The sequence below is a fragment of the Engystomops pustulosus genome, chromosome 6, assembly GCF_040894005.1.
Source record: "Engystomops pustulosus chromosome 6, aEngPut4.maternal, whole genome shotgun sequence".
NCBI lineage: Eukaryota > Metazoa > Chordata > Amphibia > Anura > Leptodactylidae > Engystomops > Engystomops pustulosus.
This window is the reverse complement of record NC_092416.1, coordinates 6,621,304-6,693,392: the sequence shown is the minus strand read 5'-3', so window position 1 is coordinate 6,693,392 and position 72,089 is coordinate 6,621,304. Positions and strand designations below refer to the sequence as shown.

The window sequence follows — 72,089 nt, the reverse complement described above, 5'->3', positions numbered from 1 at the left end:
ACCATCACCATAGACAGGGGACATCCTCTACACCTAGAGGAGAGGAGGTTCTGCCATCACCATAGACTGGGGGCATCCTCTACACCTAGAGGAGAGGAAGTTCTACCATCACCATAGACAGGGGGCATCCTCTACATCTAGAGGAGAGGAGGTTCTACCATCACCATAGACAGGTGACATCCTCTACACCTAGAGGAGAGGAGGTTCTATCATCAACATAGACAGGGGGCATTCTATACATCGAGAAGAGAGGAGGTTCTACCATCACCATAGACGGGTGACATCCTCTACACCTAGAGGAAAGGAGGTTCTACCATCACCATAGACAGGGGCCATCCTCTACACCTAGAGGAGAGGATGTTTTACCATCACCATAGACAGGGGACATCCTCTACACCTAGAGGAGAGGAGGTTCTATCATCACCATAGACAGGGGGCATCCTCTATGCCTAGAGGAGAGGCGATTCTACCATCACCATAGACAGGGGACATCCTCTACACCTAGAGGAGAGGAGGTTCTACCATGACTAAAGACAGGGGACATCCTCTACACCTAGAGGAGAGGAGGTTCTACCATCACCATAGACAGGGGACATCCTCTACACCTAGAGGAGAGGAGGTTCTACCATCACCATAGACAGGGGACATCCTCTACACCTAGAGGAGAGGAGGTTCTACCATCATCATAGACAGGGGGCATCCTCTACACCTAGAGGAGAGGAGGTTCCACCATCACCATAGACAGGGGCCATCCTCTACACCTAGAGGAGAGGGGATTCTATCATCACCATACACAGGGGGTAATATATGCACCTAGAGGTGAGGAGGATATAACATTTCCATTGACGGGGGACATCCTCTACACCTAGAGGAGAGGTAGTTTTACCATCACCATAGACAGAGGACATCCTCTACACCTAGAAAAGAGGAGGCTCTTCCATCACCATGGACAGGGGGCATCCTCTACACATAGAACAGAGGTAGTTCTGTTATCACCGAAGACAGAGGCCATTCTCTATACCTAGAGGAGAGGAGGCTCTACCATCACCATAGACAGGGGGCATCCTCTACACCTAGAGTAGAGGTGATTCTACTATCACCATAGACAGGGGACATCCTCTACACCTAGAGGAGAGGAGGTTCTACCATCACCATAGACAGGGGGCATCCTCTACACCTAGAGGAGAGGAGGTTCTACCATCATCATAGACAGGGGCCATCCTCTACACCTAGAGGAGAGGGGATTCTATCATCACCATACACAGGGGGTAATATATGCACCTAGAGGAGAGGAGGATATAACATTTCCATTGACGGGAAACATCCTCTACACCTAGAGGAGAGGCAATTCTACAATCACCATAGACAGGGGCATCCTCTACACCTAGAAAAGAGGAGGCTCTTCCATCACCATGGACAGGGGGCATCCTCTACACCTAGAGGAGAGGAGGTTCTATCATCAACATAGACAGGGGGCATTCTATATATCGAGAAGAGAGGAGGTTCTACCATCACCATAGACGGGTGACATCCTCTACACCTAGAGGAAAGGAGGTTCTACCATCACCATAGACAGGGGCCATCCTCTTCACCTAGAGGAGAGGAGGTTTTACCATCACCATAGACAGGGGACATCCTCTACACCTAGAGGAGAGGAGGTTCTATCATCACCATAGACAGGGGGCATCCTCTACGCCTAGAGGAGAGGCGATTCTACCATCACCATAGACAGGGGACATCCTCTACACCTAGAGGAGAGGAGGTTCTACCATCACCATAGACAGGGGACATCCTCTACACCTAGAGGAGAGGAGGTTCTACCATCACCATAGACAGGGGATATCCTCTACACCTAGAGGAGAGGAGGTTCTACCATCATCATAGACAGGGGCCATCCTCTACACCTAGAGGAGAGGGGATTCTATCATCACCATACACAGGGGGAAATATATGCACCTAGAGGTGAGGAGGATATAACATTTCCATTGACGGGGGACATCCTCTACACCTAGAGGAGAGGTGGTTTTACCATCACCATAGACAGAGGACATCCTCTTCACCTAGAAAAGAGGAGGCTCTTCCATCACCATGGACAGGGGGCATCCTCTACACATAGAACAGAGGTAGTTCTGTTATCACCGTAGACAGAGGCCATTCTCTATACCTAGAGGAGAGGAGGCTCTACCATCACCATAGACAAGGGGCATCCTCTACACCTAGAGTAGAGGTGATTCTACTATCACCATAGACAGGGGACATCCTCTACACCTAGAGGAGAGGAGGTTCTACCATCACCATAGACAGGGGGCATCCTCTACACCTAGAGGAGAGGAGGTTCTACCATCATCATAGACAGGGGCCATCCTCTACACCTAGAGGAGAGGGGATTCTATCATCACCATACACATGGGGTAATATATGCACCTAGAGGTGAGGAGGATATAACATTTCCATTGACGGGAAACATCCTCTACACCTAGAGGAGAGGAGGTTCTACCATCACCATAGACAGGGGACATCCTCTACGCCTAGAGGAGAGGAGGTTCTACCATCACCATAGACAGGGGGCATCCTCTACACCTAGAGGAGAGGTGGTTTTACCATCACCATAGACAGAGGACATCCTCTTCACCTAGAAAAGAGGAGGCTCTTCCATCACCATGGACAGGGGGCAGCCTCTACACATAGAACAGAGGTAGTTCTGTTATCACCGTAGACAGAGGCCATTCTCTATACCTAGAGGAGAGGAGGCTCTACCATCACCATAGACAAGGGGCATCCTCTACACCTAGAGTAGAGGTGATTCTACTATCACCATAGACAGGGGACATCCTCTACACCTAGAGGAGAGGAGGTTCTACCATCACCATAGACAGGGGGCATCCTCTACACCTAGAGGAGAGGAGGTTCTACCATCATCATAGACAGGGGCCATCCTCTACACCTAGAGGAGAGGGGATTCTATCATCACCATACACATGGGGTAATATATGCACCTAGAGGTGAGGAGGATATAACATTTCCATTGACGGGAAACATCCTCTACACCTAGAGGAGAGGCAATTCTACAATCACCATAGACAGGGGCATCCTCTACACCTAGAAAAGAGGAGGCTCTTCCATCACCATGGACAGGGGGCATCCTCTACACATAGAACAGAGGTAGTTCTGTTATCACCGTAGACAGAGGCCATTCTCTATACCTAGAGGAGAGGAGGCTCTACCATCACCATAGACAGGGGGGCATCCTCTACACCTAGAGTAGAGGTGATTCTACCATCACCATAGACAGGGGACATCCTCTACACCTAGAGGAGAGGAGATTCTACCATCACCATAGACAGGGGGCATTCTCTACACCTAGAGGAGAGGAGGTTCTACCATCACCAGAGACAGGGGGCATCCTCTACACCTAGAGGAGAGGAGGTTCCACCATCACCATAGACAGGGGACATCCTCTACACCTAGAGGAGAGGAGGTTCTACCATCACCATAAACAGGGGACATCCTCTACACCTAGAGGAGAGGAGGTTCTACCATGACTAAAGACAGGGGACATCCTCTACACCTAGAGGAGAGGAGGTTCTACCATCACCATAGAGAGGGGACATCCTCTACACCTAGAGGAGAGGAGGTTCTACCATCACCATAGACAAGGGACATCCTTTACACCTAGAGAAGGTTCTGTCATCACCATAGAAAGTGGGAATCCTCTACACCTAGAGGAGACAAGGTTCTACCATCACCATAGACAGGGAGCATCCTCTACACCTAGAGGAGAGGAGGTTTTACCATCACCATAGACAGGGGACATCCTCTACACCTAGAGGACAGGAGGTTCTGCCATCACCATAGACTGGGGGCATCGTCTACACCTAGAGGAGAGGAAGTTCTACCATCACCATAGACAGGGGACATCCTCTACACCTAGAGGAGAGGAGGTTATATCATCCCCATAGACAGGGGGCATCCTCTACGCCTAGAGGAGAGGCGATTCTACCATCACCATAGACAGGGGACATCCTCTACACCTAGAGGAGAGGAGGTTCTACCATGACTAAAGACACGGGACATCCTCTACACCTAGAGGAGAGGAGGTTCTACCATCACCATAGAGAGGGGACATCCTCTACACCTAGAGGAGAGGAGGTTCTACCATCACCATAGACAGGGGACATCCTCTACACCTAGAGGAGAGGAGGTTCTACCATCATCATAGACAGGGGCCATCCTCTACACCTAGAGGAGAGGGGATTCTATCATCACCATACACAGGGGGTAATATATGCACCTAGAGGTTAAGGGAGGATCTAACATTTCCATTGACGGGGGACATCCTCTACACCTAGAGGAGAGGTGGTTTTACCATCACCATAGACAGAGGACATCCTCTACACCTAGAGGAGAGGCAATTCTACAATCACCATAGACAGGGGCATCCTCTACACCTAGAAAAGAGGAGGCTCTTCCATCACCATGGACAGGGGGCATCCTCTACACATAGAACAGAGGTAGTTCTGTTATCACCATAGACAGAGGCCATTCTCTATACCTAGAGGAGAGGAGGCTCTACCATCACCCTAGACAGGGGGCATCCTCTACACCTAGATTAGAGGTGATTCTACCATCACCATAGACAGAGGACATCCTCTACGCCTATAGGAGAGGAGTTTGGAATCCTCTACACCTAGAGGATAGGGGATTCTACCATCATCATCCACAGGGGGTAATATCTACACCTAGAGGTGAGGAGGATCTACCATCTCCATAGACGGGGACATCCTCTACACCTAGAGGAGAGGGGGTTCTACCATCAGCATAGACAGGGGACATCCTCTACACCTAGAGGAGAGGAGGATCTACCATCATCATAGACAGAGGGCATCCTCTACACCTAGAGGAGAGGAGATTCTTTCATAAACAGGGGGTATCCTCTAGATCTTGAGGAGAGACAATCCTTTGAGTTTGTTCTCTCAATGTTTGAGCTCAGTCTGGCCCAAGCTTTCTCAAATCTAGCTGAAGCCAAAGACACACAAAGGCATCAAGCCAATAAAAGGGGTTCCCTGGGTCCTGAAAATGTGTATTGTATGCATCATTGCCCCCCACTATGTGGGCCCATACATGATAACTGAAACTATTAATTCTGTGTCCTTTAGAATGCAGTTGGCCCACACCCTACATATTCATTATGTAGTTCACAAATCAATGTTGAAAACACTTTCCTTCTGTCTGGTCTAGCTCTACACCACTAACTCCTGGGAGAATAAGAATTTTAATACTAAGTGCATGTGATTAGGTGTGGTCTGAGGAGCATACATAGGTCACTGGCAAAGATCTTCATGCCCAGCATATCCTAAGGTTGTGTCCTCTTCAAAAACCTTCCAAACATGGTGGCCCCTAATAAAGGGAGGGGGGGAGGGGTAACGTTACATCTGTGTCAAGGTCTTCCACAGTTTGTTCTATCAGGCTAAGAAGATGCTGAAATTCATATGGTTTATTTCATCAGGCAGTCTAAACGGTACTCTATTGGCTGGGCTGCTGATTGAAAATACCTCACCCGGCTCTCAGCAAGGGTTAACATGCTCACACTCTCATAGCTCTGTCCCTCTCACCTGGAACACCTCCTATCCTGATAAATACTGTGTGTCCGATATCTGCTTTGCTGGTTAAAGATATTCTTTGGTATCCATATCATCTGTTCTGCTATTTCTCTACTTCTGTATTTCTTTTTTTTCCGCTGTTTGGCTCTCCTACCTGACTACTCTTTGTATTTGTGATTTTGTGCCTGGTAAGCCATCTCTCTAGGGATCTGTACAGTATTGTCCACATTTCTTTTGTGTTATTTGTTGTCTTTCATGTTACATGTTCACACTTTGGAATGAACCATCTTTGCAGTTGTTTGGTATCACCTAGGACACATAGAGGCAAGCAGACATTTTTAGGGTTTATTTGTTAGGATTGGGTAAAACAAAAGACAGGGGATAGTGTGCCCTGAGCTTGCCCCAACCTCTGTCCCTTCCTATAGCCCCCCACGCTAAACCGTGGGGCGACTACTTGAAGACTCGGAATACACTGGATAAGTGAGGGAAGGGAAACACAAACAGACTGACAACATAAAACACAAAAGAATAGTAAATTAGCCGGAGTAACAACGAGAGGGAACGTCAATAGCAAAATCAGAAGGCAAAGAGTCAATGTCAAAAAACGAGCCGGGGTCACAACGATACAGATACAAATACAGATACAGAGTAAGTCAAACCTAATGCTGAGAGCGAGTGGAGAAGGGATTTCAAACACTGGCACAGGTGACTAGTGAAGCTGCAATTTATGCAGCCAGAACTCCACCTCCAGAACCTGATAGGAGCTGGACAGCTTCTGGGAATTAACCCCTCATGGACGAGAGGTGGAGTTTGCGCGGATGCGCGCCGGGGGTCGGAGAACGCTGCTGGCACCAGCAGAAGAACCAGAAGTCCCAGCATTCTCCCTAGCGACCCTGACATTATTGTCCTGTCTTTTGTCCCCTAGTCGAGTGTCCCCATTACAGGATCCGTCTCACCTCCTCCATATTATTATTGAGATTTACAAGTGCATGGACTGGAACAGCGGTAGACTAGAAATAAGGGGAGGGGAGATCCCTTCCATGGTAAAACAGGAGTCCCACACCTGGAAATTTTTTGGGTGATAAAAATGTCTCTTTTTATTTTTAGATGGGTTTCAGAGATGGACTATTTTCTTTATTAGGTCTATAAAAACAATAGTCATGAGAAATGAAAAATACAATAATGGCCCAAAAATAAAAGGAATAAAAAGGAAAAAAAGATAAATAAAATGGAAAAGAGTAATTGTGATAATATATACATATATTTGAATAAATAAAAAAACTCCTTACATAGGATCCTAACAGTATCACACATAAACATATCTGTGTATATATATATAGAGAGAGAGATACACACACACAAGATACATAAATCACATCTATATCACAATGTAAAAGTTGTACTAGTATCTTACATTCCTGGAAGCAGAGAGGGGTGAATAATAACAGTAACGGCTGCAGGTATAAGAGTTATAATGATACCGAGGAGTAAATTATGAGTTGTGTTCTAAGAAATATTCATATCTTAATGTGTCAATCAGTGGGGGGTTTCTGTTATTATTCATCAGAAGGTTGATATTAAGGTTTTAACACAAAAGATAGACCAGCAGGGAAGGTATATTTTTTTGTCTTGTGTTTTAAATAAGGTACAGTGTATCCTTGCATTTGTATACCTCCCTCCCCCATTTTCATATCAGGTCTTGAATGCCCTAATTAATTTTCTGATCGATAGGGAAGACAGCCCAATGATGATTATAGGGGATTTTAACGCAGTTTGAGATCCCTCCCAGGATAGACGCAATTTGCGCGGATCTGGTGCCCAGAATCAACGGGGATCCTCCAGTTTAAGAACTTTTTGTGAGAACCTTGGTTTGAGGGATGCCTGGAGGATCAAATATCTGGATAGACCTGCCTTCTCCTGCTTCAGCCACACCCATTCTACATTGTCCAGGATCGATATGTATTTGGCCAATGACGCTTTCCTGTGCTTCATTCTGAAGATTAAATATGAAACTATTGCGGTGTCTGATCATGGACCCATTTCCCTCCAGATTAGGACAGAGAGGGGCCCATACCTAGATAAGAAGAGCTTTTTTAGGCTCAATCCTCATTGGCTCTCGGTCTTGGACAATGGGGAAGGGGTCACAAAGCTGATTGAGGAATTTTGGGGGAACAATGTCCTCGAGAGCGACCCCGGCTTGGCCTGGGATGCGCTCAAGGCCTATCTCCGAGGCCTGTTTTTTTCTGAAATTGAATGGGCAAAAAAGAAGTTTAGACAGCGAGAAAGTACTTTAAAGAAAAATTTGGTAACCGCACAGGAGGCGTGGGCAGCGTCAGTTACAACGGAAGATAGGGACAGATTTATTGAAGCACAGGCTGCTTATAACTCCTATGCGGCCGAGAGGGCACAACATAAAATTTTTTTTGCCGGGCAAAAATATTATTCGGAGAGAGGGAGACCGGGTAAATTACTCGCTAACCTTCTCAAAAGGAAAAATAGTAATAAGGGGATCCATCTGATTATAAACTCTAAATAGAAAAAACAGGTAAATAGCAGCTCACCTTAGCTCAACGTCGTGCTCATGGAGTTCGTCCGGACCTTGACGTAGTATTGCAGAAAAAACAACAAATTCACTCCGGCACTGGCGTGGCTTGATTAAAATTTTCATTCCATCTTTATTTCATCCATTAAAAATGTAGGACATGACAACCCAATGGCAACACCAGTTGTTACAAATTATGGGATTTAAGCCTACGCGTTTCAGGTGCTACACGCACCCTTAATCATGGCACAATCATGCCATGATTAAGGGTGCGTGTAGCACCTGAAACGCGTAGGCTTAAATCCCATAATTTGTAACAACTGGTGTTGCCATTGGGTTGTCATGTCCTACATTTTTAATGGATGAAATAAAGATGGAATGAAAATTTTAATCAAACCACGCCAGTGCCGGAGTGAATTTGTTGTTTTTTCTGATTATAAACTCTGCAGGAGAGAAGATACAAGGAGCGGGGGCAATCTTGGAGAACTTCCGGCTGTTTTACCAGTCATTATATAGCTCAGAACTAGAGTTTTCAGACACCCAATTGGAGAATTATCTGGAGTCTATCTCGTTTCCCTCTTTGACAGCGGAGCAGAGTGCGTCTCTGAATTGCCCCATCAGGGCTAAGGAGATTATGGATGCGATAAACAACTCCTCGAGCGACTCTGCTCCAGGTCTAGATGGTCTCCCTCTGGCATTTTATAAAAAATATATTAAGACGCTGCCCCCTATATTGGAAACGGTTTACTAGGCAGCTCTCACCTCAGGGACCGTTTATGGATCAATGACGGAAGCATCTATAGTTTTATTCTTAAAAAAGGATAAATAAGAATCAGAGATGGGTTCTTATAGACCCATCTCGTTGTTGAATTCAGATGTCAAGATCCTGGCCAAGGTCCTTGCGATGAGACTTAAGAAGGTTATTTCGTATATTATTTACCCTGATCAAAATGGATTTATTCCGGCTAGGGGAACGGGGTGCAATCTTCATAGACTGTTCTCTGATATGCAGTTAGGGTCAGGGGGGGATCGCTCCATCCTGTCCTTGGACGCGACTAAAGCGTTTGACAGGGTGGAGTGGCCCTTCCTCTGGAAGGCATTAGAAAGATTCGGGATCGGCAGGGAGTTTATTGATTGGATAAAAATAATGTACCATTCCCCCAGAGCACGAATGCGTATAAATTGAATATATTCTGAGCCATTTCGGCTATATAGAGGTACTAGACAGGGCTGCCCCCTCTCCCCCTTTTATTTGCCCTTTTTGTAGAGCCTTTGGCCATTAAAATCCGTGAAGCAGAATGGATTAAGGGATGGGGGTGCGGGGGGGAAGCAGAAAAAATATCACTTTACGCCGATGACATCCTGCTGACCATTCAGAATACAGGTAGTACCATACACGATGTTATCCAGTTGGTGAATCAATTCGGCTCTTTCTCAGGCTTGAGTATTAATTGGGAAAAATCGATCCTTCTCCCTCTGGACAGTGCTGCTCAGGAGGGAGGAGATTTGGTTAAGGTTCTCAGGAGAGAGGAATCGTTTAAATATCTGGGAATTCATGTCTCAGCGGATTTGGGACGCTTTGCTGAATTAAATATTATTCCCCTTATAACTAAAATCAGATATAGCATTAATGGCTGGCTCAGAATGCCCTTTTCCAGAGCAGACAGGGTAGGGATTGTAAAAATGGTTCTACTCCCGCAGCTTCTGTATCCCCTCTCGGTCTCCCCAATCTGGCTACCCAACAAACTGTTTAGACTGATGGAGGGATTAATTAGAGATTTAATTTGGGGGAAAAAATGCCCTAGGATTGGGCTGTCCTCTCTTTGCTGCCCAACCGAAAAAGGGGAGCTGGGGGTTCCATACCTCTTTGGGTATTTCGTGGCAGCCCAGCTCGCGTTTTTGACTACAAGGAGGGAGTGTAGCGCCTTTGGGAAGCTATTACAAATAAGTGAGGTCAATAGGGATTCAATTTTTAGTCTTTTGGATAGTGGGGAACTCGCGCACGATAGATGGTACTCATATAGGGAAGTTGTTGGATAAGAGTTGGGTCGCGTATAAGAAAAATAGAGGTATTCAAGAGGCATCTTTTGTTTCACTCCAATTTGGGGGAATTATCACTTTACGGAGTTCAGATCCATTTTGGACTGTAGATATTGGATGATAAGGGGGGTAAACTTTTTTACACAATTAATTAAGTCAGACTATCCACGGAATTTTTCAGATTTTTTCACGCAAAATAGAAGTTCTGATATATGTTTTCTAAGACTTTTTCAATTGCACCACGCATATAATCCGGTAGAGGATAAAAGTAGGTTTAACTTATGTACAGATGCAGGGGTAGAATTTTTAATGGGATCCTCCACTCAGAATAAGGTAGTAACACATGTTTATAGATATTTGATTCAAGGGTTCTCAAAAGGAGTTACTCATCCCTCCAAAAGAAAATGGCAGGAACAAGTTGGCGCTCTCTCGGAGGCAGATTGGGAAAAATGTTATAGGGGCATTGGGCTGTCTTCTCTTTCGTGGAATTATAGAATGGTGCAATTTAATTTTGTGCACCAATTGTATTATTCCCCTCATAGTTTACTTAGAATGAAACTTAAAGACAACTCTAGGTGTCTGCGGTGCAGCCTGGAGAATGCGGATTTCGTACATGTATCATTCGTATGTAATAAAGTTCATTCTTACTGGACCAGAGTCTTCCGGTATCTGGAAGTAACGCTCAAAGTAAAGATGCCCCGTTCCATTCAAGTCGCACTGCTCAGTCTTCATCAGTTTAGTAATAGGGAAAGGCGTAAAATGTTGGCGGTCAACAAGGTTCTCCTGTTGGCAAGACTGGTTATTGCACGAAAGTGGGGGAGTCCGACTACCCCGTCCCCTGAAGAATTTTTAGGAGAAGTGGAGAAGTGTAAAAAATATGAAAGATTGATGGCGATCAAGGGAGGATATTTGGAAAAGTGGAAAAAGATTTGGTGTATAGAGACGGAGAATAATTGACGAGGAAGAATATTAAGGGCAGAAAGTTAGTAAGATTCGGAGCATCAGCAAAAGGAGCGGTATTGGGTGCATTAAATGATAGATTGTATATTTCTTTCTTTTCCTCACAGCAGAAGGGTTGGTGTGGCGGGGTGGGAGGGTGGGCTGTTGGGGTTAGAAGGGTTGGTTCGGCGGGGGAGGAGGGTGGTTGTCGGGGGCTATTATGGTGTTCAACTGGGTTACAAATCTTTTTGTCTCTTGCATGTTTTTGATAAACTTTGATATAATGTTTTATAATGCTCTGTAACCCTTGTTGTTAATGTTAATGTATTATTATTATTAAAAAAAAAAAAAAAAATGTGTCAATCAGTGAATGAGAGAGATGATTGGTTCCGCGGAGGATGGATGGGTCTTACCTGAGGGTGAAGGGTTCTCTCTTTGTGGACGATAGCATCCGGTCTCTTCTCTCCTCCTCTCTTGGATCAATGATGATGATGTCTATTCTGCTCGGGCTTCAGAAGTTTTAGGCAGATGATGGATTTTGGGAATATGTGGAGATCTTCAATTTGGTTGTTAACATATATCAGGGAGAGAAAAAATATCAAAAAATAAAAAAATATTTAAAAATATCTTTCTTTGACATATTAGGGCTTATTTACTAAGGGCCCCGCGGACGCATTTCCTGACTTTTTGGGAATTGCTTCGGGGATTGTGTCACAATCGAGCCAGCTTTCACGTGACACAAATCGGGGCACGGGTTGTTGGACGATCCGATGGATTCGGACAACGCGCGAGATTTAACATTTAAAATTGTTTCACAAGCCAAGCACTTACATGCACCGGGAAGAAGAAGGTGAACTCCAGCGGACCTCAGCGGGAAAGCGACACATGCAGGATATCGGACCCACGCTCATAGTGAATCAGGAAAGAGTTTATCCTCGTCGGACATTCCGGATCGGGGATCGCGCAGGGACCGGGTAAGTAAATGTTCCCCAATATGTATGAAATATAGAAATCCGCTATTTAGATTCATATTTTTTCTGTGCCATCCCATATAAAAAAATAAATCATCGATATATATCTTATAGATCTATAGGATATACATACACGATCTGCTGGATCCTTCCAGATGGAATACATCTACAACAACAACCTATACTCTAAGGATCACATTTATCACTTTTGTGCGCCTAAGTGTAGTAGTTGCGCCTAAATTCAGGCGCCAGAATTATCACAAGCTACAACCATCTGTGATAAGGTAATTTTCTGCCTCTTATTAATCACTTTACTATAACACAGTTTCGGCGCAATGTTAGATTCGGGCAGTTACATGTGATCATGCTACAAGCTCCTCTCTGCTTCTCCCACAGCCCAGAATGAAGATAACACTCACAGCAGCACCCAGGTGCGTGACACCCTGCACCCAGTGACCTCCTCAGCAGCACCCAGGTGTGTGAGACCCAGCACCCAGTGACCTCCTCAGCAGCACCCAGGTGCGTGACACCCAGCACCCAGTGACCTCCTCAGCAGCACCCAGGTGTGTGAGACCCAGCACCCAGTGACCTCCTCAGCAGCACCCAGGTGCGTGACACCCAGCACCCAGTGACCTCCTCAGCAGCACCCAGGTGTGTGACACCCTGCACCCAGTGACCTCCTCAGCAGCACCCAGGTGTGTGACACCCTGCACCCAGTGACCTCCTCAGCAGGGTCTTCTCCTGGAGGGGATCCCCCAGTGTTGGTCTCCTGTTACACCCCTGTAATTCTGCACAGTATCCCCCTCAAACACACTGGTGATACTGTGCAGAATTACATGGGGGACACTTGTCTGTAGTAAATGCAACATTCTGCAAACTTCTCTTGCTCTTGCTGTGAGCTCAGCGTTTTGCAGAATGTTTTGTAAATAGAAGGTGATGAACTGTAAATAGAGTCTGCAGCTCCTGTCTGTATGATCTGTACTAGTGTCTGCAGTGTATGTAGTGTCTGTATTATCTGTTCTAGTGTCTGCAGTGTATGTAATGTCTGTATTATCTGTTCTAGTGTCTGCAGTGTATGTAATGTCTGTATTATCTGTACTAGTGTCTGTAGTGTATGTAATGTCTGTATTATCTGTACTAGTGTCTGCAGTGTATGTAATGTCTGTATTATCTATACTAGTGTCTGCAGTGTATGTAATGTCTGTATTATCTGTACTAGTGTCTGCAGTGTATATAGTGTCTGTATTATCTTTACTAGTGTCTGCAGTATATGTAATGTCTGTATTATCTGTACTAGTGTCTGCAGTGTATGGAATGTGTGTATTATCTGTACTAGTGTCAGCAGTGTATGTAGTGTCTGTATTATCTGTACTAGTGTCTGCAGTATATGTAATGTCTGTATTATCTGTACTAGTGTCAGCAGTGTATGTAGTGTCTGTATTATCTGTACTAGTGTCTGCAGTGTATGTAATGTCTGTATTATCTGTACTAGTGTTGGCAGTGTATGGAATGTCTGTATTATCTGTACTAGTGTCAGCAGTGTATGGAATGTGTGTATTATCTGTACTAGTGTCTGCAGTGTATGTAGTGTCTGTATTATCTGTACTAGTGTCTGCAGTGTATGTAATGTCTGTATTATCTGTACTAGTGTCTGCAGTGTATGTAATGTCTGTATTATCTGTACTAGTGTCTGCAGTGTATGTAATGTCTGTATTATCTGTACTAGTGTCTGCAGTGTATGTGATGTATGTATTATCTGTACTAGTGTCTGCAGTGTATGTAATGTCTATATTATTTGTACTAGTGTCTGCAGTGTATGTAGTGTCTGTATTATCTGTACTAGTGTCTGCAGTGTATGTAATGTCTGTATTATCTGTACTAGTGTCTGTAGTGTATGTAATGTCTGTATTATCTGTACTAGTGTCTGCAGTGTATGTAGTGTCTGTATTATCTGTACTAGTGTCTGCAGTGTATGTAAAGTCTGTATTATCTGTACAAGTGTCTGTAGTGTATGTAATGTCTGTATTATCTGTACTAGTGTCTGCAGTGTATGTAATGTCTGTATTATCTGTACTAGTGTCTGCAGTATCTGTAATGTCTGTATTATCTGTACTAGTGTCTGCAGTGTATGTAATGTCTGTATTATCTGTTCTAGTGTCTGCAGTGTATGTAATGTCTGTATTATCTGTACTAGTGTCTGTAGTGTATGTAATGTCTGTATTATCTGTACTAGTGTCTGCAGTGTATGTAATGTCTGTATTATCTGTACTAGTGTCTGCAGTGTATGTAATGTCTGTATTATCTGTACTAGTGTCAAGGCCGGCTCCAGGTTTCAGTAGGCCCCTGGGCAAAAGAGCCTCAGTGGGCCCCTTTGCAGTGATTGTCTTGGCCGGAAGATCTATTACACTGACACTTCTGCAGGACGGCACATGGTAGCGTGGGGTGTTTAGCTCAGCTGCTTGTAAATTATACTGGTTTCTGTAGTGCTCCGAGCCGCAATGTGCCGTAGAGCAGTGCAGCTGATTGAGTGCCCCGCTCGGTCACAACACTGCCTGCACACACTGAGAAGTGTGTTGAAGCTCAAGCAATACACGGATCTCACCCTGCTGATTTGAGTTAACTGGTGAATGGAATCTTCCCCTGCAGTGTGTAGCTCTCGTCCCGTCCAGGCAGTTTCACAGAGGTATAACTTTGCTTGTTGTGAACCCTTAACGGTGGCAACGCCCCCCGTCACTGAGAGACAGCAACCCCCTCGCTCTGCAATGGCATCTGCCGAGCAGCCCAGTTAAGAAGAGAGTGTGAGAAGAGTGCCGTGGGCCCCTCTGGAAGCTCTGGGCCCCGGCACTTGCCCAGGTATGCCGGGTGCTGACGCCGGCCCTGACTAGTGTCTGCAGTGTATGTAATGTCTGTACTAGTGTCTGCAGTGTATGTAATGTCTGTATTATCTATACTAGTGTATGCAGTGTATGTAATGTCTGTATTATCTGTACTAGTGTCTGCAGTGTATGTAATGTCTGTATTATCTGTACTAGTGTCTGCAGTGTATGTAATGTCTGTATTATCTGTACTAGTGTCTGCAGTGTATGTAGTGTCTGTATTATCTGTACTAGTGTCTGTAGTGTATGTAATGTCTGTATTATCTGTACTAGTGTCTGCAGTGTATGTAATGTCTGTATTATCTGTACTAGTGTCTGCAGTGTATGTAATGTCTGTATTATCTGTACTAGTGTCTGCAGTGTATGTAATGTCTGTATTATCTGTACTAGTGTCTGCAGTGTATGTAATGTCTGTATTATCTGTACTAGTGTCTGCAGTGTATGTAATGTCTGTATTATCTGTACTAGTGTCTGCAGTGTATATAGGGTGTGTATTATCTGTACTAGTGTCTGCAGTGTATGTAATGTCTGTATTGTCTGTACTAGTGTCTGCAGTGTATATAATGTCTGTATTATCTGTACTAGTGTCTGCAGTGTATGTAGTGTCTGTATGATCTGTACTAGTGTCTGCAGAGTATCTCATGTCTGTATTATCTGTACTAGTGTCTGCAGTGTATGTAGTATCTGTATTATCTGTACTAGTGTCTGCAGTGTATGTTATGTCTGTATTATCTGTACTAGTGTCTGCAGAGTATCTCATGTCTGTATTATATGTTCTAGTGTCTGCAGAGTATCTCCTGTCTGTATTATATGTTCTAGTGTCTGCAGAGTATCTCCTGTCTGTATTATATGTTCTAGTGTCTGCAGTGTATCTAATGTATCTATTATATGTACTAGTGTCTGGCTGAGCTCTGCTGCTGGAAATGAGCTGTTCTGCAAAGGGGCTCAGTGCTTACTTCTCAGATAACGCCACCTTCGGGCTGGAATGTTTTTGCGCCCGTTTTTGCACCTAAATGAAAACGCTGCAAGTGATGAATATCATTAGGCGCAGCAAAACATCTGGATTGGTAAGATAGATGAGGGAAAGCTGGTTATTTTAGCTGCGCGGCTAATTTGACGTTTAATTGCAAAAATGGTGCAAAAAACGGTGCGCCTGAATGAAAAGGCGCAAAAACAACAGAAAAAACGAGTGATACATGTGGCCCTAAGTCTATTATCGATGATCAAAGATACATTGATGTGATTCCTCTTTGATATGTATTGTGTATGTTGTATCTTTTATGTGAGGGTGCTGAGCAGATCCAGCAGGGTCATTATCACCCAATAGTATCCGCTCTACGAGTCTGGATGCACAAAGTACACAAACGCACATCTCACTCCATGCATTGTGGCCGGCAGAGAATAACCAGGTCTGAACACCCAGAGCACCTCAGTGAGAGGAAGGCAGTGCAGAGACAGTCCTGTTGCCCCACATCGCCACCCGTCAGTGCCGTTTCCCCATGTGTTTACAGAGGCGGACAGACTCTACTCTGAAAACTTTTTCCCACCTGGCAAATCCACTCCCCAAGATGCATTGAGACTAATACTATATCAGGCAGCAGGGAATGGGTGGATGTGCCAGGTTGGCAGAAGTTACTGGAGACAAGCATGTCTGCCTCTGTAATGAAAAAGGAGCATGACACGAGGGTGGCTGCACAGGAAACCGGGAGTGTCGGTGAAGGTAAGTATAAGTTGTTGTTTTTTTTATCCACAGTCCCCCAGGCCTGATATACATATAGCACCCAGACAACCACTCTAACAGCATTTTATTCATTTATTTTTTATTATTCCTTGTTTTCTTTTAGAAATGTCCATACTTTATGTTATTATTTTAATTACCTTCCCTAGCCAATAATGCACAGGATTAGTGCCCTGTTTTGCCATCCTCTAGCCCGTACTACTCCCCTTTAACAGCCATTTTTGGAGGTTAAAGATCAGATGCCAACAGATTTCAATGAGTTTGAGATCAGTGTCAAGTTTGGATCAAATTTGGGTATTTAAACAAAACCATTTCTCACGATTTGGCCAAACTAGAATCTGCTCAATAGTTGCTGGGGTTGAAGCTTTTAGAGCTCATGTCTCTGATACGCTAAGCAGCAATACTTCCTGCATCATGCAACTAATGTGAATAGTTGTATATATACATAGCCCAGGGGTATATAGACGGAACATGAAATATGTGGCTGTGACCGGTTTTCTGCAGGGTCTTGTGCTGAATTCCTCTTCATTTTCTCCATGGTGTAAGCCTCATGTATCCTTTATCAAAGTCCTTGATCTGCCCATATCTTTACTTCTCTTAACCTCCCTCCAGGGGTTTCACCGGCCATGATGCAAGTTGAGCCTCTTGCCTCAGGCAGCATCAACTACAGCAAGATGGGGGGCAGCATCAGGGCTACAGTTATTTGCTTTAACCCCTTAGGGACATGGCCCTTTTTCATTTTTGCATTTTCATTTTTTACTCCCCACCTTCAAAAATCTGTAACTTTTTTATATTTCCATGTAAAGAGCTCTGTTTGGGCTTATTTTCTGCGTAACAAATTGAAATTCATAGTGATGGTATTTATTATTCCATGCCATATACTGGGAAGCAGGAAAAAAATTCAGAATGCAGTGAAAATGATGAAAAAACGCATTTGCGCAGTTTTCTTGTAGGCTTGGATTTTACAGCTTTCACTGAGCGCCCCAAATCACATGTCTATTTTATTCTTTGGTTCGGTACGATCACGAGGATACCAAATTTGTATAGGTTTTATAATGTTTTCATACATTTAAAAAATTAAAACCTTCTGTACAAAAAAAAAAATTCTTCATTTTGCCATGTACTGGCACTAATAACTTTTTCATACTTCAGTGCACGGAGCTGTGGGTGGTGTCATTTTTTGCTACTTTTGATGACGATTTTAATGCTTTCATTTTCAGGACTGTATGGGCTTTTGATCACTTTTTATCGAATTTTTTACATTTTTCAAAATGTCAAAAAAGTGGCATTTTCGACTTTGGGCGCCAATTTCTGTTACGGGGTTAAACGCTGGGAAAAATCGTTAATATATTTTGATAGATCGGACATTTTGGGACGTAATGATACCTAATGTGTTTAGGATTTTTATTGTTTATTTATATTTATATCAGTTCTAGGGAAAGGGGGGTGATTTAAACTTTCACTTTTTTTACTATTTTTTCATATTTTTTTCTCAATTTTTTAAAAAAATTTTACCATTATTTTAGATCCTCCAGGGTAATTTAACCCTGCAGGGCCCGATTGCTAATACTATATACTGCAATACTACTGTATTGCAGTCTATTGCTATTTTGCAATGATTTTTAATAGCCTGCACTCTGGTGGCTATTAGAAATCATTGCACCTGGCAAGCCTACGAGTCTCATAGCAACCGATCGCCGCCCTCCGATGACGTTCCAGGGGGCGGCGATCGGGAATCCAAGATGGCGGCACCGACCGCGGCAGTGACATGCGGGTGTTGGCTGTATTATACAGCCATTACCCGCTGTGTATGGAGAGAGCTCAGCTCATGACAATCCCATCTTTCTGTTGGGTGTGGTCCTAACTGAATAGTGGGCAGCAGGAAAGCACTCGCGCCATGGTTTCCCTGTTTCTTCCATGGCCTCCCGGATCTCTAACTTAGGAGTGCTGTTTAGTCTTTCAATCCCACCACTAACTTGGGGAGGGCAAGGGGTGTTCAGGGCCTGTTCAACACCCAGGAGGGACAAGGTTTCAGTCTTTACCTGTCCAGTGAAGTGGGTTCTGCGACCGGACTCTTTGGTCTCTGGAAGTCCAAACCTGCAGAAAAATCTCACTCACCAACTTCTTGGCAGTAGCCTTGGTCATGGGAGAAGCTTCTTGCCACCCTGGAAAGAGATCAATGCACACAAGCACATATTCCTACGTACCACTTTTTGGTAGCTGGATAAAATCCATCTGCAGTCTCTGGAAGGGATACAGTGGCTTGGGTGTCACCTTCCGTGGGGTCTTTACCACCTTACCCGGGTTGTGGCGGGCACAGACTATAAAGGCTTTCACTAGTCTAGTGACAGGGGAAGTAATGCCCGGGGCAAACCACTGGTGGTTTATGAGCACTAGCATGGCCATTTTGGATGTGTGTGTGTCCGTGGGCTACTTGACTTACTGTTGGGTGCAGGGCTCCAGCCAGGCACACCCTCTCTCCCAGCATCCAGGTCCCATCGGCATCTGGGCTCCAGCATTCCTCCACACTTCCTTCACTTCTGATGACACTCGGGCCACCAGGGACTGGAACACCTGTGGATCAAACTTTTAGCTCAGAACTCCCCGCTGAGACTTCAGGACAGTCTATGTGCTCCATCTGTGCAGCTGCCTTCGCCATCCCGTCAGCCACATACTTGCCCTTGGCTTGTGGAGTTACCAAATTGTGTGTGCTTTTACTTTTATTATCCCCACCTCTTGTGGAAGTAAGAGAGCATCCATGAGCTCTATAACCAGCGTGCCATGCTTAAAGGGGGTCCCTGCAGAGGTGAGGAAATCTCTAGCCTTCCATATGGGTTCATAGTCGTGTTTAGACCCCAGAACTATACCTTGAGTATAGATGTTTGTCCTTTTACCTTCCACCAGCTGTAGCACTTCCCTGAGTGCCGTCACTTCACCTCCTGCGCTGACCTGTGTGGAGGGAGTGGTTCTGCTTGTACTACCTCATGTGCGCCACTGACCACTGTATATCCAGTGTAGAACCGTCTGTCTTCTCCTGCAGACCTGGAGCCATCTATGAGAAAAAACTCAACATCTGGGTTAATCACCTTTCTCCCCCCCCCCGAATCCTGGAAGACTGGCGATAGAACGAAGGATTCAGAGCTGTGCACCTTATCAGTGTATCCTGGGGCATCTGGAGTGCACACTGGAGTCTGAGCTGTCTGGCCTTTGCTCAGATGCTTGGGCTGTACTTGGGTGAGGACACTGTGCAAGGTATGTGGGGCTTGCACTGTAACTGAGTGATCTAGGATCAACTCACTGGCCTTGCTGAGCAGATTGCTGGCTGCAGCTACTGACACATGCGGGACTCCCCTCACAACTGAGTCTAACCGGGCCTAATAGTGGGCCACTGGGGAGGCCACCACGTTCCTGGGCTAAGATACCTGTGGCATGGCCTAGATACTCAGTGCAAAATAAAATAAAAGGCCTGGTTCAATAGGATGTGCCTAGGGCCGGGGCAGACAGGATTTGCCAGCTTAGGGCTATGGAATGCATCAATTGCCTCCTGACTAAGGGCAAATGGGGAAGAGGCAATGCAGTCAGAAAGGGGCAGCATCAGGCCGGGGGCAGCAGACCTTATCCCAGGCTGCAGGAGCTGGCCAGTCCTAGAAACATGTAAAGAGGCTTAGGGCCTCAGGGCAGGGGCACATTCTGGACTGCCAGATTTCTTTCCTCTGCCAGGTATCTGCCTGTGGCTGAGAAGCAGTGGCCTAGGAAGACCACCTTCTCCTGGCAGTACTGGAGTTTGTCTCTGGAAACCTTGCAACCCTTCTGCAACAGAAAACACATAAGGTCAATAAATGCATCCTGGCAAACAAAAACAGTAGGTCATCCGCATACTGAAAAGGAGAACATTCAGTAAGGGGCTAGTCTGCCAGTCTACTCCCAATAGGGCCATGTAGTTCTTGGCTGGGTGAGTTTTACCCCCCTTGTTGGAATCTACATTAGATGTACTGGAATACTGAACTGGTAAAGGCAAATAGGTCCTGGCAATCTTCATGTAGGGGCACAGAGAGGAAAACATTTGCCAAATCAATAACAGTGAATAATATGTCACTCCCGGGGACTGCTGCCAGTTTGGGCTAGGGACCACTGGGCTTCAGTACACTCATTGGCAGCTTAGAGGTCTTGGACCATCCTACATGCATCCGGCTGTTCTTTCTGGGTCTTTTCTTGACCGAAAATGGGTTAAAATCATCATCAGGCTAGCTGTGGAGAGTCACACATCAGTTTTACAATGAAAGGCACTAACTTTGTTTGGGGGGGCCGTTCAGAAGGGGGACTGTTCTCGCTGACATCCCTGTCCCTTACCACCACTTGTCCTGCCCTGTTGGGGCCGTCTCCGCCACTCACTACAGTAATGTCTCCTCCCCACAACGCCCACTTGGGTTGGTTGGTTGAGACTTCCGGAGATGTTGTCAATCTCACTTCGGCGTGGTCTGTGAAACATCCTCTATTCCCTCTGTACGTCAATGTGTTAGAGTCCCTCCACCACATCTCCAGCCCAGTGTTCTATGCTACCTATAAAGTTCTGGCCAGACTCCAACGTCTCAATAAAATCCAGGTACACTTAAGATGGTTTTTAATCAAAAAGGAACAAAAGTCAGTCATAGGCTCTGTCCTGGTCCGTCCGTTAAAGTCCCCCTCTCTTTCTGTTCTCGCTCAGCAAAGAGCATACACACAGCAGCCAAGGCACTTCTCACACAGAACTATATAACAATTCAGACCCCGATGCAGGACACCAGGTGGCTATGCATATTTACCCTCCAATCCCAGCTGTCTACAGTCACAGGTATCACCATTCCCCGAGTCACAGGCAAGTAGCAGAATATATGTAATCTGAAACTTACCGTGATTGTGGGATGATCAGACCCAGTCGGGAAATGGTGACCCCAAGACTGCAAACTGTGCTGGAACGAGGGGGCGTCCTGGTCATCCTGATAGTGAAATCTCAGCAGTGCCTCCAATGTTAGGGTAGGATTCAAGACATCCTCTTTTAGTGTGCGTTGGCTGCGTGTTTCTAATCAATAAGCATGTGTGCACATCATAAGAAATTAATTCAGACACATTTGCTGATTTAAATCTCACTCATGCGATCATGGCCATGGCAAATCTGCACTGCTAGAACTTTATTTGGTTTCACAAAACTATATAGAAATTATGGAAGAAGCAGAAGGGGCGGAGAATTCCCAGCTCGTGTAGTCTCTTGATTGGAGAACTTCCTTGCTGTTGCTTATTGACGTCAGGATTGAAATCTTGTTGACATTCTTTAGCCTTAATTGTTTTCATTATGATCACGATGCCGGCGCCATCTTATAATGAAGTCTCTGTTACAATGATTTTAGGAATATAGAACAAGTAGAAATGACAGGATTTGAACTATCAGCACGTTTACCTTAACACCTGAAAAGTACTGTAATGCAAAAAAATGAACTCAAGATGGTGCCAAAATCTTAGACCGCAATCAAAACATCAAGGCTAAAGAATTTCAGAAATTCACTATGACAATGTGAGGGTGCGACAGCAGGGAAACTCTCCAATCAAGAGACTACATAAGCTGGGAACCCTGATATGTTATGATTTGTATCCTCCTCCTTCTCTGCTTTTCTCTTGCTTTTCTATATAGACTTGTGAAACCAAATAAACTTGCGCAGTGCTGATTTGCCCCGGGCAATGGCATGAGTGAGACTTGAATCAGCAGTTGTCTGAGTCATTCCTTACAATATGCTTTTAATTAATTTGGATACACACAACCAACCAACCAAAATGGAAAGTGAATAATACACATGTGTATGTGACACTACTAACATCAGTAACAGCGGACAGTATCTGTAAATGGTAGATGCATAGTATTAGTCAAAAACACTTTATAAGATCACAGGCAGGACAAGGTAGGTAGGTACTATATGGGCCCAAGTACCAACCATTCCCAAAAAGACTGTGTAGTCTAAAAAATAGTAATTGTACCATAAGGAAATGTATCCGATTGAGGTATTTTGAGACATGGTAACAATAATGTTCCTAAATGCTGGGACGATTAATACAATGTTGCAGATCAAAGCCAAAGTTCCTCCACGGATGAATAGTCGGTCACAGCAAAAATTGGAGCTTATCACAGCAAAATAAACCTAATCAATTTTTGTGTAGCTTTCGGGAGTTGAGGAAGATCACCACTAAGCAATGTTATGATGCTATGACTTCTCCCAATGGTGGAGCCTGTCAAGGACGGAATAAGGTCCCAAACTTTCCCCCAAAATGTATTCACTATCAGGCACTCCCACCAAATATGGAGTAAGGAACCCACATGGCCGCAAGAGCAAAAACATGAAGAATCACCCGAGCCTGTGATCAAACCTGAGGAGCCATTTACATAGGGATTGTCCCAGTGTCGAATTACCACCAGTAACCTGCAGGTATCTGAAAGTGTCTCCAATTCTGATCAGTGTCTTCTATAATGATCTCATTTATAAGTTTATGAAATAATCTTATTACTCGTGTCAGGATGTAATCACATAGGACACACAATGAGCCGGACATATAGGAAATTGTGTGTTGTTTACTTTACCTCCCACCCAAACATTCAGGAAAGCGGCAGCTCTGCTGGTTATTGTCTCCTCGCACTTGTATCCGGGACCTTGTGCAGTTAGGAAGCAAAATCCAGACCCCAGCGGAGAGGAGCCCCCGACATGTCCAACCTGCCGATACTTGTCTGTCTACTGGCGGCTGTGATTCCCCAAGGTGAGGAGCCGGAGATTTACTCCATTATTACAAGTTTTACATTTGTTTTATTATTAGATTATATTATTAGCACACAAAAAATTCCAAGAGGAAAAAGTGGTTGAACTTTATTCCATAGTTAGAGCAACATTTCGGCGTTAAACACTGAGCCTTTCTCAAGCTGTTTGGAGCAGAAATTCTCTTTCTATGGATTAAAGCTCATCCAAGTATTTTTCAAATTGGAATTTTTGCTGCTCATTTATATGACTCTGTGAAGGACCTGATGCCCTCATCATGCATCATCATGCATCTTCCTCTGGTGCAGCAGAATATATATTGGGCCACATGTATCACTCGTTTTTTCTGTTGTTTTTGTGCCTTTTAATTCAGGCACACTGTTTTTGCGCCATTTTTGCGACTAAACGCCAAACTAGCCGCGCAGCTAAAATAAGCAGCTTTCCTTCATTTATCCTAGCAATCCAGATGTTTTGCTGCGCCTAATGATATTCATCACTTGCAACATTTTCATTTAGGAGCAAAAACGGGCGCAAAAACACTCCAGCCCGAAGGTGGCGTTATCTGAAAAGAAAGCACTGAGCCCCTTTGCAGAACAGCTCATTTCTAGCAGCAAAGCTCAGCCAGACACTAGTACATATAATACAGACATTAGATACTCTGCAGACACTAAAACATATAATACAGACATTACATACACTGCAGACACTAGAACATATAATACAGACACTACATACACTGCAGACACTAGTACAGATAATACAGACATTACATACACTGCAGACACTAGTACAGATAATACAGACATTACATACACTGCAGACACTGGTACAGATAATACAGACATTACAGACACTGCAGACACTAGTACAGATAATACAGACATTACATACACTGCAGACACTAGTACAGATAATACAGACATTACATACACTGCAGACACTAGTACAGATAATACAGACATTACATACACTGCAGACACTAGTACAGATAATACAGACATTATATACACTGCAGACACTAGTACAGATAATAGACACACTACATACACTGCAGACACTAGTACAGATAATACAGACATTACATACACTGCAGACACTAGTACAGATAATACAGACATTACATACAGTGCAGACACTATAATACAGACATTACATACACTACAGACAGGACCTGCAGACACTAGTACATATAATACAGACATTACATACACTACAGACAGGACCTGCAGACACTAGTACATATAATACAGACATTACATACACTACAGACACTAGTACAGATAATACAGACATTACATACACTGCAGACACTAGTACAGATAATACAGACATTACATACACTGCAGACACTAGTACAGATAATACAGACATTACATACACTGCAGACACTAGTACATATAATACAGACATTACATACACTACAGACAGGACCTGCAGACACTAGTACATATAATACAGACATTACATACACTACAGACACTGCAGACACTACAGACACTGCAGACACTAGAACATATAATACAGAAATTACATACACTACAGACATTGCAGACACTACAGACAGGAGCTGCAGACACTAGTACAGATAATACAGACACTACAGACAACTAGTACAGATAATACAGACACTACAGACACTAGTGCAGACATTACAGACACTACAGACACTAGTACAGACACTAGTACAGATAATACAGACCCTGCAGACACTGGTACAGACACTAGTACAGACACTACAGACACTAGTACAGATAATACAAACATTACATACACTGCAGACACTAGTACAGATAATACAGACACTGCAGACACTAGTACAGATAATACAGATATTACATACACTGCAGACACTTGTACAGACATTACCGACACTACAGACAGGAGCTGCAGACACTAGTACAGACACTACAGACACTAAAGACAGGAGCTGCAGACACTAAGGCTATATTCACACTGCCGTTACCCGTCCGTACCATACCGTAGCGGGCAACGGCAGTGCACGGGGAGAGGAGGAGGAGGTGAGTGCAGCTCACCCCCGCCCCTCTCCATAGGAAGTAATGGCGCACGGCACCGTACTACGGGTAAAGATAGGACAGGTCCTATCTTTTTCCCGGGTACGGAGCGGTACGGTGCCGCACGTGTGTGGCACCGTATCGCTCCCATAGGGCGCCGTGCGCCCATTCCTGTCTATGGAGGACGTATATCGGCCGTATATACGTCGGCCGTATATACGTCCTCCATACGTTAGTGTGAATGCAGCCTAATACAGATAATACAGACAGGAGCTGCAGCCTCTATTTACAGTTCATCACCTTCTATTTACAAAACATTTTGCAGAATCCTGAGCTCAGAGCAAGAGCCGAGAACTTTGCAGAATGTTGCAGATACTACAGACAAGTGTCCCCCCTGTAATTCTGCACAGTATCACCAGTGTGTCTGAGGGGGATACTGTGAAGAATTACAGGGGTGCAGCAGGAGACCAGCACTGGGGGATCCCCTCCAGGAGAAGCCACTGCTGAGGAGGTCACTGGGTGCTGGGTTTCACACACCTGGGTGCTGCTGTGAGTGTTATCTTCATTCTGGGATGTGGGAGAAGCAGAGAGGAGCTTGTAGCAGGATCACATGTAAGAGCCTGAATCTAACATTGCGCCTAAACTGCGCCAAAATTTCACCTAAACTGTGTTAAAGTAAAGTGATTAATAAGAATGGGAAGTCCCCTGGTCCGGATGGACTCACATACTTATACTATCAGACCTTCTCTGATGTGTTTTTGCCCCGAATGACGAAGCTATTTAATACCTTTCTTAAAGGTGAACCCCTGCCTGAGACCCTCACCCACTCGTATATTACCCTCATTTCTAAGCCGGGGAAGAATGCGACTGAGTGTGCTAACTATAGGCCAATAGCACTTTTGAACACGGATCTTAAAATTTTTACGAAATTACTGGCCAACCGTCTGATCCAGTGGATCCCCCATTTGATCCATAAAGATCAGGTGGGTCGGCAGGGGGGTGACAACACCAGAAGAACGATTGATCTTATTGATTTGGTTAACAAACGGGGTGATCAAGCATTAGTTTTGAGCCTGGACACTGAGAAGGCGTTTGACCGCCTCAGTTGGCCCTTTATGTTCCAGGTTCTAGAACAAATAGGCATACGGGGCCCCTTTCTCCAGGCATTGAAAGTGCTGTAATCAAACCCCACAGCTCAAATTAAGCTCCCGCACGTATCTTCCCCACCTCTGCAGATCCGAAATGGTACCCGACAGGGCTGCCCACTATCCCCTCTTCTGTTTATACTGTGCATAGAGCCCCTGGCCTCCATCATCAGGCAAGATCCCAATATACACGGCATTGCGCTTCGAGAATTTAAACTGGCGCTGTTTGCAGATGACATCTCGCTTACCATAACCCAACCCCTCATTTCCCTGCCCAATTTGCAAGCTCGGTTACTACAGTACGGACGTTTATCCGGTTATAAGGTCAACACCTTCAAGACGGAGGCCCTGCCGCTTAATCTACCGCAACCCCTAGTGGACAACCTTAAATTGACCTTTAAATATAACTGGAAAACAGATGCCATCAAATACCTGGGGATACTACTGACCCCTTCCTATGGCTCCCTTTACACGCAGAATTTCCCCGGTCTTTTCCGGGAAATAAGAACCCTGCTGGATAAGTGGAACCCCGTCCCCCTGTCTCTTTTTGGCAGGATAGCTGCGGTCAAAATGACCATCTTGCCCAAGCTGCTTTATGGTTTCGAGACACTACCGGTATCAATTCCGTTGAGCGTCCTGCGATCTCTGCAGGCGATGATTTTGCACTTTATTTGGGCCAAAAAGAGATATAGGATTTTCAAATCAGTTTTGCTATCCCATAAGTCCAGAGGAGGCTTGTCAGTCCCAGACATAATTAAGTATTATTGGGCGACCCACCTGAGACGAATTCCGGCTTGGTCCACTTTGTGGGCTTTCTCCAAATGGATGGAGATTGAAAAATTGTGGTTAGCCCCCTTTCATCCCAACTCCTACCTCTGGTCCAAGAAACCGCCCCCGACACCTAGCTCCTTGCTAGGCCCCATTGTTTTCACAATCAGAGTCTGGAAAGCTTGTATGAACAAATTCCCTTTGGTGTCACAGTGTTCCCCAATGCAGTCCTTTTTACATACTCCTTCCTTGCAATGCCCAGGGGGTGCACAGGATTCCAAGCCCTGGCATGAGAAGGGTCTATTCAGATTTGCAGATATTGTGGACTACCGAGATAGGAAGGTTTTACCCTTTGAGAACTTGCGAGATAAGTTCAATCTCGCGCCCTCCGCTACCTTATATTACATGCGGGTTAGGCACTTGTTGCAATCCCTGGAGAGCACTGAAACAGTCTTGATACCCACGGTATTTGAGCACATTTGTAAAAACGCTACCCACACGGCTGGTCTCATTTCAGATATTTACATGGTGTTATTGCACCCAGATCCAGAAGAAGTGATCACACATCCATACATGACCAAGTGGGTGGCCATAGTGGGGGAGACGATTACACAGGAGACTTGGCAGTTGATTTGGCGGAGGGCTGCGGAGACGTCTCGTTGTGCCACGTATAAGGAGAACCAGTACAAGCTAATGATGCAGTGGTATCATACACCCTCCTTGCTACATAGACTGTTTCCGGACATACCCGATATTTGCTGGCGCTGTGATCTCGCCGGCGGGACCCTTCAGCACATTTTCTGGAGTTGCCCATTCATACAGCCCTTCTGGCAAGAGGTGAAGACCCTTATTCAAGCAGTCACAGCGGTAGATGTCCCACTTTCCCCTCTATTCTACCTACTGAATGTCTCTCCCCAGCCCCTGGCCAAGACAATCACCAAGATGTGCCTACACATTCTGACCGCAGCCAGATGCCTGATATCGAAATTCTGGAAGAGGCAGGCTCCCCCTTCCCCCCTTGACCTCCTCTCCAGAGTGAGAAGTATCCGCACTATGGAGTCCCTAACTGCCTCCCTGGATAATCGCATTTTGGCCTTTGATAAGGTGTGGGAACAGTGGGATCGCTTCTGGGTGGAGGAGTTGGGGCGCGGGGAGGAGTGAAGTGGGCGCCCAACTGTTTGGGGAGGTTCTGTCTCGAGATTCATATGTTGTCTTTTGTCCGTGTGGGTATGACTGAGGTCCCTGTGTCTCTTCTACTGGTTCTTTTTTCCTTTCTTGTTTATTAGGACTTTTGCTAGGAAGGTGCTAGCACATAAGCGGATATGTCTGATTGCAAACCTTAGCTATGAGGCCAACAACTTCAGACACCATGGGGGTCATTTACTAAGGGCCCGATTCGCATTTTCGCGACGTGTTACCCGAATATTTCCGATTTGTGCCGATTGTACCTGAATTGCCCCGGGATTTTGGCGCACGCGATCGGATTGTGGCGCATCGGCGCCGGCATGCGCACAACGGAAATTGGGGGGCGTGGCCGAATGAAAACCCGACGTATTCGGAAAAACCGCCGCATTTAAGCGCTTACCTTCAATCAGCCGGCCTCGTTGAATTCCTGAGCGTTCAGATGCTTTTCAGCGCAGCAGCGCCACCTGGTGGACAGCGGAGGAACTACCTTATTTAATCCTGGCCGGACCCGAATCCAGCGCAGAGAACGCGCCGCTGGATCGCGAATGGACCGGGTAAGTAAATCTGCCCCCATATTTGGTTCTTGGTTGCATATGTTCAGGTCTCAGCCCTGTTAACATTTTATATTGTACGGTCATAGACCGGAGAATTGCTGTATAATTACTATGTTTGATGAAGGGTTAGTCCCTAGTTAAAGAAGCAGATTGTTGCAAGCTTGTATTCTCAGATCCAACAAATCCTGTCTTTCTTTTACTGCCTGTTTATTTGCTGACATGTGTCATCACATTGGGCCACATGTATCACTCATTTTTTCTGCTGTTTTTGCGCCTTTTCATTCAGGCGCACCGTTTTTGCGCCATTTTTGCAATTAAACTTCATCTATCTTACCAATCCAGATGTTTTGCTGCGCCTAATGATATTCATCACTTGCAACGTCTTCATTTAGGCCCAAAAACGGGCGCAAAAACACTCCAGCCCGAAGGTGGCGTTATCTGAGAAGAAAGCACTGAGCCCCTTTGCAGAAGAGCTCATTTCTAGCAGCAAAGCTCAGCCAGACACTAGGACAGATAATAGATACATTAGATACATTGCAGACAGGAGCTGCAGACTCTATTTACAGTTCATCACCTTCTATTTACAAAACATTCTGCAAAACGCTGAGCTCACAGCAAGAGAGAAGAGAAGTTTGCAGAATGTTGCAGATACTACAGACAAGTGTCCCCCATGTAATTCTGCACAGTATCACCAGTGTGTCTGAGGGGGATACTGTGCAGAATTACAGGGGTGCAGCAGGAGACCAGCACTGGGGGATCCCCTCCAGGAGAAGCCCCTGCTGAGGAGGTCACTGGGTGCTGGGTGTCACACACCTGGGTGCTGCTGAGGAGGTCACTGGGTGCTGGGTGTCACACACCTGGGTGCTGCTGAGGAGGTCACTGGGTGCAGGGTGTCACACACCTGGGTGCTGCTGTGAGTGTTATCTGCATTCTGGGCTGTGGGAGAAGCAGAGAGGAGCTTGTAGCAGGATCACATGTAACTGCCTGAATCTAACATTACGCCGAAATTGCGCTAAAAATTGCGCCTAAACTGTGTTAAAGTAAAGTGATTAATAAGAGGCAGGAAATTACCTTATCACAGATGGTTGTAGCTTGTGATAATTCTGGCAAAACAGTGCACCCGAATTTAGGCGCAACTACTACACTTAGGCGCACAAAAGTGATAAATGCGGCCCTTTGTTTGGATATATATATGATAGATATAGATATGATAGAGAGAGAGAGAGAGAGAGAGAGAGATAGGAGATAGAGATAGGAGAGAGAGATAGGAGATAGATAGATAGATAGGAGATAGATAGATAGATAGATAGATAGATAGATAGATAGATAGATAGATAGATAGATAGGAGATAGATAGATAGATAGATAGATAGATAGATAGGAGATAGATAGATAGATAGATAGATAGATAGATAGATAGATAGGAGATAGATAGGAGATCGATAGATAGATAGATAGATAGATAGATAGGATATAGATAGATAGGAGATAGATAGATAGATAGATAGATAGATAGATAGATAGATAGATATGAGATAGACAGATAGGAGATAGATAGATAGATAGATAGATAGATCATAGATAGATAGATGGATAGATAGATAGATAGATAGATAGGAGATAGATAGGAGATAGATAGATAGGATATAGATAGCAGATAGATAGGAGATAGATAGATAGATAGATAGGAGATAGATAGGAGATAGATAGATAGATAGATAGATCATAGATAGATAGATAGATAGGCGATAGATAGATAGATAGATAGATAGATAGATAGATAGATAGATAGATAGATAGATAGATAGATAGATAGGAGATAGATAGGAGATAGATAGGAGATAGATAGATAGGAGATAGATAGATAGGAGATAGATAGCAGATAGATAGGAGATAGATAGATAGACAGGAGATAGATAGATAGATAGATAGATAGATAGATAGATAGATAGATAGATAGATAAATATATAGGAGAGATAGATAGATAGATAGATAGATAGATAGATAGATAGATAGATAGATAGATAGATAGATAGGAGATAGATAGGCGATAGATAGATAGATAGATAGATAGATAGATAGATAGGAGATAGATAGATAGATAGATAGATAGGAGATAGATAGGAGATAGATAGATAGATAGGAGATAGATAGATAGATAGATAGATAGATAGATAGATAGATAGATAGATAAGAAGGAAAGTCTGAAGCAGCACAGGCAGGCGAGGGTGCAGCAGCCGTAGGACCCTTGGCTGGGGTCCGTCAAGATATTAGTAGGAAAGAGGCAGCACTCCAGAGTACGTGGAAAAGGGTGAAGCGTGGATTGAGCAATAAAATTGATGGTCCAGCCAGCTTGAGTGATCTTTGTGACTTTTATTTCATCAGATTTTCATTTGTCCATAGTGTTGATCCAAACAATTCCTACGCGTTTCGAACGACTAGTGCGTTCGAAACGCATAGGAATTGTTTGGATCAACACTATGGACAAATAAAAATCTGATGAAATAAAAGTCACAAAGATCACTCAAGCTGGCTGGACCATCAATTTTATTGCTCTATGCACTTAGCCTGTGCATCTATCTATAGATAGATAGATAGATAGATAGATAGATAGGAGATAAATAGAAACAATTCAGCTGCACCAGTTAAGAAAAATCGGGTGTTCAACCATCAGGTTTGTTAAATTCTATTGCATAAAAAGGTCAAAAATGGTGGCACTCCAAGTTTAGTGAAAAAGGAAAACTTTTATTCCAAAAGTGCTACGTTTCAGCTCCCATATCTGGAGCCTTTCTCAAGCCTGTAGATAGATAGATAGATAGATAGATAGATAGATAGATAGATAGGAGATAGATAGATAGATAGATAGATAGGAGGGAGATAGATAGATAGAGAGATAGATAGATACATAGATAGATAGATAAATAGATAGATAGATAGATAGATAGATAGATAGATAGATAGATAGATAGATAGATAGATAGATAGATGAGAGGTGGTTCTACCATCACCATAGACAGGGGGCATCCTCTACAACTAGAGAAGAGAAGGATCTACCATCACCATAGACAGGGGGCATCCTCTACACCTAGTGGAGAGGAGGTTCTCCCATCACCATAGACAGGGGACATCCTCTACACCTAGAGGAGAGGAGGTTCTACCATCACCATAGACAGGGGACATCCTCTACGCCTAGAGGAGAGGAGGTTCTACCATCACCATAGACAGGGGGCATCCTCTACACCTAGAGGAGAGGAGGTTCTCCCATCATCAACATAGAGAAGGGGCATCCTCTACACCTAGAGGAGAGGAAGTTCTACCATAACCATAGACAGGGGACATCCTCTACACCTATAGGAGAGGAGGTACTACCATCGTCATAGACAGGGGGGCATCCTCTACACCTAGAGGAGAGGAGGTTCTACCATCACCATAGACAAGGGGCATCCTCTACACCTATAGGAGAGGCAGTTCTACCATCGTCATAGACAGGGGGGCATCCTCTACACCTAGAGGAGAGGAGGTTCTACCATCACCATAGACAGGGGGCATCCTCTACACCTAGAGGAGAGGACGTTCTACCATCACCATAGACAGGGGGCATCCTCTACACCTAGAGCAGAGGAGATTCTACCATGAACATAGACAGGGGTCATCCTCTACACCTAGAGGAGAGGAGGTTCTACCATCACCATAGACATGGGCATCCTCTACAACTAGAGGAGAGGAGCGTCTACCATCACCATAGACAGGGGACATTCTCTACACCTAGAGGAGAGGAGGTTATACCATCACCATAGACAGCTGGCATCCTCTACACCTAGAGGAGAGGAGAGTCTACCATCACCATAGACAGGGGACATCCTCTACACCCAGAGGAGAGGAGGTTCTACCATCACCATAGACAGCTGGCATCCTCTACACCTAGAGGAGAGGAGGTTCTACCATCATCATAGACAGGGGACATCCTCTACACCTAGAGGAGAGGAGGTTCTACCATCATCATAGACAGGGGACATCCTCTACACCTAGAGGAGAGGAGGTTCTACCATCAACATAGACAGGGGGCATCCTCTACACCTAGAGGAGAGGAGGTTCTACCATCACCATAGACATGGGCATCCTCTACACCCAGAGGAGAGGAGATTCTACCATCATCATAGACAGGGGTATCCTCTACACCTAGAGGAGAGGAGGTTCTACCCTCACCATAGACAGGGGTATCCTCTACACCTAGAGGAAAGGAGGTTATACCATCACCATAGACAGGGGGCATCCTCTACACCTAGAGGAGAGGAGGTTCTACCATCACCATAGAAAGGGGACATCCCCTACACCTAGAGGAGAGGAGGTTCTACCATCACCATAGACATGGGGCATCCTCTACACCTAGAGCAGAGGAGATTCTACCATGAACATAGACAGGGGTCATCCTCTACACCTAGAGGAGAGGAGGTTCTACCATCACCATAGACAGCTGGCATCCTCTACACCTAGAGGAGAGGAGAGTCTACCATCACCATAGACAGGGGACATCCTCTACACCCAGAGGAGAGGAGGTTCTACCATCACCATAGACAGCTGGCATCCTCTACACCTAGAGGAGAGGAGGTTCTACCATCATCATAGACAGGGGACATCCTCTACACCTAGAGGAGAGGAGGTTCTACCATCACCATAGACAGGGGGCATCCTCTACACCTAGAGGAGAGGACGTTCTACCATCACCATAGACAGGGGGCATCCTCTACACCTAGAGCAGAGGAGATTCTACCATGAACATAGACAGGGGTCATCCTCTACACCTAGAGGAGAGGAGGTTCTACCATCACCATAGACATGGGCATCCTCTACAACTAGAGGAGAGGAGCGTCTACCATCACCATAGACAGGGGACATTCTCTACACCTAGAGGAGAGGAGGTTATACCATCACCATAGACAGCTGGCATCCTCTACACCTAGAGGAGAGGAGAGTCTACCATCACCATAGACAGGGGACATCCTCTACACCCAGAGGAGAGGAGGTTCTACCATCACCATAGACAGCTGGCATCCTCTACACCTAGAGGAGAGGAGGTTCTACCATCATCATAGACAGGGGACATCCTCTACACCTAGAGGAGAGGAGGTTCTACCATCATCATAGACAGGGGACATCCTCTACACCTAGAGGAGAGGAGGTTCTACCATCAACATAGACAGGGGGCATCCTCTACACCTAGAGGAGAGGAGGTTCTACCATCACCATAGACATGGGCATCCTCTACACCCAGAGGAGAGGAGATTCTACCATCATCATAGACAGGGGTATCCTCTACACCTAGAGGAGAGGAGGTTCTACCCTCACCATAGACAGGGGTATCCTCTACACCTAGAGGAAAGGAGGTTATACCATCACCATAGACAGGGGGCATCCTCTACACCTAGAGGAGAGGAGGTTCTACCATCACCATAGAAAGGGGACATCCCCTACACCTAGAGGAGAGGAGGTTCTACCATCACCATAGACAGGGGACATCCTCTACACCTAGAGGAGAGGTGGTTCTACCATCACCATAGACAGGGGACATCCTCTACACCTAGAGGAGAGTTGGTTCTACCATCACCATAGACAGGGGACATCCTCTAAACCTAGAGGAGAGGAGGTTCTACCATCATCATAGACAGGGGACATCCTCTACACCTAGAGGAGAGGAGGTTCTACCATCAACATAGACAGGGGGCATCCTCTACACCTAGAGGAGAGGAGGTTCTACCATCACCATAGACATGGGCATCCTCTACACCCAGAGGAGAGGAGATTCTACCATCATCATAGACAGGGGTATCCTCTACACCTAGAGGAGAGGAGGTTCTACCCTCACCATAGACAGGGGTATCCTCTACACCTAGAGGAAAGGAGGTTATACCATCACCATAGACAGGGGGCATCCTCTACACCTAGAGGAGAGGAGGTTCTACCATCACCATAGAAAGGGGACATCCCCTACACCTAGAGGAGAGGAGGTTCTACCATCACCATAGACATGGGGCATCCTCTACACCTAGAGCAGAGGAGATTCTACCATGAACATAGACAGGGGTCATCCTCTACACCTAGAGGAGAGGAGGTTCTACCATCACCATAGACAGCTGGCATCCTCTACACCTAGAGGAGAGGAGAGTCTACCATCACCATAGACAGGGGACATCCTCTACACCCAGAGGAGAGGAGGTTCTACCATCACCATAGACAGCTGGCATCCTCTACACCTAGAGGAGAGGAGGTTCTACCATCATCATAGACAGGGGACATCCTCTACACCTAGTGGAGAGGAGGTTCTACCATCACCATAGACAGGGGGCATCCTCTACACCTAGAGGAGAGGACGTTCTACCATCACCATAGACAGGGGGCATCCTCTACACCTAGAGCAGAGGAGATTCTACCATGAACATAGACAGGGGTCATCCTCTACACCTAGAGGAGAGGAGGTTCTACCATCACCATAGACATGGGCATCCTCTACAACTAGAGGAGAGGAGCGTCTACCATCACCATAGACAGGGGACATTCTCTACACCTAGAGGAGAGGAGGTTATACCATCACCATAGACAGCTGGCATCCTCTACACCTAGAGGAGAGGAGAGTCTACCATCACCATAGACAGGGGACATCCTCTACACCCAGAGGAGAGGAGGTTCTACCATCACCATAGACAGCTGGCATCCTCTACACCTAGAGGAGAGGAGGTTCTACCATCATCATAGACAGGGGACATCCTCTACACCTAGAGGAGAGGAGGTTCTACCATCATCATAGACAGGGGACATCCTCTACACCTAGAGGAGAGGAGGTTCTACCATCAACATAGACAGGGGGCATCCTCTACACCTAGAGGAGAGGAGGTTCTACCATCACCATAGACATGGGCATCCTCTACACCCAGAGGAGAGGAGATTCTACCATCATCATAGACAGGGGTATCCTCTACACCTAGAGGAGAGGAGGTTCTACCCTCACCATAGACAGGGGTATCCTCTACACCTAGAGGAAAGGAGGTTATACCATCACCATAGACAGGGGGCATCCTCTACACCTAGAGGAGAGGAGGTTCTACCATCACCATAGAAAGGGGACATCCCCTACACCTAGAGGAGAGGAGGTTCTACCATCACCATAGACAGGGGACATCCTCTACACCTAGAGGAGAGGTGGTTCTACCATCACCATAGACAGGGGACATCCTCTACACCTAGAGGAGAGTTGGTTCTACCATCACCATAGACAGGGGACATCCTCTAAACCTAGAGGAGAGGAGGTTCTACCATCACCATAGATAGAGGGCATCCTCTACACCTAGAGGAGAGGAGGTTCTACCATCACCATAGACAGGGGGCATCCTCTACACCTAGAGGAGAGGAGGCTCTACCATCACCATAGACAGGGGGCATCCTCTACACCTAGAGGAGAGGAGGTTCTACCATCACCATAGACAGGGGGCATCCTCTACACCCAGAGGAGAGGAGGATCTACCATCACCATAGACAGGGGACATCCTCTACACCTAGAGGAGAGGAGGTTCTACCATCACCATAGACAGGAGGCATCCTCTACACCTAGAGGAGAGGAGGCTCTACCATCACCATAGACAGGGGGCATCCTCTACACCTAGAGGAGAGGAGGTTCTACCATCACCATAGACAGGGGGCATCCTCTACACCCAGAGGAGAGGAGGATCTACCATCACCATAGACAGGGGACATCCTCTACACCTAGAGGAGAGGAGGTTCTACCATCACCATAGACAGGAGGCATCCTCTACACCTAGAGGAGAGGAGGTTCTACCATCACCATAGACAGGGGGCATCCTCTACACACAGAGGAGAGGAGGTTCTACCATCACCACAGACAGGGGGCATCCTCTATACCTAGAGGAGAAGCGGTTCTACCATCACCATAGACAGGGGGCATCCTCTACACCTAGAGGAGAAGCGGTTCTACCATCACCATAGACAGGGGGCATCCTCTACACCTAGAGGAGAGGAGGTTCTACCATCACCATAGACAGGGGGCATCCTCTACACCTAGAGGAGAAGCGGTTCTACCATCACCATAGACAGGGGTCATCCTCTACACCTAGAGGAGAGGAGGTTCTACCATCACTATAGACAGGGGGCATCCTCTACACCTAGAGGAAAGGAGGTTCTACCATCACTATAGACAGGGGGCATCCTCTACACCTAGAGGAGAGGAGGTTCTACCATCACCATAGACAGGGGGCATCCTCTACACCCAGAGGAGAGGAGGTTCTACCATCACCATAGACAGGGGACATCCTCTATACCTAGGGGAGAGGAGGTTCTACCATCACCACAGACAGGGGGCATCCTCTACACCTAAAGGACAATTACAATTACCATAGACAGGAGCATCCCTGTTTTTGGGCCATTTGGCGTCATCCTTGCAGAATGTTACACAAGTTAAAGTGTAAAGGACTGTGAAATCTGCAATAAAATGTAAATAAATTTTTTTCCATTTGCATTTACAATTTCTTTTATTAGAATATTACCCAACACGCTAAATGGTGTACATGAAGAAGTACAATATGTAATCCAAAAAATAACGCAGCATTCAACTCTGCGGCTAGAAAAATGAAAAATCTTATGACATTAAATTCAGAAAATTAAAAAAAAACTAAAACACAATTACGTGGGTGGAGTTAAGTTCATGCCATTATACATTACACTGAGATTCAGCAAAGAAAATGAACTAGTTAAATACAATTAATTAACTATTTGATAAATACTAACATAGTTCATGGCTTCATTCATTTTACCTACTTTTTCCTCTACCCTGGTATTTATCTTACTGATAAACTTTATCCTTTTCTTCCCCTACAGGTCATAGTTTGAACTGCACCCGTTGTAATAATGACACAGGCCTTACCTGTACAGGACCCCTAGAGACCTGTGGTAGTGGTTTAGATGTCTGTTTGACAAGGTATCATCTAAAGACTGGTAGGTTTACTATATATCTTTTACTTCTTCTTAACTGATCGTCTCTCATAGGTCACCTTAATATTATTCATTTGAGGCTGGAAGATATATATAATATTGTGGAGACATATAATATTGCGACTTTTCTCTGTACTGTTAAATAAAAGGGTCTAAAACATAAAGGGGCTGATTTACTAAGGGTCGCACGCTGCACTTTTGTCAAACTGTGCACCTTTTTCGGGATTACACGTCTTGCACAGGTATTTAAGTAGCGGTTGCACTGTGATAGTGTCGCACGTGATCCTTTTTTGGCGCAGCTGCGCTGCTTCCATGCTACACAAATTAGTGGGGACGCCGTCGGATGATCCAACTGATTCGGACTGATTGCGGGATTCAAATTGTGTCACATCCAATGCACTTACATGCACCAGGAAGAAGAAGGTGAACTCCGGGGACCTGAGCGGGGAAGCGACACATGCAGGATATTGGGCGCAGGATCTTAGTGACTCCCCGCACAGCGCATTATACACTGACAATGCACTTACATGCACCAGGAAGAAGAGGGTGAACTCCGGGGACCTGAGCGGGGAAGTGACACATGCAGGATATCGGGTGCAGGATCTTAGTGACTCCCCGCACAGCGCATTATACACGGACATTGCACTTACATGCACCAGGAAGAAGAAGGTGAACTCCGGGGACCTGAGCGGGGGAGCGACACATGCAGGATATCGGACGCACGATCTTAGTGACTCCCCGCACAGCGCATTTTACACGGACAATGCACTTACATGCACAAGGAAGAAGAAGGTGAACTCCGGGGACCTGAGCGGGGAAGTGACACATGCAGGATATCGGGCGCAGGATCTTAGTGACTCCCCGCACAGCGCATTATACACGGACAATGCACTTACATGCACCAGGAAGAAGAAGGTGAACTCCGAGGACCTGAGCGGGGAAGCGACACATGCAGGATATCGGGTGCACGATCTTAGTGACTCCCCGCACAGCGCATTATACACGGACAATGCACTTACATGCACCAGGAAGAAGAAGGTGAACTCCAGGGACCTGAGCGGGGAAGCGACACATGCAGGATATCGGGCGCACGATCTTAGTGACTCCCTGCACAGCGCATTATACACGGACAATGCACTTACATGCACCGGAAAGAAGAAGGTGAACTCCGGGGACCTGAGCGGGGAAGCGACACATGCAGGATATCGGGCGCACGATCTTAGTGACTCCCCGCACAGCACATTATAAACGGACAATGCACTTACATGCACCAGGAAGAAGGTGAACTCTGGGGACCTGAGCGGGGAAGCGACACATGCAGGATATTGGGCGCAGGATCTTAGTGACTCCCCGCACAGCGAATTATACACGGACAATGCACTTACATGCACCAGGAAGAAGAAGGTGAACTCCGGGGACCTGATCGGGGAAGCGACACATGCAGGATATCGGGCGCAGGATCTTAGTGACTCCCCGCACAGCACATTATAAACGGACAATGCACTTACATGCACCAGGAAGAAGGTGAACTCTGGGGACCTGAGCGGGGAAGCGACACATGCAGGATATTGGGCGCAGGATCTTAGTGACTCCCCGCACAGCGAATTATACACGGACAATGCACTTACATGCACCAGGAAGAAGAAGGTGAACTCCGGGGACCTGAGCGGGAAAGCGACACATGCAGGATATCGGGCGCAGGATCTTAGTGACTCCCCGCAAGGCGCAATATACACGGACAATGCACTTACATGCACCAGGAAGAAGAAGGTGAACTCCGGGGACCTGAGCGGGGAAGTGACACATGCAGGATATTGGGGCACGATCTTAGTGACTCCCCGCACAGAGCATTATACACGGACAATGCACTTACATGCACCAGGAGGAAGAAGGTGAAATCAAGGGACCTGAGCGGGGAAACGACACATGCAGGATATCGGGCGCAGGATCTTAGTGACTCCCCGCACAGCGCATTATACACGGACAATGCACTTACATGCACCAGGAAGAAGAAGGTGAACTCCGGGGACCTGAGCGGGGAAGTGACACATGCAGGATATCGGGTGCAGGATCTTAGTGACTCCCCGCACAGCGCATTATACACGGACAATGCACTTACATGCACCAGGAAGAAGAAGTAGAACTCCGGGGACCTGAGCGGGGAAGCGACACATGCAGGATATCGGGCGCACGATCTTAGTGAATCGCGGCACAGCGCATTATACACGGACAATGCACTTCCTGTGAACTCCGGGGACGGGTTAAGTAAATGTGTCCCATTGAGTAGTGTTGAGTGAACCCAAAACATAAAATTGGGATCTTTACTGAATTTGGCAGGTTAGGCACCCACAGCTCCAAAGCTGAACCGATGACGCTGTTCGTGCTTCGGGATCATGTTCGGGAAAAAGCCCCAACCTGCTTAATTGATATCTTAAATGCATCGAAACCTGACAGTTTATGGTGATGAGCAGATGTGAATTGCATAGTCGAACCTCACAGGTTCGGCAACCACAGAGCCATGTGTCAATATTGAGAACTTAGGACTGTGTTTGTGAAAAAAGTGCAAAGCTAATTGATTGACTGCTGGTCAGTTAATCAATGGGCTAGACATGTGACTGCATTATGAGAGCAGGGTCACACATCCAGAGGCAATTACACACAGGAGACAGCCAGGAAGAGCTTGTTGCTTATCATGGGGTCAGTCGTCTAAGTAGAGACTTGTGAAACAGCAGCAATTGCCCTGATATGGGCACTGAGGTATATAGAAGAGGCTCCTTTTATAAGGGACAATTTGAAATCTGAAATAATTGCCCTTGTAAGGGCACTGTGAACAATTACGTTAGGCACCTATAGTGCAAATATATTCTTACTGATTATACAGAAATTTACAGCATTGCGTGCAAAGACCAGACCTGATTATTAGCGGGTACTGCTTCATCCAGGTTCCCTGTATATTATTTAGCTCCAGAAAATCATCATCATTAATCATACCTTGATTGCAAAGTTCCTCCTCTAAGTGACCAGCGCAGCAAAGTACCACACATAATAACGAATGAATCAGAAAAGTTTTGTTGCCAGTAAAAATTTCTTACATGAAACAGAAAATAAATCATCGTAATATATTCAAAATGATGGTATTGAATATTCCATGCCGTGTACTGGGAAGCTGGAAAAAAATTCCAAATGCAGTGAAATTGGTGAAAAAACGCATTTGCGACATTTTCTTGTGGGCTTGGATTTTACGGCTTTCACTGTGCACTCCAAATGACAGGTCTACTTTATTCTTTGGGTCGGTGCGATCACAGAGATACCAAATTTGTATCGGTTTTATAATGTTTTCATACATTTACAAAAATTAAAACCTCCTGTACAAAAGAATTTTTTTTTTATTTTGCCATCTTTTGGTGCTAATAACTTTTCATACTTCGGTTTACGGAGCTGTGGGTGGTTTAATTTTTTGCGACTTTTGATGAAGTTTTTAAAGCTACCATTTTTTGGACTGTACGACCTTTAGATCACTTTTTATTGAATTTTTTATATTTTTCAAAGTGGCAAAAAAGTGCCATTTTCGAACTTCTATTTTTCATTACGGGGTTAAACACAGTAAAAAAAACTTTATTATATTTTGATAGATCAGGCATTTTCGGATACGGCGATACCTAATGGGGCACATTTACTAAGGGTCCGAACGGCGTATTTTCGTCGGGTTTCCCGACTATTTCCGTTTTGCACTGCATTTAAGTGGGGTTTTTGGCGCACGCGATTGGATTTTGGCGCAATCGCGCCGACCTGCATGCGATACAAATCGGGGGGCGTGGCCGTCGGACAACCCGGCAGATTCGGACAAACCGTGGAATTTAAAAATCAAATTGTGTCGCAAGCCAAGCACTTACATGCATCGGGAAGAAGAAGGTGAACTCCAGCGGCCCTCGGCGCAGAAGCGACACATGCAGGATCTCGGGCGCACGCTGTTGAAGAATCACGCCGGACTTCATCATCGTCGGAGAACGCACCTCGGGGATCGCGCAGGACCAGGTAAGTAAATCTGCCCCAATGGGGCAGATTTACTTACCCGGCCCATTCGCGATCCAGCGGCGCGTTCTCTGCGCTGGATTCGGGTCCGGCCGGGATTTATTAAGGTAGTTCCTCCTGCGCTGAAAAGCATCAGAACGCGCTCGAGTTCACTGGCTCGGGCTCAGTGAAGGTAAGTGCAAGCTCCGCGACAGATTTTACGTTCTTAAATGCGGCGGTTTTTCCGAATCCGTCGGGTTTTCGTTCGGCCACGCCCCCCGATTCAGGGAAAATCGGCGAAAATCGGAAATATTCGGGTAACACGTTGGGAAAACGAGAATCGGGCCCTTAGTAAATGACCCCCAATGTGTTCATGAATTTTACTGTTCATTTATATCAGTTCTAGGGAAAGGGGGGTGATTTGAATTTTTAGGTTTTTTTATTATAATTTTTTTTTAAACTTTTTTATTTTTATTTTTACTATTTTTCAGACCCCCTAGGGTACTTTAACCCTAGGTTGTCTGATCGATTTAACCACATACTACAGTATGTGCTAATCGCACATTGTAATGAATGGGTTAAAACGAGACAGCCCCGGGTCTTTGGGAGACGCAAGGCTGTCATGTCGACCGACCGCCGCCCCGTGATGGCGTCACGAGCCAAGATGGCAGTTTTGCTGGTGACGATGGACGGGTTAACAGCCGCAATCGGTGCTAGCAATATGCAGCAAAGACTTACCGGCAATGGAGAGGGCTCAGCCCGTGAGCCATCTCCATGCACCCGCACCCGACGTGTGATGTACTATTACGTCACATGTCGGGAAGGGGGTACGGGTCCCAATGAATTTCAATGGCATTTGTGTTCAGCTCAAAGTTCTGCACAAAGTCCGGGTCCAGAACCAATTTTTTTTACGAAATTTAGATGTACCTGACGAACCCTAATATCTAGTGCTCACATTTTAGTTTGCAGTTACATTAAAATCTTAAAGTTGCTGTCGCGTGTAGCTTAGTGTTCAGTAGAGATGAGCGAGCACTAAAATGCTCAGGTGCTTGTTATTCGATACAAACTTTTCCCGATGCTCGAGTGCTCGTCTCAAATAACGAGCCCCATTGAAGTCAATGGGAGACTCGAGCATTTTTTCACTGAAAGAACACATTAAAAGAACACTAAAGAAGAACAACAAATTACAGATGTTTACCTTGTAAGAACACATTGAAATAACACTATTCTTCACATTGCAGGTGTGCACGCGTGTCTCCCGCTAGGTTCGGAGATGTGCGCAACATCTGCAGTGTGAATAATAGAATAAAAACAGTGAACACAGGACCATTTAAGTGCAGAACACATTGAAAGAACACTATTCTTCACATTCCAGTTCGCGCACATCTCCTAACTTATCGGAAGACACTCACGAACACCTGCAAAGTGAAGAATAGTGTTCTTTCAATGTGTTCTTACAAGGAAAACATCTGTAATTTGTATTCTTCACTGTTCTTTCGTTAACTAAATGCTCGTTATCGAGCAGGGGAAATACTCGTCCGAGCAACGAGCCGTTCCGAGTATGCTAACTCTCGACCGAGCATCAAGCTCGGACGAGTATACTCGCTCATCTCTAGTGTTCAGATAATGATTAAGAACTAGATATTCTTTAAATAATTTGAAATGCGTTGGTCTATAACATGTATCTTGTGTTCTGCAATTTTTAATGGATATATATTCACTCTCAATTCCATTCTTTAAAAGACCAACTATTATGGTGATGTCACCGAGCTCTCGGAAAGCACTGGCGCATGCGCATTCGCGTTTTCCCGACGTGTTACCCGAATATTTCCGATTTGCGCCGATTGTACCTGAATTGCCCTGGGTTTTTGGCGCACGCGATCGGAATTTGGCGCATCGGCGCCGGTATGCACGCGATGGAAATCGGGGGGGCGTGGCCGAACGAAAACCCGACGTATTCGGAAAAACCGCCGCATTTAAAGAAAAAATTCTGGATAGGCCGGTGTATTTCGAGGCATTCCAGCGGACTTGGTGGACGTCGGAGGAACTGCTTTGATGAATCCCGGCCGGACCCGAATCCAGTGCAGAGAACGCGCCGCTAGATCGCGAACGGACCGGGTAAGTAAATCTGCCCCTATATCTTAATTTCGCACGGCCACAATACAAAGCGGACGGCCGTGCGAAATTAAGATACAGTGCGCATGCGCCAGTGCTTTCCGAGAGCTCGGTGACGTCACCGGCTCTCGGGAGCGAGGGTGGGGTGAGCAGTTTCACACACGAAAGGTGTGTGCATTATCATGAGCGTGACCAAGCGCCAAGCTTCCTGGTGCGCCGAATGGGGACATTTGATTACTGTAAAAAAGAATTGGGGGGCAAAACTGCGCATTTATCTGCCTTAACAAGACCACCTCCAGCATCAGCTTACATACCCCAAGGTAAAGGTATGTTTAGGTCAAATGAGCATTTTGAAGTGGTAGGTTTCCTTTAAACGCTTACTCTATACACAACCTTTTTGACCAATGTGCAATGATTTTCACCCTCTGAGGTCTATTAAACAAGTAATTTAAAAATCCAATTGATAGCACCTTGCCCCACCTTCATTTTGGCTAATTTCTCCGCTAATCGTACAGGAATAATGCAATGAAAGAAGTATAAAAAAGTTCATGGAAATCAACCACTCTAAAAACACAAAAAAACATAGAAATACTCACCCCCGCTCCTTTTCATTTTGATCCCGGCTCTGTCTAGGCATCAGGGAGATGTGGGGGCGTGCATAATTAGCAGCACGGAACAACGGACATGTTGTCCCTGTGCACTGTGCTGCTAATCATAAGTTTGTTTTCTAGGTGATCCCGGGGTGTCAAGACTAGCGACAGACAGTTCTGGGATCAAGATGAAGAGGAGCGAAGTTGAGTATTTCTAGGTTTTTTGTGTTTTTGGAGTGGTTGATTTACTTTAAGTGAGCAGCTGCAACAGCAGAGAGAGATAACACGCTTCCTGAAATATATTAAAGCGTCATCAGTTCTCAAACCAGATTGATAAGCAAACAGCAATGGATCCAAATAGGAATCCACTGCAGCCATGAGCTTAGTCAGAAGCAGACACTCAAATGCTTTCATTACAATGTAAGCGCTATTGGTCTGTAGTCATTTCACTTAGCCGGTTGGCTCACTTTACCTATTGGGACTATAGTAGTGGTTTTCCATAGCCTGGGAATTCTCCTAATATATAAGCTTACGTTAAAATCCAAGCTCAACTCTCTCCCACAGCACCACAAAACCTTTGTGCTAATGTTGTCAGGGTCAGGCACCTTCCTGAGTTGAGCTAAATACCCTACAAATATCACTAACATGAATGCAACTATTTTGATCCCTTACTGTATTTTCCGTTCCTGTGCCACTGTCTATAGTAGATGAACCTTCCAAAGATATTTGCGGACTAGAATAACTATTCACATCTGCCTCTCTCATAAATCTGTCAAAAACAAGTTTAGATCCTTCTCGCAGGTTTTGTCCTCCCTCAGTATCCATTTTCTTGAGCGGCCGACCTGTCATCTGCTTCAGACCCTTCTGCACCTCTTTGGACTCCAGTTTACCAGTTTACTTTCTAGTTTTTTACATTCCTTAATTTTAGTCTTAACTTCTTCAGATTGTCCTCAATGGTCAATAACATGGTCTTAAAAATATCAAGTTACGGACAGAACGGCCCAAAGTGGATAAGGAAACAGCCCGGTGTGCCCTTTCCACATATAGGCATATACTGGCATATAGAAGATCTAGCATAGTCTCATCTGTAGTTGGAGGTGTAACTTTGGCTGTACCAGGGTAACCCTGTTAAAATCAGCAGTAACAATCAGTAGCGGCTTTAGACTGTAACATATCACAAGCTACCTCACCAATCACAATAAGAGAAGAGAACCCTCTTGGGAGATAGTGGGGTCTCAATACTGAAGCCATAAGCTCAATATCAATATCATGTGCACAAACTTTGGATTGAACAGTAATATGGCTACTCCGACACCAGTTGTTTTGTTATTAATGTAAACCATTAGACCCCTCCCTTTTTCTTTCGGCTCCGGTCTGACCTGACCACATTAAAATTCGGTAGCATCATCGAACTGTCATGTATTTTCTCACTCAAACACATCTCAGTAAAACATACCAAACAGCACGTAGTTAGCATTTTTTGGCCAGTTACCTTCCCTACAATCTCCGAACACATATAGGAACCCACTGTGTCTTACACATGGACTTTAGCATGATTTGCTTAATTCTTAATATTACATATTGAATATTGAATACATATTGAAAAATACTGAGCTGTGAAAGTCATGATTCCCCATCAGCCTTACTGTGCTACTGACTGTAGCTACGTTCAGCATAAGGTGGACAAAAGGGACCGGGCAGTTACCCAGGCGACCCTGCCAGTGGATGTATCTTAGGTAGAGATGGGCGAATTTTTCAAAAATTTGATTCGCCAAGTTGGCCAAATTTTCCAACCCGAATCGAATCATGGCGAATCACGTTAAAAAAACAGGTATTTCCTGGCTGCGGAGAGACTGTAGGGTGTTGTAGAATGTTGTGCCATGCTTGAATATGCATAGGGAGCGTGGTTTGGTCTTCAAACATTGCTGTGTTTTAGTATGACACGCACATGATAGCCGCGGCTCTTAGAATCGCTTCACTCTTCACTTCCATATGCACTTACATAGGCCAACTTCCCCAAATAAGCGAAGCGGGAACGCAGCCTGACAAGGTAACGTCTGTGCCAGCTCCAAAGGACCGAGCTGAGGGCCAAGATCCCAGTATAACATCACAGAGTGCACTCTTTTTACACTGACATCAGATGATTCCATAGATTACAACAGAACTTGTTCTGTTAAACGCGGATACATGTGGAAACCCCCCAAAAGAGAGGAGAGGGTGTCTGCAGTAATTTTGCATTGACGTCACTGATCATTTTACCTTTCATTTCATCCGTCAGTGTCCGCTTTTAATCGGTCAATAATCCATCAGTATTGCTAAAGCCAAAAACAAACAAGAGTGGATCCTGAATAGAGATGAGCAGCAAATGGGATACTTGCATGTCCTCTGTGTTCTGTATCCACTCCTGCTTTTGGCTATCAATCCTGAGGCTTTTCATTCCTTCTGACAGATGAAATGAAGGGGAAAACCAAACGTAGTGGCAACGTCATTGAGCGGTGGAGGGTGAAAACAGCATTATGGAAATCACAGGGTGTTCCAGGGAGACAGTGGTCAGTTAGCAACAGCGTGGAGGTGGCGGCAGAAGCATGAGGTCAGAGAGTGGCACAATCACAGTGTGTGTAGGTGGGCAGCAGCAGTAGCAGCAGCATGAGGCCAGAGAATGGCACAATGACAATTTGGGGAATACAGAACCCCAAAAACTGACACCCTGGACTTTAAGAAAAAAATCACTCCATCAACTATGTGGATTTGACACAGATTTCTTGATATCAACTTTAGCAACAAAAAATAATTGAAATTTGGGGTATACAGAACCCCAAAAACTGACACCCTGGACTTTGAGCAAAAATCACTCCATCAGCTACTGAGTACAAGCAGCTGGACACTACAGACAGCACATGCAGTGTGAAGTGATGAGATAGCAAATGGCCGTATGTTTTTATAGGGCTGTGACATCACATAAGCCTGCCGGTCGCTGATTGGCTTACATGTCTTCACATGTGATCGAGGGTGTTCCTTTCTTCTTCCCAGAGTTCTCTGCCCCATGTAACACGTCGTGCTCGCGGCCATTTTGCTAATAAAGGGGGGGGGGGATTTGTTCCCACGAATCACCGTAAACTTTGGATTCGTGCCGAACCGAAGTTTTCCTGAAATTCGTAATGAATTCCACTTTGTTAGAATCGATTCGCCCATCTCTAATCTCAGGTATTTGAAAGGATGTAAGTGTTAGCACTACACACCAACCTACCAATAAGACAAAGCTGAAGACCTTTATAAGGACTGATGAAAATAACCTCACACGCACCACATAGACAAGTCACACCTGACTCACCTACCCCATGAGCTGAGAGCTGTCTCACACTATAAGGTTAGTCAGTGAATACAGTACTGATCTGACACAGGTAGAAGTAGGATCTAGTACCTAACAGGTGACTTGTCTTCTCCTTCAAATCCAGAATCATTGTAAAATCTGGCTGCAGAATTTTCTGACAGAAGTCTTTAGCTCCCGACAGCCACTTGTTACAAACCTTGGGGCTTCTCTCCGCTAATTCACCCTGTTCGCTCCCTTTGAGCCAGTCACAAAGGTTGAAATGTCCAGGCCCCTCTACTCACCGCATTACCTGCATAATTAACCCCATCCCCTCAAATCTCGTAAAGTCTTTCTGCCCAGTGGCCATTTCATCCGCTATCTCTCAGCTAACTCCGTTCTTGATCCCCTACAATCTGGTTTCCACTCTATGCACTCTCCTGAAACTACTCTTTGTAAAGTCTCCAATGATCTACTCTCAGCTTAATTTAAAAGGCACTATTCTCTTCTCGTTCTAGATCCACCAGCTCCTCCTCAGGAGGCTTCACTCCATTGGCCTAAAGGATAATGCACTCTCTTGGTTTTCTTCCAATCTTCCTGACTGCATGTTCAGTGTCTTCTTCTCTGGATCTCCCCCATCTCCTCTTCCTCTCAATGTCGAGCTCTTTCGGGCTCAGTCCTAGGTCCTCTTCTTTTTTCCCTCTATACTGCCCCGATTGGACAAACTATCAGTAGATTTAATTTTCAGTATCATCTTTATGCTGATGATACCCAGCTATATAAGTCTGCACGTAATATCACTCCCGCTTGCTGTCGAACACCACTGAGTCTCTCTGCTCTCTCTAACATCATGTCCTCTCTCTTCTTGAATTGTAACCTTTTCAAAGCAGAACTTCTTGCCGTTCCACTTCTACTAACCGACCTAACCCTGATCTATACATTTTGGTCGGTGATATCACCATAACCCTAAGCCAACATGCCCTCTGTTTTGGGGTTGTGCTGAACTCTGACCTCTCCTTTGCACCAAATATTCAATCTGTTGCTCGCACTTTCCGGATACCAATTCATTTCTGGAATCAGACCATTTCTTACAATTAAAAAACCAATAGTCGCTCTGATTCACTCTCATCTAGACTCCTGTAACTCCCTACTAATTGGTCTTCCCCTCACTAGACTCTCTGCTCTACAATCCATTCTTAACGCAGCAGCCAGGCTTGTTTTTCAGACAAAACGCTACATGAATGCCTCCAGTATGTGCCACAGCGATGGCTGTCTGTCTTCTTCTGAATTCAGTTTAAATAAATCACCATCATTTTCAAATCTCTTCATAATCCTGCACCTCCCTACCTCTACTCTCTTATATCAACCTCCCACTCACATCTCCATGATTTCTCCCAAGCTGCACCAATTTTCTGGAATACCATGTCTATTAGACTAATACCCAACCTCAAAAAAATTTGTGGTCTTAAAACCCATTTATTTAGGCAGCCTATCACACTCCCTAACTGGATGCAACTTTAACTCTCTCTTTATTAACCAATTCTGGGTACCTCCCCCGTCTGTTATCCGGCAAACACCAGATACCGATCTCCAGGCTTCTCTGCAGTCACATTGACTTTGGTCTTTGTATATAAGATGATGGCTGATGACTGGTTCAAGCAGCAGCATTTTTATCTATTATATTATTTTATTCCATTCCTTTATAAAGAATAGCTGGACCATTATACAAGCTCTTATATTTCTAGTGTCACCCGCTTTTATCCTCATAGACTGTAAGCTCTTGTGTCACTCCCTTCATCCTCATAGACTGTAGGCTCTTGTGTCACCCCCTCATCTTCATAGACTGTAAGCTCTTGTGTCACTCCCTTCATCCTCATAGACTGTAGGCTCTTGTGTCACTCCCTTCATCCTCATAGACTATAAGCCCTTGTGTCACTCCCTTCATCCTCATAGACTGTAAGCTCTTGTTCCCCCCCTCATCCTCATAGACTGTAAGCTCTTTTGTCACTCCCTTCATCCTCACAGACTGCAAGCTCTTGTGTCCTCCCTCATCCTCATAGACTGTAAGCTCTTGTGTCATCCCCTCATCCTCATAGACTGTAAGCTCTTGTGTCACTCCCTTCATCCTCATAGACTGTAAGCTCCCTTCATCCTCATAGACTGTAAGCTCCCCCTCATCCTCATAGACTGTAAGCTCTTGTGTCTCCCCTCAACCTCATAGACTGTAAGCTCTTGTGTCACCCCCTCATCCTCATAGACTGTAAGCTCTTGTGTCTCCCCCTCATCCTCATAGACTGTAAGCTCTTGTGTCTCCCCTCATCCTCATAGACTGTAATCTCTTGTGTCTCCCCCTCATCCTCATAGACTGAAATCTCTTGCGTCACCCCTCATCCTCATAGACTGTAGTCTCTTATGTCATGCCCTCATCCTCATAGACTGTAAGCTCTTGTGTCACCCCCTCATCCTCATAGACTGTAAGCTCTTGTGTCTCCCCCTTATCCTCATAGTCTGTAAACTCTTGTGTCTCCCCCTCATCCTCATAGAATGTAAGCTCTTGTGTCACCCCCTCATCCTCATAGTCTGTAAGCTCTTGTGTCACCCCCTTATCTTCATAGTCTGTAAGCTCTTGTGTCATCCCCTCATCCTCATAGACTGTAAGCTCTTGTGTCACCCCCCTCATCCTCATAGACTGTAAGCTCTTGTGTCCCCCTCATCCTCATAGACTGTAATCTCTTGTGTTTCCCCCTTATCCTCATAGTCTGTAAGCTCTTGTGTCACCCCCTCATCCTAATAGACTGTAAGCTCTTGTGTCACCCCTCATCCTCATAAACTGTAAGCTCTTGTGTCACCCCCTCATCCTCATAGACTGTAAGCTCTTGTGTCTCCTCCTTATCCTCATAGACTGTAAGCTCTTGTGTCACTCCCCTCATCCTCATAGACTGTAAGCTCTTGTGTCACCCCCTCATCCTCATAGACTGTAAGCTCTTGTGTCTCCCCCTCATCCTCATAGACTGTAAGCTCTTGTGTCTCCCCTCACCCTCATAGACTGTAAGCTCTTGTGTCCTCCCCCTCATCCTCATAGACTGTAAGCTCATGTGTCTCCCCCTTATCCTCATAGTCTGTAATCTCTGGTGTCATCCCCTCATCCTCATAGACTGTAAGCTCCTGTGTCCCTCCTCATCCTCATAGACTGTAAGCTCTTGTGTCACCTCCTCATCCTCATAGACTGTAAGCTCTTGTGTCCCCCCTCATCCTCATAGACTGTAAGCTCTTGTGTCCTCCCCCTCATCCTCATAGACTGTAAGCTCATGTGTCTCCCCCTTATCCTCATAGTCTGTAATCTCTGGTGTCATCCCCTCATCCTCATAGACTGTAAGCTCCTGTGTCCCTCCTCATCCTCATAGACTGTAAGCTCTTGTGTCACCTCCTCATCCTCATAGACTGTAAGCTCTTGTGTCCCCCCTCATCCTCATAGACTGTAAGCTCTTGTGTCCTCCCCCTCATCCTCATAGACTGTAAGCTCATGTGTCTCCCCCTTATCCTCATAGTCTGTAATCTCTGGTGTCATCCCCTCATCCTCATAGACTGTAAGCTCTTGTGAGCAGGGCCCTCACTCCTATTGTTTCATATGAATCTTATTACTTATTATGTCTTATTTTATTTGTTTATGTTCCCCAGAATTTGTTGGTGATATATAAATAAAGATTTTCATTATTATTAGGGAGCCACAATATGAGAATATGAGAGGGAGATGAAGGGGTCCCACAATATAAGGGGTATCGGGCTGCGAAATAGCAGCGGCGGGGCACCGGCGTATGATAAATATCGCTCTATGTTGTTATATTCCTAATAATTTATTAAACCAAAGGATGTTATTAGAAGATACAACTGCTTTATTACTCTTTTATTCCTCTTGTATTCCTCTTGTATTCCTCTTGTATTACTCTTTTATTACTCTTTTATTCCTCTTGTATTCCTCTTTTATTCCTCTTTTATTACTCTTTTATTACTCTTTTATTACTCTTTTATTACTCTTTTTTTCCTCTTTTATTACTCTTTTATTCCTCTTTTATTACTCTTTTATTCCTCTTTTATTACTCTTTTATTACTCTTTTATTCCTCTTTTATTCCTCTTGTATTCCTCTTGTATTCTCTTTTATTCCTCTTTTATTCCTCTTGTATTCCTCTTGTATTCCTCTTTTATTACTCTTTTATTACTCTTTTATTACTCTTTTATTACTCTTTTATTCCTCTTTTATTACTCTTTTATTCCTCTTTTATTACTCTTTTATTCCTCTTTTATTCCTCTTTTATTCCTCTTTTATTACTCTTTTATTACTCTTTTATTACTCTTTTATTCCTCTTTTATTCCTCTTGTATTCCTCTTGTATTCTCTTTTATTCCTCTTTTATTCCTCTTGTATTCCTCTTGTATTCTCTTTTATTACTCTTTTATTCCTCTTGTATTCCTCTTGTATTCCTCTTGTATTCTCTTTTATTCCTCTTTTATTACTCTTTTATTCCTCTTTTATTCCTCTTGTATTACTCTTGTATTCTCTTTTATTCCTCTTTTATTACTATTTTATTACTCTTTTATTCCTCTTTTATTCCTCTTGTATTACTCTTTTATTACTCTTTTATTACTCTTTTATTACTCTTTTATTACTCTTTTATTCCTCTTTTATTACTCTTTTATTCCTCTTTTATTCCTCTTGTATTCCTCTTGTATTACTCTTTTATTCCTCTTTTATTACTCTTTATTACTCTTTTATTACTCTTGTATTCCTCTTGTATTCTCTTTTATTCCTCTTTTATTACTCTTTTATTCCTCTTGTATTCCTCTTTTATTACTCTTTATTACTCTTTTATTACTCTTGTATTCCTCTTGTATTCTCTTTTATTCCTCTTTTATTCCTCTTTTATTCCTCTTTTATTACTCTTTTATTCCTCTTGTATTCCTCTTTTATTACTCTTTTATTCCTCTTTTATTACTCTTTATTACTCTTTTATTACTCTTGTATTACTCTTTTATTACTCTTGTATTACTCTTTTATTACTCTTTTATTCCTCTTGTATCCTCTTGTATTCTCTTTTATTACTCTTTTATTCCTCTTTTATTCCTCTTTTATTACTCTTTTATTCCTCTTGTATTACTCTTTTATTACTCTGTTATTACTCTTGTATTACTCTTTTATTCCTCTTTTATTCCTCTTTTATTACTCTTTTATTCCTCTTTTATTCCTCTTTTATTACTCTTTTATTCCTCTTGTATTCCTCTTGTATTCTCTTTTATTCCTCTTGTATTCATCTTGTATTCCTCTTGTATTCTCTTTTATTTCTCTTTTATTCCTCTTTTATTCCTCTTGTATTCCTCTTTTATTCCTCTTGTATTCTCTTTTATTCCTCTTTTATTAGTCTTTTATTCCTCTTTTATTCCTCTTGTATTCTCTTAGATGGCGCCACGATAAAGAGACGATGTGGGTATTCAGAATTTTGTAACCACTCCGTCTCCGTCACTTATGAATCTGAGAGAGAGGACATGTGGAGCTTCTGCTGCCGGGAGGACAACTGCAACGCTCCATTGCCTGACAGTATATTTATAGGTATTTATTTCGAAACATCTCCTAGGTGGGTGGGATTCTGGGTGGGGCTAGCGTGACTACGGATACGGCTTATTGATGCAGATGAATTTGGAAAAATGTTGTGCCGATGGTTGGCACCAAGTGCTTCCGACACATATAGGTGGGCAGGTCTGATTGTGGAGTGACCACATAGCGGTGCGCTACACCCCCACTGTCCTTGGCTGGACCTCTGAGTACTTGGCTGGATCCTCCGGTACTACGGTGCACCATTCCCACAGTATATGGTTTGGTGTAAAGTTGATGTTTTCTCCATCTGTATATGACATAATATAGAGCCAACTACACAGTGGGGCAGATTTACTTACCCGGCCCATTCGCGATCCAGCGGCGCGTTCTCTGCACAGGATTCGGGTCCGGACGGGATTTATGAAGGTAGTTCCTCCGCCGTCCACCAGGTGGCGCTGCTGCGCTGAAAATCATCTGGACGCCCCGAAATGCACCGAGCTGGACCAGGTGAAGGTAAGCGCTTCCCAAGCGACACATTTTCGGTTTTTAAATGCGGCGGTTTTTCCGAAAACGTCGGGTTTTCGTTTGGCCACGCCCCCAGATTTCCATCGCACGCATGCTGGCACCACAATCCGATCGCGTGCGCCAAAATCCCGGGGCAATTCAGGTACAATCGGCGCAAATCGGAAATATTCGGGTAACACGTCGGGAAAACGCGAATCGGCCCCTTAGTAAATGACCCCCAGTGGGGCACATTTATTAACGGCCCGATTTGCGTTTTTCCGTCAGGTTTAGTTTTTTTTTCTGTTTTGCAACGTTTTGCGTTGAATTCCGCCGGGATTTGGGCGCACGCGATCGGATTTCTGTGCAATCGCGCCGGGTTGCACGCAACGGAAATGGGAGGGGGGGGGGCGTGGCCGTCGGAAAACCCGACGGATTCGTAAAAAACGCCGAATTTAAAAATTGGTCGCACGCGCCATACTTACATGCACCAGGAACAGATTGGGGAACTCCGACGCACCTCGGCGCAGCAGCGACACCTGGTGGACATCGGGCGCATGACCTTCATGAATCGCCGGAAGACCCGAACGCACGTCGGAGAAGCCGCCGCTGGAACGCGAATGGACCGGGTAAGTAAATGCGCCCCAGTGTGTGACGCCAATGATCATATAATATGTCGTTGCGGTACAATTTTTGTTTTCATCCCTTTTAACCCATTTTATGTCTTATTCTGCAGTTAGACCAAACGGCTTCCGATGTCCTGCATCAAGTTCTAATCGGAGTTCCTCTCCACAATTCATGCAATGTAAAGGAACCGAGACCCATTGCTTCCATAACATAGGAGCCACCGATTCAGGTACTGACCCAATGTCCTCTATGTCATCTACCACAACAAAGCTCCAGTTTTCATGTGAACAGGGGCGTCAGTCTGCACTCAAAACTGCATAATGGGAATGTGAAAGCAAAAAAATAAGACATTTTTGCAAAACTTTATTTATGGAAAAGCAATATATGTATCCTCACCCTTTACTGGGGCAGATGAAATATACCTCCATTTTTTTTAAATGTTTTAATCTTGAATTGGTGAATTCAATCAAACAGATCTGAAGATCCATCCCCATCCATATATTAATCATTAGGGTGTAGAGACTAAAGAGGACCCTTCACCACCTCATATAAGTGGGCATTAACATAACATTGGGGGCCCGATTCGCGTTTTCCCGACGTGTTACCCAAATATTTCCGATTTGCGCCGATTGTACCTGAATTGCCCCGGGATTTTGGCGCAAGCGATCGGATTGTGGCGCATCGGCCCCGGCATGCGCGACGGAAATCGGGGGGCGTGGGCGAGCGAAAACCCGACGGATTCGGAAAAACCGCCGCATTTTGTGTCGCGAAAATTTCACTCACCTTCATCCAGGATAGGCCGGTGTATTTCGAGGCATTCCAGCGGACTTCAGCGCAGCAGCGCCACCTGGTGGACGGCGGAGGAACTACCATCATAAATCCCGGCCGGACCCGAATCCAGCGCAGAGAATGCGCCGCTGGATCGCAAATGGGCCGGGTAAGTAAATCTGCCCCATTGTGTAGGGGCTGCTGCACAGATTTAGGGGCAACTTGTCATCATCTCCACTGTCAGTGAGGAGGTGCTGGAGCAGAGGAGGGGGTGTGATCATCTTCTCTGACACTGTATAAGCAGACAGTATTGGAGAAGCTGCTGTGTACATGCACAGTGTGATCTGGGGCCCGATTAGCGTTTTCCCAACGTGTTGCCCGAATATTTCCGATTTGCGCCGATTTTCCCTCAATTGCCCCGGGAATTTGGCGCACACGATCGGAAAACCCGGCAGATTCGGAAAAAAACCCGGCAGATTCGGAAAAAAACGCCACATTTAAAATTATAAAAAATGGTCGCACGCGCCATACTTACATGCACCAGGAAGAGATCAGTGAACTCCGACGCAACTCGGCGGACCTTGGTGCAGCAGCGACACCTAGTGGACATCGGGCGCAGGACCTTCATGAATCGCCAGAAGACCTGAACGCTCGTTGGAGAAGCCGCCGCTGGAACGCGAATGGACCGGGTAAGTAAATGTGCCCCATTGCCTACTGCTATACAACATGCAGGTTGCCCAGGTGGTTATTACTATAGAACATGTGGTTTACCTGGGGGCTACTGCTATAGAACTTGCAGGTGGCCCATGTGGCTACTGCTATATGGCTGTGAAGTCATGCAGGGATTTTTGCTGCTATTGAGTTTACTCTAAGAAGCAAGTATGTTCTATAGCAATTGCTACATATAGGGACAGATCAAGGGTTGTGAAGACCCCTGGGGGCAAACTTGTGGGGGCCCTCCACACAGTTGTTGCTAGTAATAAAAATATCCAGCCCCTTAATACCTATGCCCAGCCCCCTAAAACCAACATCTAGCCCCCTATAAATATATACAGCCTCCCGTAATAAAAATATCCAGCCTCCCAATAACTATACCCAGCCCCCCTATGATATATACAGCCCCCCTATAATATAAACACCGCCTATAATATATACAGCCCCCCTTAATAACTATTTACAGCCCCCTATAATTCACATATACGGCTTCCAATTAAAAACATATACAGTCACCCTATATTAACTGTATACAGCCTCCTATTATAACTATATTCAGCCCCATGAAACTATATACAGCCTCCCTATATTAACTATATACAGTCCCCTATAACTATACAGTCCCGTATATAATAACGATATATAGTCCCCCTATTCTAACTATATAAAGCCTCTTATAATAACTACATACTGTCCCCCCATAATAACTATACACCCCCCCATAATAACTACATACAGCCTCATATTATAATTATATACAACATGCAAGTTGCCTAGGTGGCTTCTGCTATACATCATGCATGTTTTCTAGGTGGCTTCTGCTATACATCATGCATGGTGCCTAGGTGGCTTCTGATATACATCATGCATGTTGCCTAAGTGGCTTCTGCTATACATCATGCATGGTGCCTAGGTGGCTTCTGCTATACATCATGCATGTTGCCTAGGTGACTTCTGCTATACATCATGCATGGTGCCTAGGTGGCTTCTGCTTTACATCATGCATGGTGCCTAGGTGGCTTCTGCTATACATCATGAATGGTGCCTAGGTGACTTCTGCTATACATCATGCATGGTGCCTAGGTGGCTTCTGCTATACAGCATGCATGGTGCCTAGGTGGCTTCTGCTATACATCATGCATGTTGCCTAGGTGACTTCTGCTATACATCATGCATGGTGCCTAGGTGGCTTCTGCTATACATCATGCATGTTGCCTAGGTGACTTCTGCTATACATCATGCATGGTGCCTAGGTGGCTTCTGCTATACATCATGCATGTTGCCTAAGTGGCTTCTGCTATACATCATGCATGGTGCCTAGGTGGCTTCTGCTATACATCATGCATGTTGCCTAGGTGGCTTCTGCTATACATCATGCATGATGCCTAGGTGGCTTCTGCTATACAGCATGCATGGTGCCTAGGTGGCTTCTGCTATACATCATGCATGTTTTCTAGGTGGCTTCTGCTATACATCATGCATGGTGCCTAGGTGGCTTCTGATATACATCATGCATGTTGCCTAAGTGGCTTCTGCTATACATCATGCATGGTGCCTAGGTGGCTTCTGCTATACATCATGCATGTTGCCTAGGTGACTTCTGCTATACATCATGCATGGTGCCTAGGTGGCTTCTGCTTTACATCATGCATGGTGCCTAGGTGGCTTCTGCTATACATCATGCATGGTGCCTAGGTGACTTCTGCTATACATCATGCATGGTGCCTAGGTGGCTTCTGCTATACAGCATGCATGGTGCCTAGGTGGCTTCTGCTATACATCATGCATGTTGCCTAGGTGACTTCTGCTATACATCATGCATGGTGCCTAGGTGGCTTCTGCTATACATCATGCATGTTGCCTAGGTGACTTCTGCTATACATCATGCATGGTGCCTAGGTGGCTTCTGCTATACATCATGCATGTTGCCTAAGTGGCTTCTGCTATACATCATGCATGGTGCCTAGGTGGCTTCTGCTATACATCATGCATGTTGCCTAGGTGGCTTCTGCTATACATCATGCATGATGCCTAGGTGGCTTCTGCTATACAGCATGCATGTTGCCTAGGTGGCTTTTGCTATACAGCATGCATGTTGCCTAGGTGGCTTCTGCTATACAGCATGCATGTTGCCTAGGTGGCTTCTGCTTTACATCATGCATGGTGCCTAGGTGGCTTCTGCTATACATCATGCATGTTGCCTAGGTGACTTCTGCTATACATCATGCATGGTGCCTAGGTGGCTTCTGCTATACATCATGCATGTTGCCTAAGTGGCTTCTGCTATACATCATGCATGGTGTCTAGGTGGCTTCTGCTATACATCATGCATGTTGCCTAAGTGGCTTATGCTATACGTCATGCATGGTGCTTAGGTGGCTTCTGCTATACATCATGCATGCTGCCTAGGTGACTTCTGCTATACGTCATGCATGGTGCCGAGGTGGCTTCTGCTATACATCATGTATGTTTCCTAGGTGGCTTCTGCTATACATCATGCATGTTGCCTAGGTGGCTTCTGATATACATCATGCATGTTTCCTAGGTGGCTTCTGCTATACATCATGCATGTTGCCTAGGTGACTAATGCTTAAGAACATTCAGGTGACCTATGGACTACTGTTCCACAACATGCAGGTTGTCCAGATGGCTACTGCTATACTGAATTGTCTTCTCATGCATAGGGATTCCTGCTATAAAACATGCAGGTTGCCTAGTTTTCTACTGTTACAGAATATGAAGGCTGTCCATGTAGCTACTGCTATAGAACATGTTTCCTTGGTGGCTATTGCTATAGAGCATGCAGGTTGCTCAGGTGGCTACTGCTATGAATTGTCTGCTCATGCATAAAGATTCCTGTACTTACCTGCAGCTCCTAAGTCCTTCTTGGCTGGTGTCTATCTCCTGCTCTTCTTCAGCATGAAAAGCAACAGACAATGTCATAGGTGTACAATGGGCGATCACAATGTGCATGTAGACAGCAGCTTCTCTAACACTGTCTGCTGATGATTGGACAGTGTCAGAGAAGATTATAAAAACAAACGCTCCAAAACTTTATCTCTGACAATGGACAGGGTGGTGGATGCTGCGGGCAGTTTTGTCTTAATGTTTCTGAGCTCTACAAGAAGTTATTTCCCCCTCATGTCTCAGAGTTGTACAGATAATTCTCTACCCCTTGTATATATCCGCTCTTTAGGTAATTCTTTTCCACATGTCTCTGAGCTCTTTAGGCAGTCCTCTCCTCCTTCTGGCGTGGATTATGCTCTTTTCTCTACGCCTCATGGGGAATATTTATCATTCGCCCCGCCACTGCAAATTAGCAGCGCGATACATCAAGAGGCTTCCGCCTCTTGATGCATCGGGGCGGGAGGCTGCGTATCGTTTTTCCTACGCCAGGCCCTGGCTTTCCTACGCCAGACCGATGACTTTTCACATATGAAAAGTCGCCGGCGGTAGGAAGTAACAGTAACGCCCCGCGCCGGCCCACTCCCGGCCAGCCGCGCCCTCCCCCCTTCACGCCCCTTCACGCCCCTTCACGCCCCTTCACGCCCCTTCACGCCCCACTGGCACACGGTAGGGAAGTAAAGTCAGAAGAGGTAAAGAATCCCTTACAGCGTTTTCTATCTTTAGACTTTTGGCTGCTGTTCCCCTTGTTTAGAGAAACGATCGGCAGAGTCATTATCAAAACAATTTGGGGCATTCTGAAGTTTGTGTTTAGTGCAGTCCCATTTCATTCAATTTAGGTTATTGTTTTCCAAACTTTAGAAAAAGAAAATCTAATATCAAATCATGCAGGAAACACCACATAAACCCACCCACCCATAGAGCCAACGCAACTCTCATGTCTGTCACCCATCTTACCTCCTCATCTCATGTCTCTGAGCTCTGCAGGCAGTTGTTACCTCCTCATGTCTCTGAGCTCTACAGGCAGTTGTTACCTCCTCATGTCTCTGAGCTCTACCAGCAGTTCTTACCCCCTCATGTCTCTGAGCTCTACAGGCAGTTCTTACCTCCTCATGTCTCTGAGCTCTACCAGCAGTTGTTACCTCCTCATGTCTCTGAGCTCTACAGGCAGTTGTTACCTCCTCATGTCTCTGAGCTCTACAAGCAGTTCTTACCTCCTCATGTCTCTGAGCTCTACAGGCAGTTGTTACCTCCTCATGTCTCTGAGCTCTACAGGCAGTTGTTACCTCCTCATGTCTCTGAGCTCTACCAGCAGTTCTTACCTCCTCATGTCTCTGAGCTCTACAGGCAGTTGTTACCTCCTCATGTCTCTGAGCTCTACATGCAGTTCTTACCTCCTCATGTCTCTGAGCTCTACCAGCAGTTCTTACCTCCTCATGTCTCTGAGCTCTACAGGCAGTTGTTACCTCCTCATGTCTCTGAGCTCTACAGGCAGTTCTTACCTCCTCATGTCTCTGAGCTCTACCAGCAGTTGTTACCTCCTCATGTCTCTGAGCTCTACAGGCAGTTGTTACCTCCTCATGTCTCTGAGCTCTACCAGCAGTTCTTACCTCCTCATGTCTCTGAGCTCTACAGGCAGTTGTTACCTCCTCATGTCTCTGAGCTCTACAGGCAGTTCTTACCTCCTCATGTCTCTGAGCTCTACAGGCAGTTCTTACCTCCTCATGTCTCTGAGCTCTACAGGCAGTTGTTACCTCCTCATGTCTCTGAGCTCTACCAGCAGTTCTTACCTCCTCATGTCTCTGAGCTCTACAGGCAGTTGTTACCTCCTCATGTCTCTGAGCTCTACCAGCAGTTCTTACCTCCTCATGTCTCTGAGCTCTACTGGCAGTTCATACCTCCTCATGTCTCTGAGCTCTACAGGCAGTTCTTACCTCCTCATGTCTCTGAGCTCTACAGGCAGTTCTTACCTCCTCATGTCTCTGAGCTCTTTTGTAGACTCCCTAGGGCAGTGATGGCGAACCTTTTAAAGACACAGTGCCCAAACTACAACCAACACCCACTAATTTATCACAAAGTGCCAGCATGGTTAATTATTCAGTAATTTGTTGTGTCCTGTTCTGTCATAGCTTTCAATCGTATCAGCATCCTGAGGACACCAATACAGTAGAAAGAACACAGACAAATTCAGGCTCCCCTGAACATGAAGAATTGTTAGGCCTGGATTTGTCTTCACCTTCCCACTCCTCCTGTAGTCCCAGGCAGCGCTATTGCTTTAAAATAGCACTGAGCATGGCAAGTCCATGCTGTCTGGGACTGCATGAAGATATGTTCCTCTCTGATATGAGTCCTCTCTGGTGATTGCCTGGGTGCCCACAGAGAGGGCTCTGAGTGCCACCTCTGGCACCCGTGCCATAGGTTCGCCACCACTGCCCTACAGGCTCTCTGCAGCCAGGAAATACCTGTTTTTTTAAAGTGATTCGTTATGATTCGGGTCGAATCAAATTTTTTCGAAAAATTCGGCGAATTGGGACATAACGAATTTTAACAAATTCGCCCATCTATAGTTAAGGGTGAATTCACTCGTCTTTATAATATACTTCTTAACTCGTCCTGGGCCACCACTGACTTAAGCATCTTGAGTCCAAATTTCTTCTGCTCCTGCGCTAATCGCTAGAGCAAGAGTTGGGCTCTGGCTGTCAGAGACTCCCGTGACTCTAGGGAGAAGGAAGAAGCAGTTTATTACGGCTTCTCCGTTCTCCGGTCCTCACTGCATAGAGCTAAAGCGGTGCTGGGCAGAAAGGAGCAGAGACGGCACTGCTGTCCGCAATTAATCTGAGCTGCTGGGTTTGGTAAGACCCAGTACAGCTCTGATCAAACATTTGCCCCCACAGGGGGCTGTTTACCCCTGTAACTTGAGCTCGTATAGATGCTCCAGTGACAGGTGAAAACCATAAAGTAAAAAATTAAAAAAGAAAAAATGTGGAAATGTGGAGATCCTATATGACCTCATGGGGGACAAATAAAGTTAAAACACACACACATTACATATCAATAAATATATGAATAAACATTAAAATGTCTCAATAAAATAGAAAAAATCCCCTGCTACACTATAAAAACCATCGCCATAGACGCCCTGCTTGCCCCCAGACTATACATATTGGGGCACATTTACTTACCCAGTCCTGTCGCAATCCCCGCAGTGCGGTGTCCGACGATAATGCACCCTGCATCCTTCACTTAGATTGTGTGCCCAATTTCCTGCCTGTGTCGCTTCCCCGCTCAGGTCCCCGGAGTTCACCTTCTTCTTCCTGGTGCATGTAAGTGCATTGTCCGTGTATAATGCACTGCGCGGGGAGTCACTAAGATCCTGCACCTGATATCCTGCATGTGTCACTTCCCCGCTCAGGTCCCAGGAGTTCACCTTCTTCTTCCTGGTGCATGTAAGTGCATTGCCCTTGTATAATGCGCTGTGCGGGGAGTCACTAAGATCCTGCGCCCGATATCCTGCATGTGTCGCTTCCCCGCTCAGGTCCCCGGAGTTCACCTTCTTCTTCCTGGTGCATGTAAGTGCATTGTCCGTGTATAATGCGCTGTGCGGGGAGTCACTAAGATCATGCGTCCGATATCCTGCATGTGTCGCTTCCCCGCTCAGGTCCCCGGAGTTCACCTTCTTCTTCCTGGTGCATGTAAGTGCATTGTCCGTGTATAATGTGCTGTGCGGGGAGTCACTAAGATCGTGCGCCCGATATCCTGCAAGTGTCGCTTCCCTGCTCAGGTCCCCAGAGTTCACCTTCTTGTTCCTGGTGCATGTAAGTGCATTGTCTTGCGACACTATTTTAAAGTTAAATCCCGCGCTCAGTCCGAATTAGTCGGATCGTCCGTCGGCTGGCCCCCCGTCGGCATGAAAGCTTCCTCGATTGCGCTAAAATCCGATCGAGAGCGGCACAGTCTTATTCTAAATACCTGTCCCAGCGGTGCAAATCCCGAAAATTTCCACAATACGATGAAAGTGCGTTCCGCGGACCCTTAGTACATAAGCCCATTATATATCAAAATGACCATCACACACACAAATGAATTAATTTAAAATGGTCATTTTGAGTTAATTTGAAAACAAAAAAAAAAAATATTTACTACACACTACATGCGGCAAAAATTTTTCGGTATTGCACAAAATAAAACAAGTTATGGCCCTTAAACCGATAAGTGAGAAAATTTGATAAAGGGAACTTACCATCTCGGATCTACCTATTAAGGTAGATCCGGTGGCAGGTTCCTCTAATGTATAGATGTAGAGCCCTTTTTAGGGCTAACTCTTGCGTGGCCGAGATCTTCAGAACTTGGGTTCTGCGCATGGTTCGCAGACGAGTGTGCACAGCTACCAGGAGCTGCGCGCTGAAGATCTCGGAGTAAGCAGAACACAAGAGGATGGCGGGGCATGGAGTAGCCGCGCCATGTAGCCTCAGCTCCGGCTAATCCACGCCCCAGTAGCCTCGTTAGATAATTAGCATATTGGGCTAATTAAATTTTATTAAAGTTATCGGCCACGCAAGAATTAGCCCTAAAAGGGGCTACACATCTATACATTAAAGGAACCTGCCACCGGATCTACTTTAATAGGTAGATCCGTGGTGGTAGGTTTCCATTAGAAATGCCTTGGTCATTAAAGCCTTTTAAGCCCAGTCACAAAGGGGTTAAAATATAGGCAATCATAGTCAACGGCTTATCCTCGGCTCATCGAACCGTCTAGAATTTTAGCAGCCGGCTTGTGTGAGCCGGGGAGAGCCGGTCAGATCCCACCCCTACATATAATGGATGTGTACAGTGGAATCCGTCACTATGGACATGTTCAGCTTGTAAGAATGTATCTGCCCAACATGATAGAACAACCTCAGCCGAATGTAATGATATCTCAGAATGTGAACTAACAACAACCTGTCTTCTAATTCTCTACACAGGGAAGAACGTTCTGTTTCTTGGCTGCGGTAACAACAACTTCTGCTCCTATCTGAGTCTAGAAGAAACTAATGCTAAATGTGTGAAGGCCACAAGGGCGGCGACAAGCAATTTATCTGCTGCACCAACTCTTCATCTTCTACTGTTGGGACTATTTTCTGTATACGCATCTGAAAAAATTATAACATTTTATATGTAGAACCAGACATAAGAGACACAATAACCACCAATCACATGATAACATCTCATGGGGGACAGGGCAGGTTTTTAAAAAAAAAATCAACTATTGACCACGGTCGGTGTTTTGCGGCAGAAAACCATTTGGAGATGAACAACAAAACACGAGACACAAGAGGAAAGTGAGCCGCACATAGGAGCCCTTTCTGTGTGCCATCGCTCCAGGACTGAGTTTACCAAACAGGACCAAATCCACCGATTCTTCCTGCAGTCCTGGGCAATTTAGAAGATGCTGCTCTCAGCGCTATTTTAAAGCGACACTTCATTGACTGTTTGAAACTACGGGAAAAATGAGTAGGTTTTGACAGAAGAACTTTGAAGGTCCTCCTTCCAACTCACAATTCTTCCTGTACAGAGAGACCCTGGAGAGAAGCTACTGTGTTAGGCTATATTCACACTACCGTATGGAGGACGTATATACGTCCTCCATAGACGGCAATGGGCGCACGGCGCCCTACGGGAGCGGTACGGTGCAGCACACGTGCGGCACCGTACCGCTCCGTACCCGGTAAAAAGATAGGACCTATCCTATCTTTTCCTGTAATACGTCGCCGTGCGCCATGTATCTCTATGGAGAGGGGCGGGGGTGAGCTGCGCTCATCCCCTGCTCCTCTCCGCAGCGCCGATGTATGCCCGCCGTACTACGGTACGGCGGGCATACATCGTGTGAATGTAGCCTTAGTCTGATTTTGCCCTCCTTCTTTCAACTGAATTGGTGGCCTCAGGGGGCCCGATACAATTGAAAGATGTGGAAGAACAGGGAGCAGTAAGTTACTGCTTATACTGCCATGTTGGCACTTCATGGTAAATAAGTGAATTTTGGTTGTTGTTTGGGCACTCGGTCTCTAAAAGGTTCCCCATCACTGGCCTAGGGGATGATTTTGTCATGTGGGTCCGTACCCTTTATTGTTCCCCAACAGCTAGAATGAGTATTAACGGTAATTTGTCAGATTCCTTTCCTTTGTATCGTGGCACTTGGCAGGGATGTTCCCTCTCCCCCCTACTCTTCGCCCTATTTATATAACCTTTAGCAATAATGATTAGACAAGCGGAATGGATTAAGGAGTAGGGGAGTGGGGAAGTGGGGGCCAGAGGGATAAGATATCCCTGTATGCAGATGATATCCTGTTGACTTTTCAGAGACCCGAAAAAATATTTGTAGATATTTTCAGTTTAGTTTAGAAATTTGGACAGTTCTTGGGCCTAAGAATAAATTGGGAAAAGACGGTACTACTCCCGTTGGATGGGGAATTTCCCGATCCTGGGATAAAAGTAGATGTCCTACACAAGGAAGGTGCCTTTAAATATCTGCTGGTTATGGTAACATCTGACCAGGTAGATACTTGGAATTGAATAATATCCCAATAGTAAATAAAATGCGGCATAACATCACTAATTGGTGTAGATGATGACCAATGTAGGCATTGGTGTAGATCAGGGGTAGGGAACCTATGGCTCGGGAGCCATATGTGGCTCTTTTGATGGCTGCATCTGGCTCTCAGACAAATCATTGATTAATAGCAATCGTCAGTGTGTACATCTAAGACACACAAGTTGCTTTTTTTTGCCGTCACTACCTATTTACTTGGGGCATGTTTTGGCGCTACCTATCTACTGGGGAAATATGTGCTGGCACTACCTATCTACTGGGGAACATGTGCTGTGGCTACCTATCTACTGGGGAAATATGTGCTGGCATTACCTACCTACTGGGAGGCATTTGCTGTGTCTACTGGGACCTGGGGGCATGTGATGGGGCTACCTGCCTGCTGGGAGGTATTTGCTGTGGCTACCTATCTACTGGGGGCTTGTGCTATGACTACCTATCTACTGGGGGCATGTGCTTTGGCTACCTTTCTATTGGGGAGCATGTGCTGTGACTAACTATCTTCTGGGGGGTCATGTGTTATGGCTACCTATGTGCTGAGGGCATGTGCTTGGGCTACCTTTCTACAGGGGGCATGTGCTGGGGCTAACTATCTACTGGGGGAATGTGCTATGACTACCTATCTAATGGGGGCATGCGCTGTGGCTACCTATCTGCTGGAGGGGGCATGTGCTGTGGCTACCTATTTACTAGCAGGCATGTGATGGTGCTACCCATCTACTGGGGGGCATGTGCCGTGATTACCAATATACTGGGAGGCATGTGCTGTGGCTACCTATCTACTTGGGGGCATATGCTGGGGCTAGCTGTCTATTTGGGTGGATGTGCTGGGGCTACATATGTACTGGGGGGCTTGTACTGGGGCTACCAATCTACAGGGGGGCAAGTGCTGTGGCTACCTATCTACTGGGGGCCATGTGCTGTGGCTACCTATCTTCTGGGGGACAAGTGCCGTGGCTACCTATCTACTGGGGGGCAAGTGCATATTGTATGGCTCCCCACAGAATTACATTTTTAAATATGTGGTGTTCATGGCTCTCTCAGCCAAAAAGGTTCCTGACCCCTGGTGTAGATGATGCCATCATCCACCTTCTACACCGAACTCTTTCTCACTTGGAGAAACCTGGGAACACTGTGAGAATAATGTTCTTTGATTTCTCCAGTGCTTTCAATACCATACAGCCAGGGCTACTAAGGGATAAACTGGATCTGGCTGGAGTGGACCACCATCTCTCTAGTTGGATCCTAGATTACCTCACAAACCGACCTCAATATGTGAGAGCCCAGGACTGTGTGTCGGATACTGTGATGAGTAGCACAGGTGCACCTCAGGGTACAGTTCTGGCTCCTTCCTCTTCACATTGTACACAGCAGACTTCAGGTACAATTCATGTAGCTGCTACCTCCAGAAGTTCTCTGATGACTCTGCAATAGTCGCCTCATTACAGGTGAGAACGACAGGGAGTACAAAGAACTGATCCGGAAATTTGTGGACTGGTGCCAGCGAAACCACCTTAGGATTAATGTTGGGAAGACCAAGGAGATGGTGGTGGACTTTCGTAAGCAAAGTCCTCCTTCTCAACCGGTGGTTATCCAGGGCACAGACATTGAGGCAGTGAAGTCCTATAAGTACTTGGGTGTCCTCCTCAACAATAAACTGCAGTGGGCAGAGAACATAAACGCACTTCACAGGAGGGGTCAGAGCCGGCTACACCTGCTGAGGAGGCTGAGGGCATTCGGAGTGCGGGGGGTTCTTCTTAAGACCTTCTTCAACTCTGTAGTGGCACCCGCCATCTTCTTTGGCATAGTCTGTTGGGGAAGCAGCATCTCAGTGAGGGAGAGGAGCAGACTGGACAAACTGATTAGGAAAGCCAGTTCTGTCCTGGGGGGTCCTGGTGACACAGTGCAGGTGGTAGCTGAGAGGAGGACACTGTGTAAGTTGAAGTCTATTCTGGAGAATAGCTCCCATCCCTTGCATGAGACTGTGGTGGCATTGGGGAGCACCTTCAGTGACCGACTGCTTCACCCCAAGTGTGAGAGGGAGCATTATCGTAAGTCATTCCTCCCCGCTGCCATCAGGCTGTTCAACAAACAAGGCCCAAACAGAAGTAACCTGCGCCCCCCACCTAACCAGTGCCTGCAGGTCCCATCCACAGACTGAACATCAAACTGCCGATCATTGCCTGTCTCTTTTTTGTCTTTTTATCCCCCTTTTCTTTTTGTTCATTTATCCCTAATATTCTCTGTACCCTCTCTGCTACTGTAACGCTGTGAATTTCCCCACTTTGGGACTAATAAAGGATTATCTTATCTTATTTGGCTGAAAATGCCATTTTCTAGAAGAAATGCGAGCACAGTTTGGGGAAAGGGATAGGAGTTTTTTTTTTCAAATTCTTCCAATTATATTATGCTTATATGAGAACGGGTGATAGGGGTAGGTATAGGGTAGGGACAAAAAACTGTATTGAGTTTTTGGAAAACATTCTTAGGTCACTAAGAAAATTATTTCACATACCGTATATACTCGAGTATAAGCCGACCGAAGTATAAGCCGAGGCCCCTTATTTTACCACAGAAACCTGGTAAAACCTAAAAAAATTTTTACTCGAGTATAAGCCGATTTTTGGGTTTTCAGCACATTTTTTTGTGCTGAAAAACTAGGCTTATACTCGAGTATATATGGTATGTATGGTATATACACTCAGCGGCCACTTTATTAGGTCCACCATGCTAGTAACGGGTTGGACCCCCTTTTGCCTTCAGAACTGCCTCAATTCTTCGTGGCATAGATTCAACAAGGTGCTGGAAGCTCCTCAGAGATTTTGGTCCATAGTGACATGATGGCATCACACAGTTGCCGCAGATTTGTCGGCTGCACATCCATGATGCGAATCTCCCGTTCCACCACATCCCAAAGATGCTCTATTGGATTGAGATCTGGTGACTGTGGAGGCCATTTGTGTCCAGTGACCTCATTGTCATGTTCAAGAAACCAGTCTGAGATGATTCCAGCTTTATGACATGGCGCATTATCCTGCTGAAAGTAGCCATCAGATGTTACAGGGTACATTGTGCTCATAAAGGGGTGGACATGGTCAGCAACAATATATTCCCCACACCATGACACCACCACCACCAGCCTGACCCGCTGATACAAGGCAGGATGGATCCATGACCCCACGACCACCAGCCTGACCCGCTGATACAAGGCAGGATGGATCCATGACACCACCACCACCAGCCTGAGCCGCTGATACAAGGCAGGATGGATCCATGCTTTCATGTTGTTGACGGCAAATTCTGACCCTACCATCCGAATGTCGCAGCAGAAATCGAGACTCATCAGACCAGGCAACGTTTTTCCAATCTTCTACTGTCCAATTTCGTTGAGCTAGGTTGAAAATGTGTTATAATGTATCATAAATGATATTGTTCATTTGTGAGTTATTGATACGTATGGTTTTTCTATATTGTTATAAGAAAATAAATTTATAATAATAAAAAAAACATAGAAGCTTTCTATAGAAGGACAGCAAGCAGAGATCTAGAAATCCACGAGGAATTGATACAGAAAGTATATTGGAAAATTGTCTAACTTTTTATCATAAAAACATTAACATTAATTTGCTGAAATGGGAATACCCCTTTGAGCTCTGAAGGCAGTTCTCTCTGCCTAATGTCTACAAGTTCTACAGGTAGTTTTCTCTGACCTCATGTCTCTGAGCACTACAGTTCTCTCTTACTTATGGCTTGGTTTATTTTGGTGTGCAGATATGAAATAAGATTATAATAGAGGCCGCTTGGGTAGCAGCCTAAGGCCCAAGCCTTTTAGATTGCCCAGGGTCACCCAAACCACCCACCAAATTTTATACGAGAAGGAGCTTCACCCATGAAATTCTTGTATATCTGTTCCTACTCTCAATTCAAATGTACACAAGAGCCATTTCAGGACTTGTGAAGGTCGTCCAAGGATCCTAAAACCGCCAATGGAAAGCAGCAGAAGGAACACGTCCTCCATTCCCCAAGCTGATTCTTGTACCAGATGTAGGAAGTGACTCTAGACTTGTAGGGACCATAATATTCATACAGTCGCTGCTGTACAGGTACCATTGTCAAGATTATTGCTTCAAAAAGGTCATTTGTAGAAATGAGCGAGCACTAAAATGCTCGGGTACTCGTTATTCGAGACAAACTTTTCCCGATGCTCGAGTGCTCGTCTCGATTAACGAGCCCCATTGAAGTCAATGGGAGATTCGAGCATTTTTCAAGGGGACCAAGGCTCTGCACAGGGAAGCTTGGCCAAACACCTGGGAACCTCAGAAAAGGATGGAAACACCATGGAAATGGACAGGAAACAGCAGGGGCAGCATGCATGGATGCCTCTGAGGCTGCTTAATCGCACCATTATGCCAAAATTAACCATGGCCATGACAGAGTGACAGAATGAGGCTAGATCATGCATCTAAAACATGCAATAATTGACCCTGACACTATAGGGGACGGCATGCAGAGGCAGCGGCAGCAGCGGCAGGCTAGAGAGTGTCATGGCGACATACCCTAAATGGACTCAGGCTTCACCAAAGGAGGTGAGCAAGAAGCGCTGAAATGATTTCCTATGTGAACAAAAGGTTGACGGTATATTTAGTCGATAACACAGCATGGTGGCGACATAGTGACCAAGTTACATAACGTATCTGGTGAAACACCCGAAAAATGAGCCTGACACAGCTCTTTTGGTAAGGGAACGACATGTGGAGGCAGCCATGGAGACGACTTCCATGATTAAGAGCGACAGTATGGGGCATTCATATTGCGCTGCTATGATTGCAACTTCAGGTCCCCAGCATGGTGGCAACAGATGGGCCGAGTTCCACTATGTATCTGGTGAAACACCTGAAAATTCTGCCTGACACAGCTCGTTTGATAAGGGGATGATGTGCTGCATATCCTCTCGTGCTCCAGCGTCTGGGGTATAGAGAGTTGAAAGTTGTGCATGGAGACATTGGTGGACGCTGTGGAGGATCGTGGAGGCAAAATGGACAGGAAACAGCAGGGGCAGCATGCATGGATGCCTCTGAGGCTGCCTAATCTTGGGATGGAGCTGGCGGTTTGCTGCCAGGCGAGCTTTCTCCTGTCCAAGCCCCTGTCTCTCGGCTCCTCCCCACCCAAAATGGGCCTGGGGGCCAGAAGCATTTACTTTGAAAAAATTATAATTTTCAAAGCAGGCCGGGTCATTTGAATATTTCACCTAGGAATAATGGAATAGCATAGTGGTTCTATTTTTAATAGTTTTTTCGGGAATGGTTCCATGATTAAGAGCGACAGTATGGGGCATCCAAATTGCGCTGCTATGATTGCAACTTCAGGTCTCCAGCATGGCGGCGACAGATGGGCTGAGTTCCACTATGTATCTGGTGAAACACCTGAAAATTCTGCCTGACACAGCTCGTTTGATAAGGGGAACATGTATGGAGGCAGCTATATGGACGACTTTTGGAGGCAGCTATGGCGATGACGTGTGGAGGTAGCAATGGAGACAACATGTGGAGGCAGCTAAAAAGACGACATGTGGAGGCTGCTATGGAGACAATTTAATTTGGATAGTGCCTGTATGTGGCAGTTCAAAAAAGTTTTCAAACCAGAGAAGCAGGTAGGTGGTCCTCCAGAAAAATTAAATAGATTGAGTGCCTGTATGTGGCAGTCCAAAAAAGTTTTCGAACTCGTGGAGCAGGTAGGTGGTCCTCCAGAAAAATTAAATAGATTGAGTGCCTGTATGTGGCACTCCCAAAAATTGCTTAAAACAGAGGACCGGGTAGGTGGCCCTCCAGAAAAATTAAATACACAGAGTACTATAGCTAGAGCCAGTTGGCCCTGGAAAAGTGCATACATTATTCAGTTTGAGCTTCTTTTACCTGGTGGAGAATGGAAATTCTGAGAAATCCAGGCTTTATTCATCTTAATAAGCGTCAGCCTGTCAGCGCTGTCAGTCGACAGGCGTGTACGCTTATCGGTGATGATGCCACCAGCTGCACTGAAAACCCACTCGGACAAGACGCTAGCGGCAGGCCAGGCAAGAACCTCCAAGGCGTACAGCGCCAGTTCGTGCCACATGTCCAGCTTTGAAACCCAGTAGTTGTAGGGAGCTGTGTGATCATTTAGGACGATGGTATGGTCAGCTACGTACTCCCTCACCATCTTTCTGTAAAGATCAGCCCTACTCTGCCGAGACTGGGGACAG

At 45.4% G+C, this 72,089-nt stretch overlaps 1 protein-coding gene across 1 annotated transcript; it reads left to right on the top strand.

The window, feature by feature from the left end:
* Positions 1 to 23,379: 23,379 nt before the first annotated feature.
* LOC140065319 (phospholipase A2 inhibitor LNF1-like) lies at positions 23,380 to 64,843 on the top strand. The gene is made up of 5 exons (XM_072112911.1): positions 23,380 to 23,483; positions 38,028 to 38,144; positions 53,617 to 53,766; positions 54,989 to 55,108; positions 64,230 to 64,843. Exons 1-5 carry the CDS (start codon positions 23,432 to 23,434, stop codon positions 64,424 to 64,426), a joined length of 636 nt encoding a protein of 211 aa, XP_071969012.1. The 5' UTR covers positions 23,380 to 23,431; the 3' UTR covers positions 64,427 to 64,843.
* Positions 64,844 to 72,089: the final 7,246 nt, after the last annotated feature.

Excerpts from the sequence above, each read along its gene's own strand:
- LOC140065319 (XM_072112911.1), top strand. The coding sequence starts at position 23,432 with ATGTCCAACCTGCCGATACTTGTCTGTCTACTGGCGGCTGTGATTCCC. Across the intron at positions 23,484-38,027 it reads GGCGGCTGTGATTCCCCAAG|GTCATAGTTTGAACTGCACC; the intron begins GTGAGGAGCCGG and ends CTTCCCCTACAG. Across the intron at positions 55,109-64,229 it reads CATAGGAGCCACCGATTCAG|GGAAGAACGTTCTGTTTCTT; the intron begins GTACTGACCCAA and ends TTCTCTACACAG.